General features: G+C 45.0%; 2 protein-coding genes across 2 annotated transcripts in view; both read left to right on the top strand.

Moving 5' to 3' along the window:
- Positions 1-11,712, top strand: part of SUPV3L1 (Suv3 like RNA helicase) — a 26,449-nt gene extending 14,737 nt beyond the window's left edge. The window contains exons 8-15 of the mRNA XM_045783496.2: positions 539-630; positions 2,043-2,223; positions 3,305-3,398; positions 4,994-5,213; positions 6,437-6,517; positions 6,898-7,074; positions 10,415-10,563; positions 11,225-11,712. Of these exons, the coding sequence (XP_045639452.2) occupies positions 539-630; positions 2,043-2,223; positions 3,305-3,398; positions 4,994-5,213; positions 6,437-6,517; positions 6,898-7,074; positions 10,415-10,563; positions 11,225-11,666 (1,436 nt within the window). The 3' untranslated portion in view covers positions 11,667-11,712. The remainder of the gene's footprint in view (positions 1-538; positions 631-2,042; positions 2,224-3,304; positions 3,399-4,993; positions 5,214-6,436; positions 6,518-6,897; positions 7,075-10,414; positions 10,564-11,224) is intronic.
- A 20,826-nt stretch (positions 11,713-32,538) lies between these two features.
- Positions 32,539-70,779, top strand: HKDC1 (hexokinase domain containing 1). The gene is made up of 18 exons (XM_045783596.2): positions 32,539-32,780; positions 37,506-37,668; positions 43,269-43,417; positions 43,520-43,639; positions 45,238-45,333; positions 46,408-46,507; positions 48,638-48,821; positions 51,568-51,723; positions 52,752-52,985; positions 53,730-54,034; positions 56,039-56,184; positions 56,285-56,404; positions 59,396-59,491; positions 59,668-59,767; positions 61,401-61,584; positions 63,364-63,519; positions 67,675-67,908; positions 69,841-70,779. Exons 1-18 carry the CDS (start codon positions 32,718-32,720, stop codon positions 69,986-69,988), a joined length of 2,754 nt encoding a protein of 917 aa, XP_045639552.2. The 5' UTR covers positions 32,539-32,717; the 3' UTR covers positions 69,989-70,779.
- The last annotated feature ends 255 nt before the right edge of the window (positions 70,780-71,034 follow it).

Here is a 71,034-nt window from a genome sequence, read left to right as displayed (position 1 = left end):
CTCTCGCTGGCTGTCTCTATCTCTGTCAAATAAATAAAATCTTTTAAAAAAAAAAATAAAAAATAAAAACCCATAGCTGAACTCCTTCAAACAAAGCGTATACATTAAAGTCTGTAATTTAAAATAGATGATAGTGGATCTACTCAGCAGTAAGGAGCTTGGAGTTTCATTTACCCTCCGGCCATCAGCCTCTGAGGCACCTTAGTGATTCCATGGAGCCTGAGTTGCAAAATACAAGTGTAAGATTCAGTGCTAACCATCAGAATGCCGGGTTCCAGTCCTGGCTGGTTTCACCCTCTAGTGGACTCGGAACCTTGGCCAAAGCAGTTTAAAAGCTCTGAGATTCATAAAAATAGAGATAATCTTTGCCCACCAGAAGGTTGTTATTTTGAGGTTTGCATCAAAGAGATAATATTGATGAAAACACTTGGTAAAGTTGTAAAGCAATAGGTAAGCAAACTTAAAGTATTTTTGCTATATAAGGTGTTACATACTTAATTTCATAGCTTTAAAAAACTACTGATTTTGCATTTAACAGGACTGTGTGCTGAAGAAGTCCATTTGTGTGGAGAATCTGCTGCTATTGACCTGGTTACTGAGCTTATGTACACGACCGGGGAGGAAGTGGAGGTACCAGATTCTGTGCTTTGTCTCAAGGTGGCATAGCAAACGGCCTAGGGTACCCCGCAGTGGCTTCGTAGGTCCCAGAGAGTGGCAGAATCAGAACTTAACGACAAAGAACGCTTCATTTTCTCACAGTTGACTAGATCATACATACTTGGTTGAATATCTTGATCTGAATCCTGGCAGAATTGCCATCATGCCCTAAGCCTTCCAGAAGTACTGGAGACTTTTCATCTTCTCTTGACAAAACCTTTTGGAGTTGAGCAGATCTCTTTAGAATTAAATAAATCAGGAATGTTGGAAGTTTGAAGCTTAGCAAAAGTTCATGGTTTTCAGAGCCTCAGGTGTCCAGTATTAGGACCTTTGATATGTATCTAATTGATAGAGATAGTTTGTATCCCTTTCTCATATTCATAGAATAGAAAGTAACTGGTTTAAGTAACAGGTTTACTTTTAATCCTTGGTTTGTTTTTGTTTTGTTTTGTTTTTTACTGTACTTGAATAAGATGAAGGAATTTTAAAAAATTGGTCCATTAGTTTCGTGTTCAGCTTTCAGGGAGAGGCTGGAATGTAGTAGAAGAAATTCTGAGTTCTAGGCTTTGCTGTTTTTAGCTTTTCATTCTTAGGCAAATCACAGAAGGCCAGAACTGAAAGAATTCTTATCAGACCTGATCTTTTATAGGGCTCTATTTAACTTTTTCATAAAATGGAAATAATAGTTAACAAGCATTCTAAAGTTACCAGGTTGCCATGAAAATTGAATATATATGAAAGTGCTTTGAAAATTTGTGAAATGCTGAATGGCATCTCATGGATTTAGAAATACCAATGAGAACTGATGGTAACATTTGTAATATGAAAATAAATTTTTTTTGTATTTTCCTTTGAAAAATGTTGGAACTTGTCAGTTACTTTTTTTTTTTTTTTAAAGATTTTATTTATTTATTCGACAGAGATAGAGACAGCCAGCGAGAGAGGGAACACAAGCAGGGGGAGTGGGAGAGGAAGAAGCAGGCTCATAGCGGAGGAGCCTGATGTGGGGCTCTATCCCATAACGCTGGTATCACGCCCTGAGCCGAAGGCAGATGCCCAACCGCTGTGCCACCCAGGCGCCCCTGTCAGTTACTTTTTAAAAAAGATTTTCTTTATTTATTTAGAGAGAACACAGGGAGGAGAGGCAGAGGGTGAGGGAGAAGCAGACACACCCCCCACCCCCCCCGCCCCGCTGAGCAGGGAGCCTGATGTAGAGCTTGATCCCAGGATCCTGGGATCATGACCTGAGCCAAAGGCAGACGCTTAACCAACTGAGCCACCCAGGCGCCCCAGTTTTTAGCTACTTTTCATTGCAAGTTTTTCACTTAGTTATTAGTCACAAGAAGTTAAGCGTGTTATTTTACAATATCATGTCTTTATTGCAGGTTCGAAACTATAAGAGGCTCACCCCCATTTCCGTGCTGGATCATGCATTAGAATCATTAGACAACCTTCGGCCTGGGGACTGCATTGTCTGTTTTAGCAAGAATGATATTTATTCTGTGAGTCGACAGATTGAAATTCGGGGATTGGAATCAGCTGTTATATATGGCAGTCTCCCACCTGGTAATTATTGGCTTTCATCATGACAGGGATATGAAATCTCTTTTGCCATTTATGTCGAGCTATGTATAGAGAACACAGTAAAAGATACTGAATTAAGTTGCATTATACATTAATAATTTATTATGGGTCATATAAAACAAATTTCTCTGGTTCATCTTGGTGAGGATAGAAGTTTTTATTTATTTATTTATTTATTTATTTATTTATTTATTTATTTATTTAAAAGATTTTATTTATTTATTCGACAGAGATAGAGACAGCCAGCGAGAGAGGGAACACAAGCAGGGGGAGTGGGAGAGGAAGAAGCAGGCTCACAACGGAGGAGCCTGATGTGGGGCTCGATCCCACAACGCCGGGATCACGCCCTGAGCCGAAGGCAGACGCTTAACCGCTGTGCCACCCAGGCGCCCCAGGATAGAAGTTTTTAAATTCATAGTTCTTGTTGCTATTAATGGACTGTATTTTAAATGTTGAGTTGATGATTTTTCTTACAGAAATTCATTAAAGGGGCCCCTGGGTGGCTCAGTCAGGCATCTGACAGTTGATTTTGGCTCAAGTCATGATCTCAGGGTTGTGAGATTGAGCCCCATGTTGGGCTCTGTGCAGGGCGTAGAGCCTGCTTGGGATTCTCTCTCTCCCTCTCCCTCTGCCTCTCCTGGCTCACTCTTTAAAAACAAAACAAAACAAAACAAAACAAAAACATTAAAATGTGAAATATGAGCTTGGTAATTGTGTTGAAGTTGTAGTCTGAAATCTCTCTCTCTCTTTTTTCCCCCAAGAGAGCGAGTGTGAGTGGTGTTGGGGGTGGGGGGCAGAGGGAGAGGGAGAGAGAGAATCCCAAGCAGGCTCCGTGCTCAGCGTGAAGCCCAATGCGGGCTCAGTCCCAGGACCCTGAGATCATGACCTGAGTTGAAATCAAGAGTTGGATGCTTAACTGACTGAGCCACCCTGGCACCCAGAAACAATAAGAGTTTTTATTCATAAAAATGGAGAGTAAGAGGTGAGGGGTTCCAAGATATACTTAGTGTGATGTGGTAGAAGATTGAGAACGCTGAACTAACATAAATTCTTCTTATTTTAGGGACCAAACTTGCTCAAGCAAAAAAGTTTAATGATCCTGATGATCCATGCAAAATCTTGGTTGCTACAGATGCAATTGGCATGGGACTTAATTTGTAAGTAATTTGTTTTTAATAATCATGGATATTCAATGGGTTAGATGGCAATTAAACATTTTCTAATTGGCATTAGAATGGCCATACATTTAGGTTTAGGAGAACGGGTATTATAATACAGATCTGAGATTTATCTTGTTTACATTTCTTGAGGGAATAAAAAGAAAATACCACACAGTACAAGGAGTTTTGAGTGATACTCCCTACCACTAACCTGTTACATTATTTCACTGTATTTTCAATTTCTCAGTCCGCAAGTGTGTAAGTGCCCATTATGAATGTGGGGCTAGTCATTAGCTCTTGGAGTAACAGTATTATGCCTAAGTATTCCTCTCTGGGTAATCAAGGCAATTATACCTTTATGAATTAAAGAACTATTCAAAGCTGTTAATAGCAGTCAGCTTTTGTTTTTGTTTTGTTTTTTTGTTAGAGCGTGTGAGAGGGGAGGGGTGGAGGGAGAAGGAGAGAGACTCTCAAGCAGACTCCCTGCCGAATGCAGAGCCCACCACGGGGCTTGACTCACAACCCTAAGATCATGACTGGAGCTGAAATCAAGAGTCTGATGCTTAACCCACTGAGCCACCCAGGGATAGCAGCCTACTTTTATTTATTTATTTATTTATTTATTTATTTTTAAAGATTTTATTTATTTATGTGACAGAGAGACAGTCAGTGAGAGAGGGAACACAGCAGGGGAGTGGGAGAGGAAGAAGCAGGCTCCCAGCGGAGGAGCCTGATGTGGGACTCGATGCCAGAACGCCGGGATCACGCCCTGAGCCGAAGGCAGACGCTTAACGACTGTGCTACCCAGCAGCCAACTTTTAAAAGCAGCCTGAGAACACTTCATGTGATTTACTTGTTTAAAAAAAAAAAAAAAAGTTATTTTCAGGGTGCCTGGGTGGCTCAGTCAGTTAAGTGTCTGACTCTTGATTTCAGCTCAGGTCATGATCTCGGGGTCTTGGAATCGAGCCCTGAGTCGGGCTCTGCACTCAGCGTGGAGTCTGCTTGGCCCCCTCTCTCTGCTCCTCCCCCTGCTCATGTTCTTTTTTTTTTTTTTTTTTAAAGATTTTGTTTATTTATTCGACAGGATAGAGACAGCCAGCGAGAGAGGGAACACAAGCAGGGGGAGTGGGAGAGGAAGAAGCAGGCTCATAGCAGAGGAGCCTGATGTGGGGCTCGATCCCATAACGCCGGGATCACGCCCTGAGCTGAAGGCAGACGCTTAACCGCTGTGCCACCCAGGCGCCCCCCTGCTCATGCTCTTGCTCTCTCTCACATACATACATACATACATACAATCTTAAAAAGAAAAGTTATTTTCTGTACCTTATTGAAGGATAATTTACAAACTCCACAGTTTACCCCTTGTAAATGTACAATTGAACGATTTTTTAGTAAATTTACAATTTGTTAAAAAATACTATTTAATGGGAAGAAAAAGAATGACTGACAAACCTCTTTTCCTTATTTTGTGAGCAGTGAACAATATTGTAAGCAGGCCTAAACTAGAATTGCAGTGAGCATTTCTGAATGACCCAAATGATGGAGAGTTTTTTATACAGCAGTCTGAGCGAGTACTTTTATTTCTGTTTCAGGAGCATAAGAAGAATTATTTTTTACTCCCTTATAAAACCCACTATCAATGAAAAGGGAGAGAAAGAAATAGAACCAATTACTACCTCTCAGGCCTTGCAGATTGCTGGCAGAGCTGGTAGATTCAGCTCAAAATATAAAGAAGGAGAAGTGACAACAATGAATCGAGAAGACCTCAGTTTATTAAGGGAAATTTTGAATAGGCATGTGGATCCTATAAAGGTAAGGTGCAACGTGTTAATTACTTCTCTGTGGAGGACGGCCATCCTTCCTTCACCCACCTTCCAGACTCTTGCTTCTGACACTTGGAAACAGAAATAAGCAAAAGAAAGTTTTGTGCCGTGAAAATCATGTCAAGAAAGCCCTACTTTACTGCTTTGGAGAGGCATAGGGACCCCTTCATCAGAGAATAGTGTGCAAGTGAAAGGTCCAGATTAAACAAGTTTAATGAACCTGATTTTCCTTTAGTTCTTCCTGTAGTCTAGCGATGGGTAGGGTAGGGGCATAGTTGCTTCAGGTGGGCACACAGCTATGTCAGCAGACTGAAAAACCCCAAGAAGCTTGAATGTAGAAGAAACCCTTGAGTTTGGGGCAAAACGGTACTAAGCAATACAACGTCGAGCCAGTAAGGACAAGGTTCAGTTTTGGTTAGTGCGGTTAAGGAGGCAGCAGCGTATGTATTTTAAACAAACTGTTCCAATTTAAGTTTCTTGGAAAATTCACTTATAAATTAACGTGGTTCATCTCATTTTTCAGTGGAGCTGGTAAAGGGGAATAGAAATGAGATATGATGCAGGGAAACTTTCCTGGAAGAAAGCTGTGGTTGAACTAATTTCTGTAGCTTTTGTTAAGAGTGCAGTTGATAATGACACACCCCTGCTTTTCTCCTGTGTGCCTCATTTCCTGTGCTCATACTCTTCCTCCCTCCCATGACTCATTTCTTCTTTCCTCCATTCATCCTTTGCTCTTTCTCTTTCCCATTCCCTTTCTCTCTGCGTATTCTTACCTGTAGACATTTATTAATACTGGAATATGGTTGAAGAGATCATTGGCCTCCAGTTTAGACATTCTCTCCTGTATTTATTTATGCTTGTCTCTCAGTTTCATTGCCTTGGCTAGAGCAGTTGGGTTTTCCTTGTTCATTTTTGTTCAGTGAAGATAACTGAGACTCCGGAAAGCAGTTTTGGTACTGTTATCAGATCATCATAGATTTTAGGAGTATAACTAAGGTGTATGTGAAAGATTGACTAAATCATCTCCTCAGCTTTCTTAATTGGTAATAAATGGGAAAATGATGTTGCTTTTTTCTTTTTTATTCAAATTCTTGTCATTTAACTCATTTGGCAAGAGCTTAGCCCGAATATAGGACTTTATTTTGAAATTACTGAGGAAAAGTTGCCCTTTAAAAAGAAGAAAACTTACCGTTGTTCGTTCTTTTACGAAAGGCAGCCGGTCTTCACCCAACTGCTGAGCAGATTGAGATGTTTGCCTACCATCTCCCCGATACCACACTCGCCAATCTCATTGTAAGTCAGAACTCACTTTCAAATCTCTTCTAAAATCTAAAATTTCTTTTCTAAAAATGTTGATATGTCAGACAATTACTAGTTAACCTCCTGGGCATCAGTGGATAGTCTGTTTTTGTGACATTGCTACTTGTGAAGTTTATCTTGAAAGTGAGAAAACGTTCTCTCAGAGTCTTCTGGGACTTTTATCCTGAGGGATTTTCTTGAGTATTTCCATTTGGGAAGGCTATGGGGGAGGTCTTTTAGCTTGGGAAGGCAGTGAATTAAGCAGGCCTTTCTAGAAGACTGTTACAGATTTAAAGAGGTTGTGTTTTGTAGACTTGAGTACTTTATTCATGCCCGCCTAGGCAGTCCAGTAATGTGTCTTTTCCCCCACCCAGGATATTTTTGTAGACTTTTCACAAGTAGATGGGCAGTATTTTGTCTGCAATATGGATGATTTTAAATTTTCTGCAGAGTTGATCCAACATATTCCATTAAGTCTACGAGTGAGGTATGTTTTCTGCACAGCTCCTATCAACAAGAAGCAGCCCTTTGTCTGTTCTTCATTGTTACAGGTAAGCCTTTGTCTTTATATTTTGAGTTGTTTCAAGTCCGTGCATTTCCCCAAACAATACTTCGCTATTCAAATTAAAACAATTGGAGAGTATCTTTCAATATGGGATACTATATAAGAACTTAAATACAAAGTGGCTCTGTTTTTCTTACAGGCAATTTTTTGGGGGAAAGGGGAACTATTGCTTTGTATTTGGGCTTATATGGTAGCCTTTGTGAAGAAGCTAAAACAAAAAGACTATAATTTTTTTGGGGGGGGTTCTTTGCCTAATGATACAGTTCTTTCTTTTTTTCTCTTTTTTACTTTTTTGGTGTGCTTTTTAGTATTTATTTTATTTTATTTTATTTTTTATTTTTTAAAAAAGATTTTATTTATTTATTTGACAGAGAGAGAGACAGCCAGCGAGAGAGGGAACACAAGCAGGGGGAGTGGGAGAGGAAGAAGCAGGCTCCCAGCAGAGCAGGGAGCCTGATACGGGGCTCGATCGCAGGACCCTGGGATCATGCCCTGAGCCGAAGGCAGACCCTTAACGACTGAGCCACCCAGGCGCCCCTGTTTATTTTAAGTAGGCTCCACACCCAACGTGGGATGTGAACTCACAGCCCTGAGATCAAGAGTCACATGCTCTGGGTTGCCTGGGTGGCTCATTTGGTTGGGTGTCTGCCTTTGGATTGGGTCATGGTCCTGGGATCGAGCCCCTCATTGGGCTCCTTGCTCGGTGGGGAGCCTGCTTCTCCCTCTGCCTGCTGCTCCCCCTGCTTGTCCGTGTGCTCTCTCTCACTCTCTCTTTCTGACAAATAAAATCTTCAAAAAAAAAAAAAAAAAGAATCATATGCTCTACCAGCTGAGCCAGCCAGGCAGCCTGATACACTTCTCTCTTAATGGCATTGGTTAATATTTTTTGGAAGGAGAAGGGGAGGTGGGATTAGCTGTGGCAGTAGTATTCAGTTTTCCTGATTATAAGGTTCTGAGCCAGGGATTGCTATCTTATATGAGTTTGGTGCCAAGCTTCCAGCCCCTTTTCTTTTCATTCATTTGCGGGGGTACAAACCTCTGCCTTCTGAGGAGCATAGGATGCACCCAAACGGCGGAGGGCAGGGAAGGGCAGTGAAAGCTGAACTTGCAGCCCCCTGCCATGTCCCCTCACCTCGCTGAGCCCTTGCCTCTCCCCCTATTGCCTCTGCCTGGAGTGCCATCCCACTAAACTCCCAAAGGCCTCCTCTTTGAATCCTCCTCGGACTTACAGTCTCACCGCTATCTTCTCTGTAGAACTCAGCATTCTGCATACTAGCTGTGTTCCTACCAAATCTGTTTCTAAATTTATATTCTAAATTACTTTGAAATCACATGAATAATACATAAATGCTTTCTTGCTGCACTAATTAAAACACTACAGATAGGTTAAATTGGGTTACCACCCCCAATCCCAGTCTTTGACAGAGCCACAGTTAACAGTTTGTGTCATTGCAAACCTCTTGGTTGCATGTGCCTACATATGTGTACATATAGAAATTCTAGTTTTGTTGCGTGGGTGTGTTTTCCCATAAATGTTATGATGAATTATTCTGCAACTTGCCTTTTTCTCTTCCCATTAGTATGTCTTAGAGGTATTGCATTTCCAGGTATTTACCTAGAAAATATGTTTCTTAGAGCTGACATTTATGGGAGAGTTAGTTAGCATAAGGTTGAAGTTTATGGAACAAAGTCTCAAATGCTATCAACTGACCTGGATGGAGCTTGAGTCCATGGCCCCGGCCCCATTTATACCATCCTTCAAACGCTGTTCTCAGGAAGCAGCAGCATTTTACTAAGGAGTAAGAAGTCTGGAGTGGTACAGGCCAGCAGTTGCTTATATGTTCTGTTATTAGCATGTGAAATTTAGAGATTTTTTCTTTTTTCTTGATCACCATTATTACTGAACTATAAAAGAGCTCAATCCCATTGATGGCCTCTGATGCCCCCGGGATAGTTGTTCGAATCCGGTGTTCTAGGGAGCGCCGTAGGGCTGGCTGCTGGACGGGGTATCTGATAGGCGTCTCTCCCTTCCCTTCTCTGGGCAGCTCCACACTTAGCTCTTTTACATACTGGGTTTCCATTAGTTTGTGGCCACAAATATTAAAGCCAGTGTCTTTGTAAGAGAAATTGAGTTTGGCTTGTCCTGCTTTAGCAGATTAGTATGGTCACATTTCCATCAGTCATGGGTATCCTGTTTGGCATTTATTAAGCTTAGCAGAATGCACAGCTGAATTTAATAAAATCATAACATTTTTAAAAAAAGATTTTATTTATTTATTTGACAGAGAGAGAATGAGAGCACAAGCAGGTGTAATGGCAGGGAGAGGGAGGGGGAGAAGCAGACTCCCCACTGAGCAGAGAGCCCGACATGGGGCTCAATCCCAGGACTCTGGGACCATGACCTGAGCCAAAGGCAGACACTTAATTGACTGAGACACCCAGACACACCAAATTGTAACACTATTTAACCATAGTTGTTCTAAAACTGCCTTGCCTCTCTGAAGTATCGACCTTGCTTAGGTTAAACATTTAGAGATAATTTTCCTTAATCAGGAAATGAACCATTTGAAATGAGCTTATTCTTGAAGCTAAAGATTCTAAACTCTTGCTCTAGCGGCCTTACATGGTTGTGGTCTGCAGACAGACTCTATCTGTCTCATATGGTTGTGGTCTGATGCATAATCATGCCTAACATTGGTGCGGAGTGGGAGCAGCCTGGTTTTCCAAGCACTTTCTCCCAACAGTGTCCTGTGGTTCAAGATTGCGGTGTGGTGGTCTTACGGTATTGCTGAGGAAGCTGAAGCACAGAGCGGTGACTTGGCCAAAACAGTACAGCTGAGTGAAGAGGCAGTCTTTTTACCAGTTTGATTGACTCATACCCGACCTTGTACCAAGCCACCCCAAAGAGTTTCTTTATGATAAGGGAGGACATTAACAAGATACAGCTCATATTTGTCGTTATAGGAGTATTGCACGAAGGGATAGAAATGAGAGTCTTTGATGTCTGTCCAGAACTTAGGACATTAAATGTTCATAAAAGTCAACAGACTTAGGCTCTGGAAAGTTAGTTCTTATACAACTTCTGATACACATATTACTGCCCTGGTTTTGGAAAATGAAGGAAACCGCCCCCCCCCCTTTTTTTCCTTAAAAGTATCTTTGTAAAATATTAAATGTTCTAAAAAAAATATAGAAAAGTGTAAAGAAAGATACCAGCCTGCTTATTGAAACATAACCACAGTTAATGTTTTGTTGTGTTTTCTTTTTCTAATTGCAGACTTAAGTGAATTTTGATTCTTTTACCAAACTCTCTTCTTTTCTTTCAGTTTGCCAGGCAGTATAGCAGGAATGAGCCACTGACCTTCTCATGGTTACGCCGATATATTAAATGGCCATTACTTCCACCTAAGAATATTAAAGACCTCATGGATCTAGAAGCTGTCCATGATGTCTTGGATCTTTACCTGTGGCTAAGGTATCAGATTTTTCCCTTTAGGTACTCTCATTTTTCTAAGTAATAGGGGAAATCAAAGATTTTATGAATGAATGGTCTTTTGCTCTCTCAAGTTAGACACATTTTTGCAAGGTGTTCTATGTTATGTTTATTGTCTTTTATGGCTGTTGAGCTTTGTTTGTACCCATTCCAAAAATGACTGAGGGACTTCTTATGATTCTAGTTAAGACAGGTAGGTGAGAAGGTTTACTAGATCCTTACTACACAAATGGTGGTCCCTGGACCGAAAGCTTTGGTATCACTTGGGAGCTTGTTAGAAATAGAGAGTATCAGGCCCACACCAGACTTAATCAAACTGCATTTTAACAAGATCTCCAGGTGATTCACTTGTACATTAATATTTGAAAGGTACTGTGTGAGGTCAGTGATTTTCAAAGGTGGGGCATGTCCCACCGGGGAGCATATTGGAATCACTTAAGATATGAGTGATGACCTGCCCTCATAATGACAATATTCCTCAGGTGTACTGGGGCAGAAATAAAGGTTGAGCAGAGGCATTGGATAGAGTTTGCAAAAACAGAACATTTAGGATCAATCAGTGTTAAGATGTAGTTACATCAGTGAGCTAAGTCCAATACTGTGAGAAGAGCTGTTGTTATAACGTAATATGTCTCTTTCCCAGCTACCGGTTTATAGATATGTTTCCAGATGCCAGCCTTATTCGAGACCTCCAGAAAGAACTAGATGGCGTTATCCAAGATGGGGTACACAACATCACCAAACTGATTAAAATTTCAGAGTCACATAAGCTATTGAATTTGGAGAGCTTGTCAGCGGAGAACCAGTCGCGACTGTCAGGAACTTCAAAGGGCCAAGCTAGAAGGATGCGTGGCACCAAAACGCTAGGGAGTAAAGCTGCTGAGCCACCTGGCCCCGATGCGGGAGAGAAATCCCTTGCTTCCAGATTGGTGCAGCAAGGCCTCCTCACTGCAGACATGCTGAAACAGCTAGAAAAGGAGTGGTTGACACAGCAAACAGAGCATGGCAAAGACAGAACAGAGCCTGAGACTCCCTCTCCCTCAAAAGGGACAAGAAGGAAGAAGAAGGAATCTGATTTAGATTAGTTTTATTTTATTTTTATTTTTGCAAATAAAAATATTTTAAAACCTTTTTTTTCTCATATGTATTTTCTCCCTGCTGTGGTATTGTGGCTGTCTCTTACTGTTTTTTTTTTTTTTTTCTTGACTTGGGAAAATAAGCTCTTAAAGATAACTAAACTACTATTTATTTCAACATTTAAAAATTACAGATGTATTAGAGATTCTGTTTAAAGCTTTACATAGTGGCCATGTATAGAACAGCACTAAGATAACGCACTGTCAGGAGCTGTGTATGGGCCTAAATCAGTTTGGTGAATAGTTTTGATCAGTTTCCTAACCATTGCTGAGGATGTCATGGTTGGAGTTGGTTCCCCCCCGCCTTAAGATTTATTTATTTTAGAGAGAGAGTGTGTGAGTGAGCAGGGGGAGGTGCAGAGGGAGAGAGAAAATCTCAAGCAGACTCCCGGCTGAGTGCAGAGCCCGATGGAGGGCTCGTTCTCATGACCCTGTGATCATGACCTGAGCTGAAACCAAAAATCACACTCTCAACTGACTGAGCCACCCTGGCGCCCCCTGGAGATTTTTGAACCACATTGCTGTCTGTTGTACCCATGTGCCAGAGGCTGTTCTCGGTGCTGGAATTATGCAGGAAGCAAGACAGATAATGTTTCTGCCCTCATGGAGATTATATTTTGATACGGAGTGAACAGGAGTAAGTTAAGAAATGATGTCGGCTCTGTGAGGGCAGACACTGTTGTTTGTGAGTTCACTGCTGTGCTACAGCACCTGAAATACAGTAGAGGCACAATCTTTGTGAAGTGAATGGATGTAATTTCAGAGAAATGCTAGAACGAAGTAGAATAATGAAAAGAGAGTGGCGAGGCTTTGGAGTTGGACAGATCAGGGTACAGTTTGTCTCATCACTGCTAAGCTCAGTGACCCTGCCCTCTCTGGGACTTGGTCTCTGCATGGACAACAATGCATGCCCAGTTGGAATTGTCCAGTAGGTTAGGTGTGATGAGATCCTGTTTAGCACAGGGCTTGGTATACAGGATGTGTTTTGTAAATGAACCTGAATGTTTGCGTTCATTCTGTGAATTGACCTCTTAGGTCATTTCAAGAGCTGAACTAATTTCTTGAGCAACTGCTAAATGGAGGCTGGCTTCAGACTAGGGATTAAACCTGATTTGTGTGAACATGGGTCAAGGAACAGCCAAGTTTACTAAGCTAGTCATCTCTTTCTGGCTTTTTTAGTACAGTGTTCAGATGATATTTAATTGAGATGGCACTCTTTATTCTTCTAACCTTTGGTTTCATGGAAATAAAGGCTGAACAGGTGGCACTGACTATATTTCTCCCTTGCTTGTGGGTAAACATTAGTGAAATGCCTAGAAGGCATATTTCTTTTGATTCTCTGCATTTGAGCAACTTCACCTTCTAGAATTTGCTTTCCACTGTGACTTACACCCTAGCAGACCTAGTCCATTCTTGCCCAGATGGTCTCAAGAAATACTCCTGAACTGACCTGGATAATGGATGTTATCACATTGTATTTAAGCAATAACGTATATCACTTCATGTGTCATAATTCTCCCACTTTCTCCCGGTTGGGGGCCAAGTTGGTAAGTCAGAGAAGACACTTAGGCAAGACAATTGCAAATGCAGGACATTTAAGTGTTAGCAAAGCCTCAGATGAGAGGAGAGGGGGTAAGGAGTGCTGTAAGGGAAGGAGGGCTGCTTGAACACTGAATTAAGGAGAGTTTATTTATAAACAGCGATACATCATTTACTCTCTAACCCTTCTCTTCTTTGTGGGAAAGGGAGAGCTTTTTGGCTAGGCAGAAGATAGAGAAGAAAGATGAAGTCAGGTGAAGCAAAAAAAAATTGGAGTGGCCCTGAGTAATTCTCTGCTGTGTGTTACTTGTCACCATCAAAGTAGCCTGGTCTTCCTTCCACTCAGGTCATGTTCTCAATGATTCTAAAACACAACTGTTCTGCTTTTCCTTGCAGTTCTCTAGCAGGTTTTGAAGTCTGCTTGAAAGCCCTCCTGGATTACTGTGGATTCAGCTGCGCATGAACACGAGGCTTAGATGTCCGCCTCAGCTCCAGCAGAACAGAACTAGGTAATTTAGTAAAATGTGGACAGCACATAACTGGTTAGGAATAATAACCATGGCTTGTAATGCTTTGTACGTTGGGTTCGTGGACTAGTGTAGATGTACAAAATGGAGTTGGGGCCTTTGAAAAAATGACTTAACTATGAATCACAAACATAGAAAACAATCCTAAAACACCGGGTTTCTTACAGCTTAGAACCGGGAGTCTGTCATTAAGATGCAGTCATTCTAGGTGTGTCTGACGCAGACCTGTTAGGAGACAATGAAAAGTTATGGCTTGTTAGGAGACAAGAAAATGGGTAAATGAATCAGGCTATTTCCCTCCTCTATTTCAAAGGCATATAAAATAGATAAACTTGAGCAGAGAGAGCAATGTTTATAAACAGACTTCTGAGTTATCATTGTTATCTGAAAGCCTGTCACTTAACATAGGGGGACGATTTCAGACAGATGATAAATAACAGTTATCTTTATGGGCAAAAATGCCAGAGAAAACAAAAAACTTTTGAAATAGGATTGGGCTTTAGAAGACAATTCAAGAAGCTACTTTTGGTAAATTTGGGTAGAGGAGGTGTTCTTGAACTTGGTTCTTCAAGGTCCTACACTTTTACAATCTACCCTAAAATTTGATACCATGTCCTCGCTCTCCACTTCATGCCCTTGAAAAGCCCCTGGTGCTTATAGAAGCCCGGGAAAGGCTTGTAACCTTAGTGACCGCTTTGAACTGCCAATTGACACACCTGTAATTTGCAGGGAAATTGATAACCCCTTCCGGAAAGTCTCAAGTCCTTGTAATGAGGCTGAGATATGTATGTACATGTGTGTGTGTGTGTGTACATATATATTTTTAAATTAAATTTCTAATGTTCACAAATTTCCTTGTTTTCTCTTAACAGCTACATTTTCATTTTCTTAACATGTCTATCACTTATTGTTATCCTTTTAAAACTGGTAAATAGGGGCACCTGGGTGGCTCAGTTCTTTAAGCATCTGACTCTTGATTTTTGGCTCAGGTTATGATCACAGGGTTGTGAGATCGAGCCCCGAGTGGGGCTCCACGCTCAGCACAGACTCTGCTTAAGATTCTCTCCCTCTCCCTCTGTATACACCCTTGCTCGCACTCTATTTGTCTCTGAAAACAAAAAGCAAAAGACAAACCTGATAAGTAGATGGATGTTGATCACGTTGTATCTATAAAATTCCCTTTGCATGTAAGTAATTGAAGTATAATAAATTCAAAACAAATTCATGATACAAATTCAAAACAAAGCTTACTTGGAAATAATAACTTTCCCCTAAGCCACACTTCTGTACATTAACTCATCTCTAATCTGTATACATAAGCCAAATAAGCTCAAGCTATTTAAAAGAAATTTTTTGTCAAAGGAATGTATACACAGCTTAAATACCAGAGACAAGTACTTTCGAGTCTATTATCTATTTTTCTAGTCTTTACCTTATTGATGCTACGTAATATGTATCTATTTCCTGAGTTATTTAAGACATTAGCCGCTGATTTCCTGTTACTGTCAGATGAGGATTTAGCTTTCTTAAATCTTCCTTAAATCACTTACTGTCTCCATTAACCTTATTTTTTTTAAAGATTTCATTGAGTTATTTGATAGGGCGCCTAGGTGGCTCAGTTGGGTAAGCGGCTGCCTTTGACTCAGGTCATGATCCCAGCATCCTGGGATCAAGTTCCAGGTTGGGCTCCCTGCTCAGCGGGGAGCCTGTTTCTCCCTCTCCTTCTGCCTGCTGCTCTGCCTACTTGTGCTCTCTCGCTCTCTCTGTCAAATAAATAAATTAAAATCTTAAAAAAAAAAGATTTTCTTTAGTTATTTGAGGGAAAGAGAGAGAGAGAATGCACATGAGCGGGGGGAGGGGCAGAGGGAGAGAGAGAAGCAGGCTCCCCACTGAGCAGAGAGTCCCATGTGGGGCTCAATCCCAGGACCCCGAGATCATGACCTGAGCCAAAGGCAGATGCTTAACAGACTGAGTCCCTCTGTTCCCCTTTTGGTACAGCTGTGATTCCTTTTTTTTGTTTTTTACTTTTTTCGGGTTGTTAAATCAGTATTAAAAATTATGCTCATGACTTTTGTAATACTTCATAGGTCATTTCTCTAACTTTATTTTCTAACCTATCAAAATCTTAGTTTATCAGAGTGTTTGTTTCTTAGAGCTCTTTATTATGATTCGATAGTTCCTTTTTTCCTTTTGAAAATAAAAAGTAACAATAAACAATATAATGTCTATGTCTTGAGGAGAGATTTTAGGTACACATTTGAAAAGAAAGATTTAGATACACATCTGAGTCATGGAATTCAGAAGAATAAAAGGCAGTATGGTGTTGAGGGAAAAAGAAGGTAAGGATTTGGTTGCTTCACATGAGAATGTTGGCATTCTAACAGCCGACAGTCGCCAGCTCTAGGAAAAGAGGTGCGTTCAGTGCTGATTTCCTAATGGAAACCTTTGTCCATTAGAAGAGAAGAACCTCTACCTTGAGAGATGATGGAAGGAAAACCTCCCATGACTTGGTCTTCTAAATTCTGCACAGTGATTTAATTTCATTACCACCTGGTCTGTATACTGTGACTTTACTCAGATATTTATACAAATTCATACAAATGACTTCCAGCTGAATTACCAATTCTGCCTGCTGTTAGTTTCTAGTAATCTTAGAATTCATGTATTTTCACAAATTCTTTTAACTAAATCTTGCCCTGATCTTAAAGCTTATCTTGCCTCTTCGCCTAGGCTGTTCTTCTTCCCTTACTAATGTAACACATCATATCTTGTATTGTTAGAGCAGAGTTTACAATGTATGTGTATACATTATTTCATTTATTGACAGCCTGGTATAGTATTTCTTAGAAGTGGTCATCGTAGTAGCTGAATTTAAACTGCTCAAAGCTAATTAAGAATGGTGTAAAATGTGATCAGAGAATACAAATGTTTAATACTATCAAAATAAAAAATATTGGAAAATGTGTCAGAGAGTACGCCTTTAAATTGTTCTCAGAAAGTTTTATTAGGAAATTCCTTATATATTCGTATAAGCTTTTTTTTTAATCAGTTATGACTTTTCCTAATTAGCCCAAAGTTAAATTTCTCTTTTTGAACTTAAAACTCTTGCTAAGAAAAAAGTACTGAACTTTTTTTTAAGTGTCATGTAATTCTTCCACCCCCTCCCTTCCAGTTCCATTGTTTTCAGTTATCTTATTCTTGTTTCATGGATGCAATATCTTATTTCTCTAAAGATACTTCACGTTTTTTAAAACTTCTGTTTTCTATATACATACATTTTTTTTCTTGTTTGGTTTGATTTTTCAAAAGATTTTGTTTATTTGAGAGACAGGAGGAGAGAGAGAGGGGAGGGGGAGAGAGAGAGAATCTGAAGCAGACTCCACACTGAACACAGAGCTGGACATGGGGCTCGATCCCACAACTGCAAGATCATGACCTGAGCTGAAACCAAAAGCAGACGCTTAACTGACTGAGACACCCAGGTGCCCCTGGTTTGATTTCTGCCTTTACTTTTGGTAACTTTTCTTGAGTGTCTAGTAATCTTTGGCTATGTTCATATTTAAAAGTGAGGAATTAAGCTAAGCTCTGTTGACATGGATAGGGCTTATTAACTTCAGGGTTTTGATGTAGGTTGATTGGATCATAAGCTGGTTTTTTATTAAGAAATAATTGACATATAACAACATATAAGCTGTACAAGGTGTTGGTTTGATACATTTCTATATTGCAATATGACTACAGTAGCATTAGCCCTTTATCATGTCACATATTTATTATTTCTCTTTTGTATGGAGAACAGTTAAGATTTAATCTCAGTAACTGAAATTTATAATTTAGTACTTTTGGCTATAATCACTTTGTTTTACCTTAGATCTCTAGAACTTATTTATCTACTTGTTACAAGTTTGTGCCCTCAAACAACATCTCCCCAAATTCCTTATTCCCTAGTCACTGGTAACTGCCATTCTACTCTCTGTTTTTACAAATTCAATTTCTTTTTAGATTCCACCTATAAGTGATATCATATAATATTTGTCCTTTTCTGTCTGACTTACCATATAATGCATTCAGGGTCCATCCATGTAGTCACAAATGGCAGGATTTCCTTGTTTCTCATGGCTGAATGATATTCCATCTTCTTCTCTTTGTTTTTAAGATTTATTTATTTATTTATTTTAGAGAGAGAGAGAGTGTAAGATGGAGTAGGGTCAGAGGGAGAGGGAGAGAGAGAATCTCAAGCAGACTCCATGCAGAGTGTGGAGCCCAACACAGGGCTTGATCTCAGGACCCTGAGACCATGACCTGTGCTGAAATCAAGAGTTGGATGCCCAACTGACTGAGCCACCCAGGTGCCCCAAAGTTAATTTAAAAAAAAATTTTTTTTTTTCCTTTTTTAAGTAGTCTCCATGCACAGGGTGGAGGCAATGTGAAACCCAAACTCACAACCCTGAGATCAAGACCTGATCTGAGATCAAGAGTCAGATGCTTAACCAACTGAGCCACCCAGGCACCCTGATATTCCTTCCTTATACATTCATCCATTGACAGATCATTGCCATATTTCAGCTATTTGTGAATAATGCTGAAAATACGTGTGCAGAAATCCCTTCATGATACTGATTTCAATTCCTTTGGCTATATACCCAGAAGTGGGATTCCTGCAACATGTAGTTCAGTTTTTAATTTTTTGAGGAACTGCTATACTATTTTCCATAATAACTGTACCAATTTACATCCCACCAACATTATATCAGGGTTCCCTTTTCTCCACATTCTTGCCAACATTTCCTATCTCTTGTCTTTTTTGATAAAAAGCATCCAAACAGGTGGGAGGTGATACTGTGGTTTTGATTTGCATTTCCTTGATGATTAGTGATGTTGAGCACCTTTTCATATTCTTGTAGGCCATTTGTATGTCTTCTTTGGAAAAATGTCTATTCAGATCCTTTGTTCATTTTTAAATTCGGCTGTTTTCTTTTTTGCTATTATACGAGTTCTTTATACATTTTAAATATTAGTCCCTTATCAGACATGTGGTTTGCAAATATTTTCTACTATCCTGTAGATTGTCTTCTCAGTTTATTGACTGTTTCCTTTGCTGTGCAGAAGCTCTTTAATGTAGTCCCACTGGTTTATTTTTGTTTTTGTTGCCATGTTTTCAGTGACTTATCTAGGAAGTCATTGCCTAGACTAATGTCAAGTATTGTTTTCCCTATGTTTTCTTCTAGGAGTTTCATGATTTCAGGTCTTACATTTAATCTTTGATCATTCTGAGTTACTTTTGTGAATGGTATAAGGTTAGGGGTCCAGTTTTATTCTTTTGCATGTGGACTTCCAGTTTTCCCAGCCCCATTTATTGAAGAGACCATCCTTTCCTCATTGTGTGTTCTTGGCACCCTTGTCAAGAATTAGTTGACTACATAGGTGGGGGTTTATGTGTGGGCTTTCTATTCTGTTCCACTGATCTATCGGCCTGTTTTTAATGTGCGTTATCACACTGTTTTGATTAATATACCTTTTTTAAAAAAAAGATTTAGTTTATTTGAGAGAGAGAGAGATATCATGAGCAGGGGGGAAGAAGCAAACTGCCCACCAAGCAGGGAGCCCGATGTAGGACTCAACCCAGGACCCTGGGATCATGACCTGCGCTTAACCAACTGAGCCACCCAGGTGCCTGCGTATAGCTTTGTAACATAGCTTGAAATCAGACATAATGATACCTGTTCTTTCTCAGGATTGCTTTGGCTATTGGGTTATTAGCTAGCTTTTTTTAGTGTATTCCCCAAATATCAGCATCTATAGGGTTTAAAAAAAATAAACTTAAAAAGATTTAGGGTAGTTTTAGATGTGCGGAAGGGTTGCAGAGATAGTACGGAGCTCTCATACAGCCTATACCCAGTGCCCCTTATTGTTAACATCTTACTTCAGTGTGTGACGTTTGTTACAATTACTGAACCAATACAGATACATTATTATTAACTAAAGTCCACAAATTGTTTATAGTTCTTTAGTTCTTAACCTAATGTCCTTTTTCTGTACCAAGATCCCATCCAGGATACATTGTTACGTTTAGCTATCATGTGTCCTTGGGCTGCTCTTGGCCATGACAGTTTCTCAGACTTCTCTTGTTTTTGATGACCTCAATAGCTTTGAACTTGGACTAGTCACATATTCTGTAAAATGTCACTCATTTGGGATTTGTCTGATGTTTTTCTTTTATTCTTTTTTCTTTTTCTTTTTATTTATTCTTTTAATGTTTTTAAAAATTATATTATGTTAGTCACCATAGAGTACATCCCTGGTTTCTGATGTAAATTTCAATAATTCATTAGTTGCATATAACATCCAGTGCACCATGCAATACGTGCTCTCCTTACTACCTATCACCAGCCTATCCCATTCCCTCACCCCCCTCCCCTCTGAAGCCCTCAGCTTGTTTCTCAGAGTCCATAGTCTCTCATGCTTCATTCTCCCTTCTGATTACCCCCCCTTTCTTTATTCCTTTCTTCCCCTACCGATCTTCCTAGTTCTTATGTTCCATAGATGAGAGAAATCATATGATAATTGTCTTTCTCTGCTTGACTTATTTCACTTGTGGCATTATCTCCTCCAGTGGCATCCATGTTGCAGCAAATGTTGAGAACTCGTTCTTTCTGATAGCTGAGTAATATTCCATTGTATATATGGACCACAACTTCATAATCCAGTCATCTCTTGAAGGGCATCTCGGTTCCTTCCACGATTTAGCTATTGTGGACAATGCTGCTATGAACATTGGGGCCCTTCTCTTCACTACGTCTGTATCTTTGGGGTAAACACCCAGTAGTGCAATGGCTGGGTCATAGGGTAGCTCAATTTTTAACTTTTTAAGGGACCTCCACACTGTTTTCCAGAGTGGCTGTACCAACTTGCATTCCCACCAACAATGTAGGAGGGATCCCCTTTCTCCACATCCTCTCCAGCAATTGTTGTTTCTTGCCTTGTCAATTTTTGCCATTCTAACTGGCGTAAGGTGGTATCTTAGTGTGGTTTTGATTTGAATTTCCCTGATGGCTAATGATTTTGAACCTTTTTTCGTGTGTCTGTTAGCCATTTGTATGTCATCATTGGAAAAGTGTCTGTTCATATCTTCTGCCCATTTTATGATTTGTTTATTTGTTTCTCGTGTATTGAGTTTGAGAAGTTCTTTGTAGATCTTGGATACCAGTCTTTTATCTGTAGCATCATTTGCAAATATATTCTCCCATTCCGTGGGCTGCCCCTTAGTTTTTTTGACTGTTCCCTTGACTGTGCAGAAGCTTTTTATCTTGATGAAGTCCCACAAGTTCATTTTATCTTTTGTTTCTCTTGCCTTTGGAGATGGGTCATGAAAAAGGTTGCTAGGACGATGTCATAGAGGTTGCTGTCTACATTCTCCTCTAGGATTTTGATGGATTCCTGTCTCACATCAAGGACTTTCGTCCATTTGGAGTTTATCTTTGTGTATGGTGTGAGAGAGTGGTCAAGTTTCATTCTTTTGCATGTAGCTGTCCAATTTTCCCAGCACCATTTATTGAAGAGACTGTCTTTTTTCCACCGGATGTTTTTTCCTGCTTTATCAAAGATTAGTTGCCCAAAGAGCCGAGAGTCCATTTCTGGGTTCTCTATTCTGTTCCATTGGTCTGTGTGTCTGTTTTTGTGCCAGTACCATGCTGTCTTTGTGATCACAGCTTTGTAGTACAGCTCGAAATCCGGCATTGTGATGCCCCCAGCTTTGTTTTTCCTTTTCAGCAGTTCCTTGGCGATTCGGGGCCTTTTCTGGTTCCATACAAATTTAAGGACTATTTGTTCCAGTTCCTTGAAAAATGTCATCGGTATTTTGATCGAGATAGCATTGAAAGTGTAGATTGCTCTGGGTAGCATGGACATTTTAACTATGTTAATTCTTCCGATCCATGAGCATGGAATATCTTTCCATCTTTTTGTGTCTTCTTCAATGTCTTTCAAGAGTGATTTATAGTTTCTAGAATATAGATCCTTTACGTCTCTCGTTAATTCCAAGGTAACGTATGGTTTTTGGTGCTATTGTAAATGGGATGGATTCCCTAATTTCTCTTTCTTCAGTCTCATTATTCGTGTATAGAAATGCAACTGATTTCTGAGCATTGATTTTGTATCCCGCCACATTACTGAATTGCTCTCTAACTTCTAATAGTTTGGGAGTGGCTTCTTTTGGGTTTTCCATATAGAGTATCATGTCATCTGCGAAGAGAGACATTTTGACTTCTTCTTTGCCGATTTGGATACCTTTTATCCCTTTTTGTTGTCTGATTGCTGTTGCAAGGACTTCTAGTACTATGTTGAATAATAGTGGCGAGAGTGGGCATCCTTGTCGTGTTCCTGATCTTAAGGGAAAGGCTTCCAGCTTTTCCCCATTGAGAATAATATTTGCAGTAGGCTTTTCATAGATGGCTTTTATGAGATTGAGAAATGTACCCTCTATCCCTACACTCTGAAGGGTTTTAATCAGGAAAGGATGCTGTATTTTGTCAAATGCTTTTTCTGCATCTATTGAGAGAATCATATGATTTTTGCATTTTTCCTTTTGGATAAAATCTAAGACACTGATAGATTTGTGAATGTTGAACCACCCTTGCATCCCAGGGATGAATCCCACTTGGTCATGATGGATAATCCTTTTAATGTACTGTTGGATTCTATTAGCCAGGATCTTGTCGAGGATTTTGGCGTCCATATTCATTAGGGAAATTGGTCTGTAATTCTCCTTTTTGATGGGGTCTTTGCCTGGTTTGGGGATCAAGGTAATATTGGCCTCATTGAATGAGTTTGGTAGCTTTCCTTCTGTTTCTATTTTTTGAAATCGCTGTAGGAGAATAGGTATTATTTCTTCTTTGAATGTTTGGTAGAATTCCCCAGGAAAACCGTCTGGGCCTGGAGTTTTGTTTTTTGGGAGGTTGTTTATCACTGATTCAATCTCTTCATAATTAATTGGCCTGTTTAAAAAATCAGTTTCTTCCTGTTAAAGGCCTCCATCTCTTCCAGATTGCTTAATTTATTGGCATAAAGCTGTTGATAAAAGTTTCTAATAATCCTTCCAATTTCATTGGTGTTGGTTGTGACCTCTTCTTTTTCATTCATAATTTTATTAATTTGGGTCCTTTCTCTATTCTTTTGGATAAGTCTTGCCAGTGGTCTGTCAATTTTATTAATTTTTTCAAAGAACCAGCTTCTAGTTCTGTTGATCTGCTCTACTGTACTCCTGGTTTCTAATTCATTGATTTCTGCTCTCATCTTGGCCAACTGCTTCCTCATGCGTGGATTAGGCCTGTCCCTCTCTTGCTGTTCCAGCTTCTTGAGGTGAGAATATAAAAACTGCATTTTAGATTTTTCTATTCTTTTGAGTGAGGCTTGGATGGCTATGTATTTCCCCCTTAGGACTGCCTTTGCAGTATCCCATAGGTTTTGGACTGTTGTGTTTTCATTCTCGTTGGTCTCCATAAATTGTTTAAATTGATTTTTGATTTCCTGGTTTATGGAATCATTCCTGAGCAGGATGGTTCTTAGTCTCCAAGTGTTTGAGTTTCTTCCAAATTTTTCCTTGTGGTTGAGTTCCAATTTCAAAGCGTTGTGGTCTGAGCATATGCAGGGAATAGTTTCAGTCTTTTGGTATCGGTTGAGACCTGTTTTGTGTCCCAGAACATGGTCTATTCTTGAGAATGTTCCATGGGCATTAGAATAGAATGAGTATTCTTTGGTTCTGGGGTGTAGTGTTCTATATATATCTATGAGGTCCAACTCGTCGAGTATGGCATTCAAAGCCCTTGTTTCTTTGTTGATTTTCTGCATGGGTGCTCTATTTCTGATAGTGGAGTGTTGAGGTCCCCTACTATTAACGTACTTTTATCTGTATGTCTCTTTATTCTGGTTAAGAGTTGGCTTGTGTATCTTGCTGCTCCCCTGTTGGGGGCATATATATTTATAATTGTCATATCCACTTGTTGGATACATCCTTTAAGAATAATATAGTGCCCTTCTGTGTCTCTAACGATAGTCTTTAGTTTAAAATCCAATCTGTCTGATATGAGAATTGCTACCCCAGCTTTCTTTTGAGGTCCATTGGCGTGAAAGATGGTATTCCATCCCTTGACTTTCAGTCTGAATGTATCTTTAGGTTCAAAATGAGTCTCTTGTAGACAGCAAATGGATGGGTCATGTCTTTTTATCCAATCTGCAACCCTGTGGCATTTTATGGGAGCATTTAGGCCATTTACATTGAGACTGATTATTGAGAGAGATGATTTTAATGATGCCATGTTGCCAGTAAAGTCTTTGTTTCTATAGATTGTGACTTTCTGTTCTGTATTACTCTTGGGGCCTTTTTACTTTTATAGGCCCCCCCCCTTAATATCTCCTGTAGGGCTGGTTTCGTGGTTACGAAATTGGTCAATGACTGGCGATTCTGGAAGGTCTTTATTTCTCCATCAATTCTGAGTGACAGCCTTGCTGGATAAAGGATCCTTGGCTGCATGTTTTTCTGTGAAAGAGCTTTAAAAATGCCCCCCCCCCCAACCCTTTCTCTCATTCCAGGTCTGTGTAGACAGGTCTGACGTAATTCTGATACCTTTGCCTTGGTACGTGAGAAATTTCTTTGCCGTGGCCGCTTTCAATACTGTATCCTTGGATCTAATATTTGCGAAATGCACTATGACGTGACGTGGTGTAGGTTTGTCGTGGTTGAGCTTGTTTCCCTCGCTAGATTAGGGAAGTTTTCAGCTACAATTTGTTCAAATATCTCTTCTAGACCTCTGTTTTTCTCCACCCCTTCGGAGATTCCGATGATTCTGACGTTGGAACGTTTCATTGAGTCAGTAATCTCCCATAACCTACATTCTTGAGCATGGATTTTTTTGAGTCCAGATTCTATTTTAGCTTTCTCTTCTACTAACCCATCCTCCAATTCGCTGATACATTCTTCTGCCTCATTTACCCTGGCCGTCAGAGCCTCTAGTTTTGACTGCATTTGGCTCATAGAATTTTTAATTTCTGCCAGATTCACTTTCATTTCTGCCCTTAGAGATTCTGTATTCTCATTAACATTTTCGTTAATACTTTTTTCAAGTCTACACATCATCTTGACCATTGTTACTCTGAACTCCATTTCTGATAATTTGGTTATATCCATATCCATTAGTTCTGTGGCAGAGGCCACAGACTCACTGTCTTTTCTTTGCTGGGGGGGATTTCTCCTTCTTGTCATTTTGATGAGAATAGGTTGTGGAGTTGTCCAGAGCCCAAATTATTGACCGGGACCCAGGCACTGCGCCCTTGCTTTATAGGGATCCTAGGGATGTGGGCTTCTTGATTTTTCAGCCTGCCTTCTGGGGGAGGGGCCTGCCGCGCTGATACTCAAGCAACCCTGTTTGGGTAGAGTCTCCGTGTCCCCTGCGAGGGGGGATGGGTATGGGCACCCTGTGAGCCGGTGTTTCCAGGCTTTTGTTCTCTGGTGGCTTTCCCTGGCGGTTTGCTGTGCCTCTTCTGAGAGTCAGAGCAGCAGTGGCCGAATCTCAGCCTCTGTCTCAGAACAGAGGGTTCGCGGACCGTTCTCCACTGATGTTCTGGCCACTTTAACTCTGTTTCTGTTGGTGCTGCCCAACCCTGCAGCGTCCGGGGATGTGCGCCCCACACCCGGCGTCCCAGCCCTCACTTCCAGGGCCGGCGCGTCTCTGTCCTTTGTGTTTCTAACACCGCCAGCCGCCCCCGCGCGCTCCCAGAGCTCCCGGTCTCAGTCTGGTTCCAGTGAGCACACCGGAGCTCCGGTTTTCAGTCTGGTTGCGCACGTTCCCCGGCTCACGGTCTCAGTCTGCTCTCTTGTGGGTGCCCGTCCGAGAGTCCGCCTGCTCCCCAGTGCAGGTGGCTACCGCTTCCCGGCGCCCAAACGCGGCGGCTCCCTCCCCCTTCCGTTTATCTTCCGATATCTGTGCGGGTTTCATGGCTCCCCGCTTCGTACCTCAATACTCAGCGCTGGAGATGTTCATTTGTAGAGATCCAGATGTATCTTCCTGCGTCTCAGGCTGATTCCGTGGATGTTCAGGCTGGTCTGGTACCTATCCAGCTCGACTCAGGGGACCGGCTGAAAAAGGAGTCCCCTATTCCTCTGCCACCTTAACTCCCAAAGAGGTGTCTGATGTTTTTCTTATGATTAGACTGGAGTTTTGGTGTTTGGGGGTAAAGTGGAGATAAAGTGCTATTCTGATCAAATCATATCAGAGGTACATACTATCAACATGACATCCCTGATGATGTTGACCTTGATTAGCTGAGTGGGGTAGAGTTTCAGCAGGTTTCTCTTACAAAGTTACTCCCCTCCCCCCTTCCAAATTGTATTCTTTGGGAGAAAGTCACTGCGCAGCCCACACTTCAGGAGGGGGACGTTATGCTCCACCTCCAGTAGGGGGAATTACCTACATAAATTATTTGGAATTCTTCTGCATGGGAGATTTGTCTATTCTCCCCCATTAATTTATTTATTCTATTATTTCTTTTTTATCAGTATGGATTCATGGATATTTATTTTACACTTTGGATTATAATCCAATAATACTTTTATTGCTCAAATTTTCCAAGCTTTGGTTATTTTAAGGTCTTTTAGTTGGTTCCTTATATCCCTTTGACATATCCCCCACTACTTCTTTTTTTTTTTTTTTTCCAGTATTTACTTATTTTCTGGTGCTCATTTTGTGTATACCTTGCCCAGCTCTATTATCAGGCATTTTCCCAAGGATCCCAGGTTCCTGTGTGTGTGTGTAGAATGATATTAGAAACTAAGATCTGGGTAACAGATGTGCTCGTTGCTACTGAATATCATTGCTTCTAGGGTCTTTTATCTGTCAGAGCAAGGAAAACAGATGAGTACACTAACCCAGGTACATATATTTATCTACAAATATTTGTATATCCATGTATGTATCTATCCATGTTTATCTATATTAAGGTAATCACGAGCTTATACTGACGTCTTCAACTGTACTGCAGTAACATGGATCATGGTAGCCTTCTCCCCTTGCTTGTCAGTAACCTCCCACTACAGCAGTGAGAAAACCACCTCCTGCCATCCTGCCTCCATTTAATGATCTGATTCCAGTTATCCACACGTAGTGGTTTCAGAAGAGTGCAGCCGTGCTCCTGGTGGAGACAGCTTTAGCAACCAGAGCATAGCACTCTCCTCTAGCTACTGTACCAGAGCCTGTGGGAGGTACAGAGAATGAACAAGAAACTGTTGCTAACTTGACGTTCATTCTGTCATGACTTTAACTTAGTGAAACAGCAGGAGCAGGAACACAGAGTTCTGAGTGACTCTGTTAAACTGCAGCTGGCAAACGACCCCAGCAGGGCATCTAAACCATGCCTTCTGCGGGAGGGATGGCATGGTGCAGATGCTGGACAAGTTCTCTATACCCTGGTACTGAGTGAACATGAGCAGGCTCAGGGGCAGGTCTTGGGGGGAAAAAGGAGCAAGTTTAGTTCCCAGGGGTGTAGTACATCTCACTCTTCCCAAGCCCCAGTTCCTTGGGTATAGTTCCTTTTGCCATTGATTGGTCTGGCCGATCCACTCACTTCCAAATGTACTGAGGTCAGCATCTTTTCTCCCCATTCCCTTCAGTAGGGCTGTCTCCTACATTTGTAATACAGTTAGAGTCTTTTGTCAGTCTGCATGGCACCCGTGATCTTCTAAGTATTTTCTTAAATACACATACATTAAATTCATTCTTTGTGTAATAAAGTTCTGTGGCTTTTGATAGACATACTGTGTTACGTACTTACTGTTACGGCATCACGCAGAACAGCTTCCCTGCCCTAAAAACGCCCCTGTGTGTTTCACTTATTTAATCCTCTTCTTCAAACCCCTGACAACCACTGATCTGTTGACTGTCTCTATAGTTTTGCCTCTTCCACATCTAAGGCCATATAGATTACCAGAGGAAAAACTGGATCCCCGACCCCTCCCAGTGAGGGAGAAAGGGATGTATACAGATAGATGTCTGCTGGCAGAAACTGGACAGAAAAAAACCGGTTTGGGGTCTCATTGCCCAGTTTGAGGGTTTCACTTGGTGGCCGTATTTTCAGTCTTGTGCCTCACTCCCACTGCTCATGGTGCCTGGTGGCCCCAAGCCCAGAGGCTTTGGGGTTCCATCTCTCCAGAGAATGAAAGCCTGTGCTCTCTGGTAAGGCTGTGGTTGGTGGGTCACCCGTTGCTCTTGGTGGAGGAGCACACCTGGTGTCTGCTTTTTGTATATACACTTGTGGCCAATCTCCCATTTTTGGTTCTGTGTCTTGCCTCTTGCTCTTCCGAGGAACCAGGGCCTCCAATTCCTGAGCATTTCTAAAGTTAAAAATGTCATTGCTCATTTCTCAGCAAAATCACTCTGCATCACTTGTGTTTCAGTGTTTCCTCTGCTAAGCTAGTCTCTGTCAGCTTTCTGTCTTCCAAAATTATATTAAGATCTCTTATTAATTACTGTTTCATTTCTCTTTTCCTTGCGGGTTTACTCCATGTTTAACCAAAGTCCTGTTTGCTTTTAGAAGTTTGCTATTTTGTTCAATTGAGATTATAACTACTGTGAAAAATGTTAAAAGCCACATGAATTGCATTTCCTTGTATGACTTGTTTCTCCTTGATAGTACCTTTTTTTTTTTAAGATTTTATTTATTTATTTATTTATTTGACAGAGAGAGAGAGAGAGAGACAGCCAGCGAGAGAGGGAACACAAGCAGGGGTAGTGGGAGAGGGAGAAGCAGGCTCCCAGCGGAGGAGCCTGATGTGGGGCTCGATCCCAGGACTCTGGGATCACGCCCTGAGCCGAAGGTAGAGGCTTCACAACTGAGCCACCCAGGCGCCCCTCTCCTTGCTAGTACTTTGCAAATACAGCTCTTAATGTAGTTGTGATAAAAATAATTGTGTGCAATTAATTTCTTCATGAGCATTCCCAAGCCTCTCTTGGTCAGGAATAAACCTTAAAAATGATCAGTAGCATTCTTTTGAAACTTGCTGAAGTTAACATTTCTGCTTCATTTGTGGTTGCTCCCATAGAGACACCATAGTAACCGTGACTATGGCAGGGTTTGGAAGGTTCTACATTGACTTTCTTGTATGGAAGTTTGCTCTCTTACATACTCTCTTACTCTTCTGCAGCAAGCAGAATGCCAGCAGGTTAGACTGATTGATATTTTGGACAACTTACTTTTGGATTTATTATGAAAAACAATATGGAACAGAATTCAAGATCTATTTTCTTTAGTAACAGGAATAGAATATTTATAAAATTCCCAATTGTTCTAGTAATTCCAGTAAATGGAACTGGTACCTTCTGATGGTTTACGGTTGTTTTACTGAATGTACTGAAGGGGCTGCATGCATTTTCTTATTCTAAGGGACCAAATGGGATGAGATGAAAGAGAAATTTTAAGAAGGGATCCCCCCAGGTGAAGGCTTAGATTAAAGAAATGCTTTTAATGCACCCACTGTGGGCTACATGGATTCTCTTGTGTGATCTCATTTACTTTTATTCTCAAAATGACCGCTGGGGTAGCTACGAACTCTTTACAGAGAGGAGCCTGGAGAATTTGTCTTCACTGAGGGCAGAGCCAAAGTGGGATCCCAGGGCATGTGCACTCTCTGTTGTGTGGCCTGGGGCTTTGGGCTGCTTTTCCCAGTTTAGGTCACATGTTCCCCCATACTTTCCTTCCAGGTTAGCATATAGAGCCAGTATAACACGTGGACTCTGAAGCCGTACTACCCGCATTCAGATATTTATTCCACCATGTACCAGTTGGACTGCATGCCTCAGTTTCCCCACCTGTAAATTGGAAAGAATGAAATGATAGTTGCTCTGGGAAATAATATTGGAGACACTTAGTAGACACTATATAGGTGTTTACTAAATAAGTGGGTAAATTCTATACTTCTAGTCCTCCTACCATGCTCAGTACTTAAAGCAGATATTATCTTTAGGCCTTGCCATAAGGGAGAGTTCTAGGGAAATAGAGATGTGTATTGAGGTGAGAGAGTTTCCCTTCTTACATTGAAGATTTGAGTCAGACTGGTACTGCCCTTCAACCAAAATCTCACTCAGCATTGCCAACCCTCAAATGAGTGTTCTTAAATAAAATCTAAGTGCTTATAAGACTTGCACCCAGATATCCTTGAATGGCTACATAGAAATTCAATAAGAGTGAAAGATTCCAAGGGTTGGACTGGAATAATCAGATGAGGAATGGTAAAATAAGCAAATTATTTATAAATTTGAGCTAGATGACTCCTAATGTATGTGATCCTTATAACTGTGAAGCTTCTCAGTTTTGTTGGCTCACTCGGACCTGGAACGGAGATGCTGGTGTGCTGGCATTAACAACGGAATGATGTAACAGATGGACATCCTCTGATCTCCTCCGCCTGATTAAAATCCCAGAGGCTGCCTATCTGGGGCACACAAGCAACCATGAGATTGTAGAGACCTTGGTTAGGGCTCTGGGTCTTTTTGTCCACTGGCCATTGTAGCCTCTTATCCCGAGGGTGAATAAATCAGTGACAGCTGGTGCCACACTGCACCGCAGAGGTTACTCTCTAAATGGAGGAATTAAGACAAGTCTTGTTTTTTTTTTTTTTTTAAAGATTTTATTTATTTATTTGACAGAGAGAGAGACAGCCAGCGAGAGAGGGAACACAAGCAGGGCGAGTGGGAGAGGAAGAAGCAGGCTCCCAGCAGAGGAGCCCGATGTGGGGCTTGATCCCAGGACTCTGGGATCACACCCTGAGCCGAAGGCAGATGCTTAACGACTGAGCCACCCAGGCGCCCCAATACAAGTCTTGTTATCACCTGTGGGCAGGTGTCCTGCCCCAGGATGTTATCCGCAGCCTGCACGGACTCAGAGCACGGCTGTTTCAGAATACCCACAATTCCACGTGTTTTGGGGAACTGAATAGTTTTAGCAACTGAAGGTTAACCTTTGTTTGCTCGTATGATAGACAAAGTAAAGGAGCTAAAAGAGAGTTCACAGTCTGAGGGGTAAACAGACGGGAAGGGATAGGGTTTCTCAATCTGGGAACGGTTTTCGAGCAGTCCGAGGAAAGGACCTGAGCTTACGCTCAGACATGTGGCGGACAGGGAAGGGTGCCGGCTGGAGGAGACTCAGTGGCTTCTGAAGAGGTGGCAGTTGAAGGCTCTTTGATGAGGCAAGTGCTTGGTACTCACTGGATTCACGAGACTGTGTAGCAGAAAAGCAAACGAAGCTGAGGCTGCTAAGCCGACGGGGAAAATACGTGTCTTCCCTCGTGTCGAGGGGCAGGTGTTTGAAGGAGGAGGAAGCATTGCGCTGCCCAGCAGACCGGCTCTCACGTCTGGTCAGTGGCTCATTTTGGGAAGCCATTGATTAATATTTTGGAGGTTATGGTCAGGGGTTCCTTCATTTGTTGCTTCCCCTCGCTGGGAGGACCCTGTTGAAATGATATCTGTGTATTTAGCTCTCCAAGTAATTGGAATTCTTGACAGTACCCAATAGAAAGGTGCTGCTATCAGTAATTGTCAGTTGATTATCTATTGCACAGAGGAAAAAGAGGCAGTATGTATCGGTTCAGAGCTGGGCCCTGGGGGCGCCTGGGTGGCACAGTCGTTAAGCGTCTGCCTTTGGCTCAGGGCGTGATCCCAGAGCTCTGGGATTGAGCCCCACGTCAGGCTCCTCTGCTGAGAGCCTGCTTCTTCCTTTCCCACTCCCCCTGCTTGTGTTCCCTCTCTCCCTGGCTGTCTCTATCTCTGTTGAATAAATAAATAAAATCTTGAAAAAAAAAAAAAGAGCTGGGACCTGGAATGAAACTCCTGGGTTTGATTCCTCACTGTACTATTTATAGACTTTGTGATTTTCGGTAAGTCACTTTCCCTTTTTGGGCCTCAGTTTCCCCATCTATGAAATGGGAATAGTACGTGCTCTGTCCTTGCTAGCTGCTGTTGTTAACACCGTAGTTGTTGTTATTGATTTTCTTAGCTGACCAGTGACTGTGGGAAGAGCACAAGGTCTACTGTACCCACACATCGGCCCCTTTCTGCGTCCTTCCCACATCAAGAGTGATGCGTGAGATGAGTGAGTAACCAGATATCTTCGTGGCGTGAGACATTTCCTGTCTGTGACTTCAGTCTTTCTTCCCAGCAGCAGCTTTCCGGTGAGCCCCCGTGTCTTCGGTTTATCCTCTCTAATGGATATTTTTTCCTGGGTCCCCACCTGTGCAGTCAAGGTTTTCTGGCTTATCACTTTTTATCAGTTCTTTTCCGTTACCACGGGCTGTGAGGCAAGAGATCTGCTCTGTCACAAAGGAGGAGGGACTTGCCCCAACATTCTTGACGTCTCCCTGACCAGGGCAGTGTTTAGTCTTAATTAAGACAGTTGCAGAGGGGCTGGGAGTCAGGAGTTCCATCCCCGGGTTGAGGAGAAAAGGACTCAAGAGAAAAGGCTGAGGCCAGACATTTGCAGAGCAGCTCAGCTCGTTGAAAGTTGGCTTTGTTTAACGCCCAGCTTCTCAGAAGATTTTCCTCGGCTGAGTGGGCTTGGTGGAGCCCTGGCTTGAGAGTGTTGCTTAGCAACGAGATCTTGTGGCACCCAGTTCTCAAAGAGTCAAGCAACCCATCCCCTGCCTCCCCTCCACCAAGCCTCAGCTACCACCCCAAGCCTCCTATTAGACAATCAAGTGTACGCCGGAGGGAGGGACCAGAGAGAGGGGGCGAAGTTTAATCATTGAACTCTAAGCCGCCTGGAAGTATTTAATCTGCAGCACCTAGCTCCCGGAGGCCTCCAGCCAGAACTGGGAGTAGGCAGCACTCCGGAGACACAGGAGTAAACACTGCACAGAAAGCTCTGCCCATCTCAAGAGAAACCAAACTTGGACAAAATGTTTGCGGTACACTTGATGGCATTTTACTTCAGCAAGCTGAAGGAAGATCAGATCAAGAAGGTAAGGCCTTACTCACAAAGCTGAGATACCCGATTCACTCTTCACTGACAGAACTAATTGATACTGTGCCTACGTCCAGAAGGGTTTAAGAAAGCTTATTAGAAAAGATACGGGGAGCACAGGACCAGTCAAGAGCTCAGGGGGGGTGGGGGGAGGAAGTGAATCTCCCACAGGCTGGACATTACACATTGTCCCGAGCCTTGCATTTCACTCGGCACTTCCTGGTAGATACGGGATGGGAGGGGATGAGAGTCTTCAGAAAGGTTGAGGATGATTTATAAGGGGTATTTGGGAGGAAAGGCTACAGAGGAGGGGAGAGAAAATTTTGAGAACTTTTAAAGTGATTCATATGATTCTTCATGTGCTTGAAGGAATATAAGCGTGGGAACCAAGAGGGGTGTGGGTCTTAATGTGCAATAATCGAACCAGTTATTATTGGCATGTGCTGTTTGCCAGTGGTGTGCTGTTGCTGGTGTGCATTCTTTGCTCAAGAAACCTCTGCCCAAAATATATTCCAAGGTAGGCTGCTTAACAGTTGCGAAGGCTCAGCTGGAGCCCATCGGCATTGCCTCCGGGCGGCCTGAGCCCAGCCCGCCCGCTAGCCACTCCAGCTGCCAGTCTCTCAATTTACAGATGATAGAAACCCTCTCGTCTGGCAGACTTAGCCAAGGTCACCCAAGTATTTCAAGTGCAGTGAGGATTAAGCCCAAGTCTCTGACTCCCCTAGCATTCTTTTCATTGTGCCACGATGCCTCCTGGCTTTCCGAACAGAGAGAGAGAGCATGGCCCCGTAACAGCCCTTGTGCTTGCCGGGAGAAACCTGCACGGAATTCTGTTCATTAGAGATTTGGATTAGAAGTTATAGCAAATCTCAAACTACTGTAAGTCAATATGATTTAAGCTGTCTTAATTTTCATTTACTGGTTAGATTCACAGTCCTCTACTGGCTTCTTAAGGGGGTAGAAAAGTCCTGCACAGCACTGCTGAAGGATTCACTTTCCGTTATTACCTGCTTTGCAAAAGGAAACCTGCACAATGTCTCTCCAAACCCCAAGGGGGAGTCATTGGAACCTTTACATTTGGTTCTGCAAATTAATTTCATTTCCTTGGCCCCCTTTGTGGTGGTTAACCTTTTGTCACATCCTAGACTCAGGAAGGACATGTTTGTCCGCCAGCCCAGGTGCAGGCACAGGAGGGACATTATGCAGCTTCCACTGATCGTTCCAGGTCCTCTGGGAGGAGGGTCAGCCTTTGTTAAGGCCTGAAGTGGACCCTTCCCTCACCCCTTCCCTCTCCCCTTCAAGAAAGCTGAAGAGGGAGCCGAGTCAGGATAGTCAGGAGAACCTCGTACCACTTTAAGCAACAGGTGACTGAGATAGGATGGGTGTCTGGTTTATGGGTTGCTGGATGACTCACAGGTTCTGAGAACATGGGCTTATGGACTCCTCCGTGCACTGAAAACACCCCTGGTCAAAAGGCATGGTTCTTTCTCTCTCCAGGGTCAGGTAGCCCATCCCCTCCTTAGTTCCTGTGCTTCCTGCCTCCAGAGTCGTCAAGATCCTGGGCTATAGTTGCCTGTGAGGGTTACTATTCAGACCCTGGAACAATTTTTTAAAATCTTCCCATACCAACATTAAAGCAAAGACAAAACAACATAAAACAGGAAGGGAGGGAGGGAGAAACCACTCTGGTAGCTTCTTTTCCAATTCAGTATATTGACATTATTTGACCTATTGATAACATTGGGTTGAGTCTAGTCACTGCCCTACAGATTGTTCACTCATTAGAGAAGGACTGGCTAGGTTTTCAATGTGTACTTTTTACAGTTGAGTAAGTCAGCATTACGAAAAGGGGAAATGTTACCTTTAATCCCAGCCCCCTCACAAACACTGTCAGATTTGCCCTGTGAAAGCCCTTATAGTACGTTTTTACAGTTATATCCTACCTACAATTCTGAATCTTGTGTCCCTCACTTATCGTTATATTCTAACTACTTATGTACATTTCTCCCATTTCTTCATAATTATCATTCTAAAATCTTCTAATATTCAGTCCAGTTGGATATACTGGAATTCGACCTTTTCCCTCTTTGGCTACTTCCCCCCCCCAATTTTTATTTAAATTCTGGTTAGTTAGGGGGCGCCTGGGTGGCGCAGTTGTTAAGCATCTGCCTTCGGCTCAGGGCGTGATCCCGGCGTTCTGGGATCGAGCCCCACATCAGGCTTCTCTGCTAGGAGGCTGCTTCTTCCTCTCCCACTCCCCCTGCTTGTGTTCCCTCTCTCGCTGGCTGTCTCTCTCTGTTAAATAAATAAAATCTTAAAAAAAAAAATTCTGGCTAGTGAATATACATGCAATATTGGTTTCAGGAGTAGAATTCAGGGATTCGTCACTTACATCAGCATCCAATGCTCCGCATAACTCGGCTACTTTCGAAAACATTTTTTAACAATTAAGATATTGCTTTGAAAAACATAGGAATGCGTTCAATGTTCTCCATCTTTGGGATTACTATAAGGTTAGATTCCCAGAACTGAAATCACTGGGTCAAAGAGGTGAACCTTTTTATGACTTAGTTCATATGGGACCTTTGGACTAAGCGATCTCTAAAGTCACTTCCAGCCTCCACATTCTGTCATTCAGCAGGTCTGAGCTCACAGTTTTGAATTTGTTTTTCCTATGTTAAATGTGCTGCTCGTCGGCTCTTTTGTTTAGAAGATATCCTGTGTTATGGTTTCAGAGTCTTTCCAAAAGTGTGCTTGGTTTCCTGCAACTCACACACCCTCCCTGAATGTCTGCAAAAAATGTGCCTGGCTACCCAGGCCCCAGATCACCTGTTCAGATTTAAAATATAGTTTGGTTTGGGTTTTTTTGCCCCAACATATGTGTCATTCTTCCCTTCTAGCTACTGTACCAGGCCCGGTGGGAGGTAGAGACAACAAACAAGAAACTGTTGCTAACTTGACATTCTTTCTGTCATGACTTTAACTTAGTGAAACAGCAGGAGCGGGAACCCAGAGTTCTGGATGACTCTGGTAAATTGCAGCTGGCGAAGGACCCCAGCAGGGCCTCTAAACCATGCCTTCTACGGAGGGATGACACTATGGGGATGTGTAGCACATCTTACCCTTCCCCAAGTCCTAATTACTTGGGTCACGTCCCTTCCGTCGGTTTTCTCCATGTTTGTGGCTGTGCCAACCAATTAGTCATAAACAGACTCAGGGTGAACAGGAAGCCCTTAATGAAGCATGACCTGGTTCCATCCTATCTCTTCAAAGACACTGAATGCCCAATTGTCCTTTTTTTGTTAATGGCTCCCTGATGGTTTTCTGGACTCTCTCTGGCCCCCAAATCCCTACAGCCATGGGCCATTTCACTGCCTTGGGTCTCCGAATTGGCCCCAGATTGAGCTGGGATGCCTGCCTACTGGGCCTGGCTGATGGCTAGGCACCTGTCCTATGATACAGGTTATGTGGCCTCTGCACTTCTGGTGTGATATCTCTGTTGGGCTCCCGTGTCCTGCATGGAGCTGTGAAGCAAAACCAGGCAGTGGGGCAAGGAGTATGGAGACTGCATCCTAGTCCCAGTGTACCCCTCGCCACTGCTGTGTCATGGCTCTGAGCCTTGGGGTCCTCACCTCTCAATCAGAAGCAAGAACTCTGCCCTCACCGGCTGCCTGAAAGCAATGTCAGGGAGATTAAATGAGGTGACGTATGTGAAAGCACTCTGTAGACTTCAACAGATGTTCTTAGCTTTAGAGAAAAGTGTGGGAGAGGGATTCCTCCAGGAATGTGCTGAGGTCAAGTCTCCTTGTGACCTGGATGGGTAGAGAGGTTGCTCAGTATGTGTATAAAGCAGGAGGGGCAAATACAGGGCATCTGCGCCCCTCCCTGCCCCTGCCCCCTCAGCAATCCACTCCAGTGAGCCCGGGCAATCCAGGCCGCCACTGCAGATGAGCGTTAGCATGAGGGGGAAGCTGTTCTGCCATTTCTGATACGCCGCTGCAGTCAGGTGGACTGGGCATAGCCCTAGGGATTTTTCTAACTTCCCTCCGTTAGGGCAGTGGTCTTTTGCCTCCGTTTCCTGGTTACTTGAGTGTCATTCACCCATTTCCAGCAGCAATTTGAGCTGGCTTTAAAAATTAAACTTCATCTTAATTAGAACAACCTCAGTTAAAAACAGAATGAAAATTCAAAGAACTAGAATTTACAGATTGCAGTTGGAAACTGAATTTAGCTCTGAGCTTCCTAGCAGCCCGTAAACAAAAGGAAACAAGTTTGGGTATATATCGTCATCATTGGAAAAGAGAGGTTCTGTGCTTAGGAATTTAAGGTTCAAGCTCTAGCTAGTCTCCTGCCGTGGAGAGGTAATGGGACAATGTGCAGGCCCTGAACTGGGAATTAGAAACCCTGAATCCTTTGTCACTTTTGCCCTTCTATTGTCCCATCAGAAAAATGGGGGAATCCTTTCTTCCTGAGAGCTTGCCCTTCAGAGGAATAAATTCCTACCTCCCAACTTTCCATTCCATTCTGTTCTTCCAACTCCCTACCTTGTCTCCAGCTTCGTGAGGGGTCAGGCAAGGAACCTTTGGGATTCCACACCATGAAGCTGTCCCCAGAGTCAGAAAAATAGCTTTGTGATGGGAGTGGGAATTTACGGCCTTGACTGGAGCACAAGCCCCCCCCCGCCCCCAGCAGGCATCCCTGGTCACCCTGGCGTCTGTTCCAGGTGGACAGGTTCCTGTATGACATGCGGCTCTCCGATGAGACCCTTTTGGACATCATGACTCGCTTCCAGGCTGAAATGCAGAAGGGCCTGGGGAAGGACACCAACCCCACAGCCGCCGTGAAGATGCTGCCCACCTTTGTCAGGGCCATTCCAGATGGCTCAGGTGAGTGGGGCCAGGGGCTGCCAGGACCCTGATCCCCCGCTTTCTTCTTGGCTGGTGGGCACCTGGAGTCTGCTCCTGTGCCGGGGTTATCTCACCTGCCTTCTGTGCATACTCCTCCCCAACTCTCTGTGCTTCGGCCCATTCAATACCAAACGTTCTGAACCAAAGTCCAGATGTACCCTGCTCTTCCTCTGCGCGCCTTGGCCCCACACGTTCTGTCTGCTTGCTGGAGCACCCCAACATCCTTCCCCTCGTGAACACCAGCTTAGCTTTTCGGGCTCAGGGTAGAGGTCACCGCCTCCGTGTAGGAGCCCCCCCTGCCAGCTTAGGTGCTTGTCCTGACACCCTGCCGTGCGTGAGTTTCCCTACGGGGCAGACGCTCCATGAGGACTGTGTCTTCTTCCCCTGGTGTTCTGACCACCTAGCATGGTCCCTGATGCCTACTAGGCCCTGAAATATTTGCCAAATGGAAAATAAATGGTATTTCATGCCTAAGTATCTAGATTCTAGGCCCAAGATAGGAAGTAAGGGAAGAGAACATGATGCAGTGGAAGGAAGAGTAAACGATGATTCAAGAAACCTGGGCTCTAGGCCCAGCTCTGACATTTCTCAGTGACCTCTGGCGAAATGTTTAGCTTTAGTTTCTTTATCTGTGAAATGAGAGAGTTGGCCTCTGTATTTGTTTTCTATTGTTGCTGTTATAAGTTACCACAAATTTAGCAGCTTATTTATTCTCTTAACAGCCCTGAAGGTCAGACGTTTGAAATGTCTCATGGGGCTGTAATCATGATGTTGGCAGGTTGCATTCCTTCTGGAAGCTCTAGGGTAGAATTTCTTTCCTTGCATTTTCCAGCTTCCAGAGGCCGCCTGTACTCCTTGGCTCCTGCCCCTTTTTATCTCCAAACCAGCCAGATAGCACCTTTAAATCTCCCTCTGACTCTGACCCTTCTGCTTCCCTCTTTCACATTGGGCCATTTCACTGTGGTGACTACATTAGGCGTACCCAAATAATCCAGGATAATCTCCTAACCTCAAGGTCAATTGACGAGCAATTTTAATTCCATCTGTAACCTATTTTCCCTTGCCATGTTAACTAACATACTCATGGATCTGGGGATTAGGATGTGGACATCTTTGGGGAACTATTACTTAGCTGACCACAGCCTAGAGACCTTTAGTGGGAACCCACGGGCTTCCATCCAGCTCCTCCATTCTCAGCCTCTGGGCAGAGCCAGAGATGGGACAGGAACTGGTACCCACCAGGCCCCTTCTCTGGCCAGGGGTGTTAGGAACGCACCATCTCACATAATCCCCATAAGAACCCTGAGGTGTAACTGTTATGCCCAGGTCAGATGAGAGCACGGAGGACCAATGTCAGGGTCCCAGTGCTCTGACCAAGCTCCAGTGGGGGTTTTGGGGCCCTTGAGAGGGCAGGGGCTGAAGTTTGGGGAGCTCTCAGGGACTTTGATTGGATTAGCCAGGTTCTGGGCCCCTCTGGGCCAATGACGGGGTCAAAGTAGCTTCTGCCATTCAAGAGGTCCCCGGGAAGTGTGATGGGGAAGCCTCTTCCCTCACTGGTGGGTGGGTGACAGGGTGGACTATGTCCACCCTGGAGGGACATAAGCTTTGGCTAGAGACAGTCCTGCTTTGAAATCTGCTGAGTTCCAGACACTGCTCTATGGGAGTACCGAAGGGACTGTGGTCCTTGACAGGTCATCCTGGGGCCATTCAGAGTAAGCACGAGGGTCATGGGTGTGTCGGGGGGTGGGGTGGGGGGGGCACCAGGGTGAAGTCCTCCTGGCTTCCTGTGCTTTGGCTCCTCCTGCAGAGGCGTGTCCTCAGAAGCAAGGGAAAGTGCTTTGAGGGCCTGGAGAATGCTGGGATGGATGGGTCTTCCTGGCTCTGGCTGCTTCAGGAAGGCTTGGAAGTGAAATGGACCAAGTTTTAGAAACCCCCCTCCTCAGGCCCGGAGGCACCACCTCCTTTCCTCGCTGTCTCCTCAGAGCCTCTCATCACATTATGAATCTCACCAGTGAGCCTGTTGCAGTGAGGTCTCGGGGCCCAGAGTCCCTGCGGCCGGGGGGCCTCGGTGAGTCCCAGGACCACTGCACTCCTGTCCGTATCCGAAAAAGGTCAGGGCTGTCAGGATCAGATGAAGTCATGTGGAAGGAGTGCTTTAAAATTTCCAAAATAGTGCCCCAAGTCTTCTGTAGCTGGTGGTGTAATTTCATGGTCACTAACAATAAAAGCAAACAAATAAAATGCTACTAATCCTTTGGGGCCTCCATTTTTAAAAATGTATGCAGTTTCCAGAGAAATCCTGAGTTCTCTTACTTTCTCTAGTTCCCCTCCTCTCATCCAAACCTACCTGAGAGGGGGTAACCCAGTAGAGATTTAGTTTCCTCCAGCCTTTCCGTCAGGGAGCCGCAATCGACTGAGAAGAATTAGCATTTGTGCCTTACCTGCTACCAGTCACAAGGAAAGGGGGACCGAAGGTGTCCATGACACGCTCATGAGGGGGACTGTGATTCTCTAGGCCTGACTCCAGCTGCTGCTACCGAGGGGGGCCTTGAAGGGAAGCCCAGGGAGTCCTGATGTGGTTGGCTGATGGGCCTAGGGGTCTGCCTTAGGACAGGGGTCCCCCTCTCCTCCCCTAGTATAAGATGCACTTGGAGCCATTCCTAAACCTACGGTTTCTCAGGTCTGAATCTCTAGGAATCAGCCCAGTCACTGAGCATCTCTGGGAGACGCAGCACTAGGGAATGGGAAGGAGCTGCGCATTAGCCCTGGGAATGGATGAGGGGAAGGAAACCCGGGAGCCACTGGAAGTTCACAGAAGGATTATCTACAGAGGCAGATCATTATCTTTTTATTATAAATTTTTTTATTGAGATAGAATTGCTGTAACATCATATTAGTTTCAGGTGTACAACATGATTTGATGTTTGTACGTATCACGAAGTGATCACCACAGTCACGTTCGGCAACACACATAGTTGCAAATGCCTTTTTTCTTCTGATGAGAACCTTTAAGACCTACTCTCTTAGCAATTTTCAAATATGCAAGGCCTTATTCTTAACTAGGATCACCATGTTGCGTGTTCCGTCCCCGTGACGGGAGGTCCTAGTAATCGGAATTGCTGTAGAGATCCTGACAGCCCCTCTGCCGCTGTTGCCTCTTTTTCTAGGCATGTCCTTCCTCCCTTAGGGTCCAGTGAGTCCTTTCTCTGGGGTCAAAGTCACAGAAGGGATCATGCCAAGTGGTTTCCAGGAAATTGCGTGTTGAGTCACCTGTGAAGCCAGGTGATTGCACACTGATAACGATAAGGGCGGCGGGGGCCAGAGGAAGGAAGGAATCCGTGCTATACTGCACGAGGGTTCACAGATCACCTCCAACCTGAACTGAAGCATGGGAACCTCCTCTTTTATGAAAATCCTCCAGTCTATCCTGACTGGTGCCAGAGGCATTTCCCCCAAATCTCAATCAGAGCTTGGCACTCCCTGGCTTAAAATCTTTCTCTGCCCCCCTGCCCCCACCTTCTGGAGAAAGCTCACGCTCTTTGGGGTGGGCCAGTTTTTCCAGATCCTTCCTAGTTTATCCTGAGACTACCTGCTAGCCTCCTTTCTATATGGGGCTGGCTCCGCCTCCCTCCTTCCTCAAAAGCAGACCCCACTCTCCCTATGTGAGCTCTTTGCTTGGCTCCAGTTCCTTTCCATGGGACCCCCTCTGGCTGGCCCCCTCCCTCCCTGGCGTTTTCTGCACTCAGCTCTGTCCCGCCTTCTCTGGGGTTTAGATAGCGCTCCCAGTGCTTCCCAGCACCTGACATGGTATTTGGCACAGAGTCTAGCTCAGTAAGTGTTCCCACGTGGACTATGCGATCTACCCTATTTCCTGCTCAACAAGATAACATCTGTGAAAGCATCTCTTGCTTGGTATGTGGTGAATGCTAACAAAAGTTGCCTAGTATTCGGTCTCTGGATTCCCTTCCTGAATAATAAAAGGCTCCATCAAGCTTCTTTGGGGGCAGATCTAGGGCGATAAGAATCTTGCCTTCCAGATAATCTCCAAAACAAAAGATCCAGCTGGCTGGGTCTGGAAATGACTGAGACCCCTGCTGCTCTGTGGTTCACAGACCTGCAGCAGCAGTACCTGGGAACCTGTTTAAGAAATACAAAATCTCTGGGGCGCCCTGCTAGCGTGCAACTCTTGATCTCGGGGTCACAAGTTCAAGCCCCATGTTGGGTGTAGAGATGACTTAAATAAATAAATAAACTTAAAACAACAACACCACCAACACCAGAATCTCAGACCCCACCTCCACTGAATCACCGTCTGCATGTTAAAATTCTTGGGAGAGTCATACGCACCTTCGAGTTTGCAGAGCTCTGCTCAGGAGGACCTGTCTCTAGCTCTTGCATTGCCAGGAACACAGAACCCAGTCGAGCCAGGGCAGAAAAGGAGGTCTGTTGTACAAGGACATGGAGAACAAAAAGAGGGACACACGGGGTCTCGTGGGACTCCGAGGGTGGGAGCTGTGGTCCACTCAGGTCGCAAGGAGACTGGGTGGGACTTGAGTTTTCCTCTGTGGTTTCAGTCTATATACATGGGGCCACCTTGACAACCCAGCTGACCTCTGGTGTGGGAGATGCTTCTACTTCAGTCTTGACCACGAACTAGTAACTTCTCACTGTTTTATTTCACATGTCACACAGAGTAAATCTGAATGGCCAGCTGGTCCCTTATCTCCATGCAGCTGTATCTAGGTCACATGGTACAAAACGAGGCCACCAGGGGACCAGACTTGTGGTCATGGAACTTTACTCACATGTGCTCTGGGCATATATCACGAAGCATGCCTGGTGCCACTTTTCAGGCACAGAGAATTCTCTATGAAGGCTTGTTGGTTCACAAGTGTGCACACTTGCATTCTTCTCCCGTATCTGTGGCTGATGCTGAAGACTGGCAGGTGTCCTGGCAGGAGTCCTGGCTGGATTCTGAGTTCAAGTCACCAGAGTGGGCTGCCTTGTCTTAACACATGTGTCATATTAATAGCCTTTGTCTTGCACAGGGCTGGGTCTGGCCCAAAATGTGAAGATTCTTGGCCCAGTAAGGGCCATCCTTTGTCCCTGTCTCTTTTCTCTCCCTGGGGTGTTTTCCGTCTGTCCATGAGACTGAAGCTTGTATGGGGCTGGTTTCCCTTCCCGCACGTCTCCCTGCCTTTTCCTCCCACCTTACCCGCACTTTGCCTGTGCTTGGAGTATCAGCTGCCCCGGCCTGGCTGGGGTGTGCTGACTCGGCTCCACCCTCAAGGCCCATTTCTGGTACCATCTGCCTGAAGCAGGTTTACATTTGCCTTGTCCACATTTATGCCATCCAGCATGGCCCAGGGGGCAGATTTGGGTAACGCCCCAGCTCTGCCCCCTGCTGGGAGGGCTCACTTCTAGTGTCTCAGCATGTGTGCGTAATGACACTCAGCTCGTGGGGGTGGTTGTGAGACTTAGTGACATTTATTACATATCCAACTTCTAAAGCTGAGCTTGCCATAGAACAGCCTTCAATAAATGATACCCTTTCTTCCTGTTTTTTTTTTTTTTAATAGAAAATGGGGAGTTTCTTTCTCTGGATCTTGGAGGGTCCAAATTTCGTGTCTTGAAGGTACAAGTCTCTCAAGAGGGGAAAAGAAACGTCCAGATGGAGAGTCAGTTCTACCCAACACCCAATGAAATTATCCGAGGCAATGGCTCCGAGGTACTGGGGCAGGGGCTCTGTGAAGCGGGGGGAAGGCCTTGGCATCAAGTTTGTAAGCGCCCGTGCCTTAGCCCAGTGTCCTGTGTTTTCTCTCCTCTGTAGCTGTTTGACTACGTAGCTGACTGTCTGGCAGATTTCATGAAGACGAAAGGGTTGAAGCATAAGAAATTGCCCCTTGGCCTAACCTTCTCTTTTCCGTGCAGACAGACTAAGTTGGAAGAGGTAAGGTTCGTGCCGGGGAGGCAAGAAGCTGCGGAAGATTTGGGGCTCGGGGCTGGAGATCGTGCGTGCGCTCAGGAGTCAGGCTGGGAACAGGAGAGATCAGCAGGAGTTTTCTTGTCTTGCTTTTTTCTTTTTCTTTTTCTTTTTTTTTTTTTTGCACAGTGAGGTGGAAGTGTGAGGCAGAGAACTCGTAAATGCAGCAGCCTTGACTTTGCACTTGACATGGGCACAGCACAAAGTGACAGAATGGTTGTTACCCTCCCTTTCTTAGACTTGGTTGCATGGGAATCCCCGGGGGGACTGGCTAGGCACAGATTGCTGGACCCCACCCCAGAGTTTCTTAATCAGTGGGGCCTTAGATTTGCATTTCAAACAGCTTCCTGGGTGACGGATGTGGATGCTGGTGGTCTGGGCACCACCCCTAGCACCCCCCATGAGAGCAGGAAGGCTGGGGGAGTCTCACTCTCCAGGGAGCCCTTGGGAGGAGGATGCAGGTGGGGTCATTGGAGTGACAATGTCACTGCCCCCAAGAGGTTCCACATTGTCCTAACACCCTTTTTGGGGGGACACCACCCTGCAGTCTCTTACTCCTCTATCCCATGAAGCAGGGATGTTCCAATGACCCATGAAAGCAGAAGTTAGGGAGGACGGCCACTAGGTAGCGCTGTGCTGCAGGAAAAAACCCTGGTCACCGGTCAGGAATCTGACCATTGCATTCCAGTTGGACTCTGTCCTTCACTCATTGTGAGATCTAGAGCAGTTTCCTTCCTCTGTAAATCTCACCATAAACTGAGAGGATTGGGAGGGTGTGGTCGGGGAGTCTGTGAGTTTGGGCTCCGCTATTTCTGACTGTGTGGCCTTGGGCAAATCTCTTAATCTCCAAAATTCTCTTCCAGTCTGAAACATTCTATGATTATTTGCTGTTTTACAAAACTCTTGAGGAACACCAATTTTTAAAAACATTTTTTAAAAAAAGATACTATTTGTAAGTAATCTCTACACTCAACATGGGGCTCAAACTCATGACCCTGAGATCAAGAGTCGCATGTTCTGACTGAGCCAGCCAGGTGCCCCAGGAAACACCAATTTTATGCAAATAATTGATAATGCAAATAGAGAACCATTTTTCTAAGTTGAACGTAAGTTCCCAAGGGAGTCCTGCCAGGTAATAGCAGGTGAGTTCTGTTTTGTGGACCTGGCAATCACACATTCCGTGCACATAATGTGTATCTACCACAGGCCAGGTATTTCCGTCAGAGCGTTCCTGTGACAGAGGCAGGGAAATGAGGTTTCTCCATTTCACAGATGAGCAAACTGAGGCTCAGGGAGGTTAAATGACTTGACTAATGTCTTGTGAGTCCAAGTCCTCTGCGACTGTTCTTTCTGCCACTACGTATACTGTTTCAAACTGCTCAGATGAAATAAAGATGTTTACGTGGCTAGAAAAAGCGTCTGGAAGGAATGTTGAAAGAATTGGGGGCGATTCAGCTTCACGAGGAGAAGCCTGTGGGGATGCATTTTACGCGAGAAATTTTTGCCACTCATTTTCAGAACTGAGCGCCGCCTTCATTTTAACTGGCTTTGAAATCTTCCCCCAGGGGATCCTGCTTTCATGGACCAAGAAGTTTAAGGCACGGGGAGTTCAAGACACAGATGTCGTGAGTTGTCTGACCAAAGCCATGAGAAAACACAAGGTGAGGGGTTCTCCTCAGTGCGGGAGCTCCCCCAGTCCTAGCCCCTTTCTCTCCAGGTGGGGTCTCCTACTGTGCGTGTCCTAGAAGGAGAATCAGAGAAAGAATTGATCTTGGGGCAGGTCTCACTGTGGTATAGATGTGACCAGTTGTGACCAATTTGGGTAAACCTACGGTTGAGCCTCGGCACGTGGCGCTTGTTCCAGTGGTCGCATTGAAATGTGGCCCCACACTTCCCTGGGACCTCCCCAGCTGCCACGGCCCCCTCAGAGGGTCTCAGTGAGACCCCGTGCATGCGTAATACTCTAACCACCTTTCCTCTCTGAGCTTAAAAATTCACTTTCTTTCCAGTCTGGCTGTCTCTCCTATTTTCTTCTCTATTCATGGGTTATCTCTATTCGTCAAATAAATTTTATAATAATCTAAACTGAAGAAGCAAGACATGCTCCTTGCTGAGCTGAGAAGTGCACTAATAAACCCAGCTTATTTGTTATCCTGACAGCAAGAGCAATATTTTGATGGATACACTTCTTGTCTTTTTTCTCCTTAAAGAGGCAATCATAATCTTTTATCCTGTGTTTTTCTTTTATTGTTTCATTTCACTTTAGAATGCTCCCCCAAACCTTGGGGAACCATATTGCCTTGGGGTAATAATCCAAGCTGACTCGTCAACATGGGAAACCCAGATGAGACATCCCTGGTGCTGCCCATGGAGAGCACTTGGCTGAGGCTGGTTAAGCTGTCCCCATGGGCGATGGAGGGCTTTGCTCCCAGGAGAAACATGCTTTCCTCGGGGGTCTCTCAAATAAAGGCTGGGTTCCTGGTGGTCTGTCCCTCATATTTCCATTGCACAGAGGCCTTCACCCATAAGGCAGGAGCATGGGTTCCACTCTGTAGTTCCCAACTGCCCTTTCTCTCTTCTAGACCTCTGAACTTGACAGAGGCCCCATCTCTTCCAGGCAGGATCTGGTGATTGTCTCATCACCTTCACTGCTCTTGCTTCCTCTGTGGGGAAAGACAAAGGGATGATGCCCCCTTCCCGCTCCCTGACACCCTCTGGGACTTGTGTTCCATCAGGACATAGACGTGGACATCCTGGCCTTGGTCAATGACACCGTGGGGACCCTGATGACATGCGCCTATGATGATCCCTACTGTGAAGTTGGTGTCATCATTGGTAATTCAGTTTGACTTGATTTTCCAGGTCGGGAAAAGGGGCTAGTCTGGGGCTTAGTTTTAGCAAACTGAGCACATTCTGTGGGAGGGTATTGGCACTTTCTGTTTATGAGACACAACATAGGGAAAGGGAAAATTAATGCATTCATTCGACAACTGTTTGCTGAGTGCCTCTTGGGTGCTAGGCCCTGTGCTCTACATTGGGTTTGCAGTGGAGTGAATACCTAGAGGTTCCTGTATTCATGCAGCTTTCAGGGGGGAGGTGGGTGAAAGGCCTGAAAGGTCCAGACAAGTAATATCAGGTCGTGGTTGGTGTGATGACAAGAGTGAAGCAGGCTGAGGTGACAGAGTGAGTGTGGTGGGGTGATCATGGCAGGTCTCTCTTGAGGGCGACATTTGAGCAGGGAGCTCAGGGATGAGGAGGAGGGAGCAAAGTGGAGATGGAGAGGAAGAGAGGCCCTGGCAAAGCAAAGAGGAGACCTATGACCTCTTTGGTGATTGCGTCTGGGATGCTCCAGAAACCCTAAGAAGCTGAGTGGTGGCTGAACCAAAGTGACTGGAGGTGGAGAGGAGGGGGCTCTTCAGGCCAGAGAGCATGGACAGGGCCGGGTAGTTTGCATAGGACACAGGACATCGTGACTGTAAGATCTTTGGCTTCTATCCCAAGAGGAGGCAGGCAGGAAGGCACTGGAGGACTTTGGGTGGGGAATGAATAAACGGGGTGTGCATTTTTAAGAAGCTCATTTTGGCTGCTGTGTCAGATAAAGAGAACTGGCTAGAATGGGGCAAGAATGGAAGCAAGGTGACCAGCCAAGAGGCCATTCCCCTGTGCAGATAGGACATGGTGAGGCCTAGACCAGGGATGTCGCAGCACTGAGGAGGTGTCTGGCGGATGGTCCTTAACACCTGAGCTGGGAGGGGGTCTGCCAGAGACGTCCGTGAGAAGGCAGTGTTGGGGACAATAAAGCCAAATGGATTAGATTTATTGGCTGCTCTTGAATAGATCCTATCACGTCCCCATTCCTTTACCACTACTGGGGAGAGTTTTCTGAATTGCTTTTTTGTAGTTTCCAACCCGTCTCCTCAGCTGGACTTTCCTAAAGGGCAGGATTTTACACCTGAGGGGCTTGATCTGCCTTCCCGTTTCTGGAGCCCCACAGCTCGCAATGGGATGGGCGTTTGCCAGCCACGGCTTCTAGCCACCGTCCACGGCGTCTCAGTGACTGTCTGGTAGACTGCAGATTGGCTGCCACGCCTAAATTGTGTCCACTTTTCCTCGAAAAGCCTTTTCTAGGTACTGCATTACATTCTGTTTCTCTCATTTCTTATTTCTCATGTTGGCTTTAAAATCCTCAGACCAGAGCATTAGACAGGGGAAGATACTTGAAAAAAATAATTTTTAAGCAGCTCTGAGCCATAAAAATTATCTCGTTTAATGTGTACAGTCCAGTGATTTTTGGTAAATGTAGAGTTTCCTAACCATCACCCCAATCCAGCTGTAGAACGTTTCCGTCCTCCCGGTGGGTCCCAAACAGACTGCCCCTTTGTAGCCCCTCCCCAATATTCTAGTGTTGGAGGCCTTTCCGTGGAGTGATTTTGTGTTTGAATAATGGAATGTTGCTCTCTTATGGGATAGCTAACCACTGTCAAAGATATGGATGTGGCTTCTGCGCGGAAGAGTTTGTGGCAGGCCATGAGGAAAGAATATTTTTAGTATCAAATAGAGAAGAGGCTAAGTAGCTTAGGGAAAGGATTAGAAAAATTACTGTGGGTTGGTTTTTTTTTTTTTTTTTTTTTTTAATTTACAAGGTTAGGTTAACTCCTCCTCCTCTTTGTAAATGTGCTTTGTCAGCTTTCATACATATTCATGGGGACTTCTTCACAATCGACCCCATTCATGACAGCAAACCATTAACATCTGAGAAGTGTAGACTTGACACGTCAGCTTTATTCCTCATGAACTCCCAGGCTCACCACAGCTGCTTCCCTCAGTGAGAACCGGGCCCGGGAAGTGGATCAAAAGCACTTTGTGGAGCGTTCAGAGGGCTCTCAGGCAGTTAAGAGTTCTCTGTGTCTTTGCCCAGCTGGGAGCCTTTCGGTCTTTGCGTATCCGCTCTGATCCCTCACGCAGGCACCGGCACCAACGCGTGTTACATGGAGGACATGAGCAACATTGACCTGGTGGAGGGCGATGAGGGGAGGATGTGCGTCAACACGGAGTGGGGGGCCTTCGGCGATGACGGGGCTCTGGAAGACATCCGCACCGAGTTCGACCGGGAGCTGGACCTCGGCTCTCTCAACCCCGGGAAGCAACTGTGAGTGCCCTTGTGCTGTCACCTGGGCGTTGGCATTGGTAACTACCCAGTCACTCAGGTACACCTTGAACCTGGGAGGCTTTCCAGTTGTGACCAGTTACAAGGAGTTCATGAGGCGAGGCTTGGGTTTCAGTTTCATCAGGCATCTGTGAGAGTGAAGGCAAGGACATGGAGTGATCTCCCCTGGGTCATAACCCCAGTTCTAATTCAGTCCATATTTCTGGAGCGTGCACGTGTGGGGCAGGGGAGTGCGTACATGTGTGTACAGCTGGGAACCAGGTGACTCGGGTCCTGCCCCCTCGGTGCACCCACAGAACAAAACCAGTGCGGCCCAAGGGAGCAGGACTCAGGCAAGCTCCTCGTTTGTGCTTCCAGGGCTCCCTCCCCCCCCCCCCCCTTTCTCAGAGGCCTAATCACAGCACCTGATGTGATGCCTTCCCAGCTCAGGTCTTGGGGAGTCTTTCTGGGCTCTCATCCCTTGCTCACCAGGAGAATAACTGCTGAGGGGCTGCCTCAGCTCCGCCTGCATGCTGAGCCCCCGGAGCCGCGCGTCTGGTTTTTCTTTCCTTTCTAGGCACAGTGTCTTACACGTTACTGCAGCTCATGAAGTGATTGTCGAATGAAAAGGCATTTTAAAAAATTTAAATAATTTTGGGCTTACAGAAAAGTTATAAAAATGGTACAAAATTCCCCTTCACCCAGCTTCCTTAAATACTACTGTTCTGTCTCTGTGTATATGCATATACGTACACATACACATAAAATGTCTGAATAAAATTACTTCTCTGAACCATTTGAGACTAAGTTGCGAACATAATATCCCTTCACTCCTAAATACTTCGAAGCGTATTATCTGCAAACAAGAATATTCTCTCACAGAACCGAAGTATAATTATCGAAATTAGGAAATTAACACTTAATCAGTTCTAATATTTAGATTGCAGACCTTACTCAAAATTCACTAGCTGCCCCATTAATGTCCTTTATAAAACAGGAAAAAAAGAATGGTCCTGGTCCAGGCACATTTCAGGATCACACGTAACATCTTGTGGCCTTTCTCTGTAGCCTCTTTGAGCCTGGAAACCCTCTGTAGTATCTTTGTTTTTCATGAGCTTAAAGCATACAAGCCGTTTATTTCACAGAATGTCCCTCAGTTGTCCAATGTTTCCTCATGATTAGCTTCAGGGGTGCGTTTTTGGCAGGACTTTCACAGAAGGGACGTGCGCCCCCCTCAGTGCATCGTTTCTGGAGGCCCTCGACGTTTGTTCATTACTTGTGGTGCTCCCTCAGATCACTCGGCTGAGGGGTGCGCGACGGGTTCCTCTCCCAGAAGGTTGTTACTGTTCCTTCGGTCGTGAATACGTATCTGGTGAAGAGATACTTCGAGACTGTGGAAATACCCCCTTCCCAAAACTTTCACTCTTTATTTTGAGCACCCATTGAAGAGTTTCTAAATCCACTGTGTTTATTCGTTGTGATTCTCCTGTTAACTACGGCTTTCCCCTCTCCTCCATGTCTGTTTATTCTCCTAGGAACGCGTGGATTCTTTCTCTTATTTAACGGGGTATCATTTCTTCCTATCACTATTTATTTTGATGCTCAAATATTTTCACATTTGGCCAGTGGAAACCCCTTCAAGCTGGTCCCTGTGTCCTTTTGATGTGTTCCCATCACTATTTACGTACTTCCTTATTTTCCGGCCCAGTAAGATGTTCCAGGCTCCTCGTGCATTTTGCTAGTCCCGGCCAATTTTCCAAGAAGCTCTGGCAAATATATTTAAAGTACCTCCTAGGAACCATTCAAACACTAGCACTCCAAACCCAGAAAGCAAATTTCTGCTTTGGACATACCTGCTCCCCCAGGCACACACCCATTTCACTGGGGACACAGAGCAGTCATGGCCCGGAAAGTAGGACCATTTTTTGGACTTTAACACCCTCACTCTCTGCATTTCACTTAAAATGAATTTCACTCCCCCAAACCCAACCTGGATTTCTTTTTACTGTCTTCTGTTTCTGCAATGTTCTACGACATTTTGTAATGAAATAGATTAAGTTGATTAGAAAACAGGTTGTCCTTGGTTTTGTGCCTTATGATGTTTGGAGAATAAAAATCATATTTAGTTGTTTACTAACCATTAGTAATTGCTTGTCGGATGCAGGATTCAAGAGTCAAGGTGTAGGTAGCATGGTGGGATATTTCATCCACACTATTGCAGAACCTCTCTGGGGCTGTAGAAACTCTCAAGCCCATCTCCCAGACACAGCATCTTTCTCTCTTGGCCAGAAGCACGGTGTAGGTGTTGGAAGTATCTGAAATTTGGATTTGTCATGCCATAGTTGGTGATCTTGGGATCACCTGAAGTCCCTGAGGTCCCTGAGGTCGAGATTCCTTATGCCTAATATGATAATGGTCCCCTCATGGTGAGGGGCACTTTGTGATAGATTCTTGGATTCATGAGCAGGAAGGAATCTTAAATCTCCTCTAGTGTACTTCTCTCTTTTTATAGGTGAGGGGAGTGCAGCCCAGAGGAGATAAGTGAGCTCCCAAAGGGACCCCAGGCTGGGATGGGGACTGAGGGGCCCTGTCACCCATGGAGTGGTCCTTCCATTACTCTGGTCCTGACCATGGGCCGTGGCTCGTGGGCATGGGGAAAGGGTGCTACATAACCATAACCATAACCATAACCATAACCATAACCATAACCATAACCATAGCTGCTACTGGTCTGTTCACCACATCGCAGGTTTGAGAAGATGATCAGTGGCCTGTACCTGGGTGAACTTGTCAGGATCATCTTGCTGAAGATGGCCAAGGCAGGTCTCCTGTTTGGCGGCGAGAAGTCCTCTGCTCTCCACACAAAGGGCAAGATTGAAACACGGCACGTGGCTGCCATGGAGAAGTAAGCTGCTGGCCGGGGCCCTTCACCTTGAGTCCACAGAGGGTTAGGGCAGGTAGCCAGGGCGTGATATACTCATGGTAGTGGCACAGCGGAAGGGGCCAGACCCATCCTGATCTTCCCCGGGACAGCTTCAGAACTGGGCCCGGCTTTGGGTGGGTTAGCAATGCCTACTGTGACTCCGACGTGGCTTCTTGTCGGTTTCATTGGCCAGGAAGTCTGTGGTTGGAGGTCTACTCCTTTCTTATATTTTGCTGCCTTCTTCCTCCCCAAAGTGGTGATTAAAAACTTTTCTAGGGTCCCAGATTCCTTTGAGGATCTAATTCAAGTTCTGGACCCTTTATCACAAGCATGCACATTTGTATTCCATTTTGTTTACAATATTAGGGCATCCTTAGACCATTAAAGCCCATACATGGAATCTAAGTTAAGAACCCTTGCTGTAGCAAGGGGCTTCTCTGCCTGGTACTGCTGGGGACTGGGCTTGGCTTTGGTGATTTGAGGCCTCACCTAGAGGTCCCTGAGATGGGGAGATGGCTGGCGAAGGTGGCTGGCTCCAGTCCACTCAGGGCCCTGTTCCTCAGGCTTAGAAACCCTGGCATTGCCCTGAGCTGTGTAATCAGTTTAGATTCTGCACTCAGTGGAGTGGTATCTGACTCCTAGCATCTGTTGGTGCGAGCATGGCAGGGCCTGAGTGTCTGTGGAAGACAGACCAGTACAGGGTGGTTAAAAGGGTGGGTTCTGTGATCTAACTGCCTGAGCTCAAATCCTGACCCTAGCTCTTACTAGCTATGTAACTGTGGCCAAGTAACCCTCTCTATGCCTCTCCACTCTTTAGACAAGTGCCTGGCACATAGTGAGTGCTCACTAATGGTGGCTGCTATGGTCATTGTTGATATGGTTTTCATTATTATTTCACAATGTGCCCGCTTATTTGTTTTCACAATCCTGAGAGGTGGGAAAACTGGTTCTCTGAGGGGATGTCCATGGGATGGGGAAACGTGGTCCTCTCATGCCTGTCCCCTGGCCAGGTATAAGGAAGGCCTTGCCAATACAAGAGAGATCCTGACAGATCTGGGCCTGGAGCCTTCGGAGGCCGACTGCATTGCGGTCCAGCACGTCTGCACCATCGTCTCCTTCCGTTCAGCCAACCTGTGTGCAGCGGCCCTGGCAGCCATCCTGACGCGCCTGCGGGTGAACAAGAAGCTGGCACGGCTCCGCACCACGGTGGGCATGGACGGCACAGTCTACAAGATACACCCTCAGTGAGTGCTGCCTGCAGCCACACCCCCCGCAGACGAGTCTCCCCGGAATGGGGACCCAGCATTCTCTCCCAGCTGCTGCTTCTCTGTGTGGCTGGAACCAACCATCTCCTCTTGGGGCTGAGCTCACAGGGGAAAGAGAGACCACATTCATCTAGCTGGCTGGGTTATTTTGGAGGATCATGCTTAAGGAAATAGTCTGCTAAACCCAGTTGCCTGACTAGAAGGGCATCCACCCAGGTATTTATCCATCTGTCCATCTAGCCATCCAGCTATCCGTCTATTACTATTGACTACCTGCTAAGACAAGAAAGTAAAATACATTCAGTTACAGATGGGGAAAAATCCGAAGGGCAGAGGTTGCCAAGTTCACAGGAAGGATACTGGTAGGAAAACACAGGGAAATGAGAAGTGGTGTTGGGAGTCAGGCAGAGCGGGGACAGGACCCTTCAGACGCAGATGACGCTCAGCCAATACATTATGTGTGGACATGCCCTCCTGATGGCAATATTAGTGATAAAATAACCACTTCTTTGAGCCTCCAAGCGTCCCTTCCTCTACCCTAGTTGCCCTAGTCCCGCCCCCAGTCAGCCCTCTGCCCCCCATCGTCCGGCAACTAAAGGGGGGAACCCAGCCCAGCAAGGCTCCTCAGGAGCCCCATTCCACCGCTACACCTGTGTCTGTTCCCGTTGGCCAGGCCTGGGCCTTTATGACTGTTGCATATTTTGCCATCGCCCCTGCCTTCAGATACCCCAAACGCCTGCACAAAGTGGTGAGGAGACTGGTCCCGAACTGTGACGTCCGCTTCCTCTTGTCGGAGAGTGGCAGCACCAAGGGGGCTGCCATGGTGACAGCGGTGGCCTCCCGAGTGCAGGCCCAGCGGAAGCAGATCGACAAGGTGCTGGCTCTGTTCCAGCTGACTCGAGAGCAGCTTGAGGACGTGCGGGGCAAGATGCGGGCTGAGTTCGAGTACGGGCTGAAAAAGGACACCCACCTGACAGCCACAGTCAAGATGCTGCCCACCTACGTCTGTGGGATGCCGGATGGCACAGGTGGGCTGCGCGCGGAGCTCCCACCGAAACTCCTGAAATCCAGTTAGGCTTTTAGTTTTAGCTTTTTAAAGATTTTATTTACTTCTTTGAAAGAGAGAGAGAGAGAGCATGAGCAGGGGGAGGGCGAGGGGAGAGAGGGAGAGGCAGACTTCCTGCTGAGCAGGGAGCCCAATACCGGGCTTGATCCCAGGACCCTGGCATCATGACCTGAGCTGAAGGCAGATGCTTCTCCGACTGAGCCACCCAGGCGCCCCAGGTTTTTAGTTTTAAAAACCCTGGATTCCTGTCTGTAATGGACGGAGGGGGGGTAGGGCAGAAGGTCAGTACTCCTTCCGAATCTATTTGCCTTGGTGGATCCCAGACGTTTGCCATGGAAGAATACCTAAGTGAGGTCACACGTGTGCGTCTGCGTAGTTGAGAACGAGGCATGTACCCCACGCTGCTGGCAAACAGAAGACCCAGGTGTTCTCACCCAGGGCTGCCATCTGGATACTTGGACCCGTCTGGCTTGTCTCCTGCCTCTCTTCTCCCGGGGCTTGACTCTTCCTCTCTGCTCTCATGCTTTCTGCCCCTGACTCTCCCGACCCTTGATTCTTCTCCCGGCCCTCTGTGCTCAGCCAAGAGGAGCCATTAAGCAATGGGGTCAGTTCTTTAGACAAGTGACTTCACCTCTTTGAACCTCAGGAGCCTCACCTGGAAATAACGACCTTTGTAAAATGCCTTATATCTTGTAATTTGTTTTGGAATCTTTAATTTCGTCCCATCCTCACAACCACTTTGTATGTTACATAAAGCAAAAATGATTCCCATTTTATTGCTGCCAAAACTGAGGCTCAGAGAGGTCAGAAGACATACTTAAGGTCACACAGCTGCACTTGGGGTTCTCTCAACAGCAGAGATCTTTTCCAGAGCCAATATCCTTCGAGTCTATGTGGGAAAGAAACGAAGAGCAGTGAAAGACACTGTTCAAGTGTTTATTCTTTTATCCCTTTCAACCTTCTGCCTTCGTTTTTTAATTTTAATTTTTTAAAAGATCTTATTTATTTGAGGAGGGCACGAGAGCGGGGTGAGGAGCAGAGGGAGAAACAGACTCTCCACTGAGCAGGGAGCCCGATGTTGGACTCAATCCCAGGACCCCATGATCATGACCTGAGCCAAAGGCAGATGCTTAACCGACTGAGCCACCCAGGCGCCCCTGCTTTCATTTTTCAAAGTTTCATTAAGCACCTACAATATGTCAGGCTCTGGTGCAGGCAGGGTGATAGCACAGGGAGGAAAATGGTCCCCACCCTGTGGGGCTTACATTCTGTTGGGCTGGCAGATAATAAACACAGGCCGTATGAGGCCATGTAGCAGCAGGTGCTATGAAGAAAAATAGAGCAGGAGAAGGAGTTAGAGAGCTGGCTGGGAGTGATGTCTTGGCAAATTCCAGAAAGAGCAGAATGACCGGTGTGCCCACAACAGACTGAGAGAGGCAGAGGGCAAGGTGAAAGGTCATACAGGACAGACTTTGATGCTCCGTTATGTCAGAGAAATGAGAGATACCATTGGGGTGGCCCTGGATTGTACCAGAGGGTCGGGCTCGACATGGCTTCTTATGAGTCGGGAGCAAGTGTGGGAATCCACAAATGGGAAGAGCAGAGGGCAGGAAGAATCATGTCTTCCTGTAGGCCATAGAGACATGATGGAAATATCCTCCAGAGTTTACTACGGTCAGTGTAGACTGACTTGGATTCACCTTCAGAGGCTCCTTGAGCTTAAGTATCATATGTGGTCTTTACCAGATACCAAGAAAAGCAGGCTGGCCTCAGACAGGCCCAAAGTGCCTGTCCAGTGCTGGGATGCTGTGCTGGGTGAACGCCACACTCCTCTGGCTCGGAAGCCCCAAGGGAGAAGGCTCTGAGTCCGCTCTGTGTTGGCGGCTCCTCCTTCTCTCAATGCCTCCACGTGAGCCCCTGCTCTGTGTGGGCTGGTGGAATGCAGCTCCCACTTTCTCCACCACAGAGAAAGGAAAGTTCCTTGCCCTGGATCTGGGGGGAACCAACTTCCGGGTCCTCCTGGTAAAGATCAGAAGCGGACGGAGGTCGGTGCGAATGTACAACAAGATCTTTGCCATCCCCTTGGAGATCATGCAGGGCACCGGCGAGGAGGTACAGGCCGGGGGTGGGGGTGGAGTTCTGTGCCCCGAGGTGCTGGCCTGCCGCCCCGTACCGCTGCCGGCCTGGGATGACTGCCACTCTCGCCCTGCAGCTGTTCGATCACATCGTGCAGTGCATTGCTGACTTCCTGGACTACATGGGCCTCAAGGGAGCCCAGCTGCCTTTGGGCTTCACGTTCTCATTTCCCTGCAGGCAGACGAGCATCGACAAGGTAAGACAGCCCAGCAGAACTTCCAGACGGCCCGGCGTGTTTCCCTCCTCCACCAGAGGAATCTCACAGGGTCTCAGGTTCAGGGCAGCTGGGGAAACATAATCAAGCATTTGAACCACTTAATATTTTCTATTTCTTATGTTCCATTTTCATTGTTATGAAATAGCTCATTGTATGTATACACACTATTTTTAATCACCATGTTGTAGTTAAGAGAAACAGACGTGCAGAGAGGTTAGGTCAGTTGTCCAAGTTGCCACATCTATAAACAGTGGTGGAGGGTTCCAACCCAGGACACTGGCCTGAGGGCCCAGGCTCTTGCACCTTGCCCTTGCGGAGACAAGGACCCAGAATCTGCCCTGGAACCATTTTGGCTGTAATACATAGTACACCTACATATATATAATTAAAACCCCCAAATCAAGAAATAATATTCTTATTGTATGCATTACACTCTATCTTCTATCCCATTTCATTTTGCAGTTGAGCCATGTGGGTCTCATCTGATGGGCTGGTACAAAATCAGAACTGGAACAGATCTCTTCAGGGCTCTGAGAACACCATGGAAACACACATGCCAGCAGCTCCTTTCCACCCTAATTATTCAGAGAATGGGGAGAGAAGGGTTCAAAAGTCTGAATTATCTGGTCATATGGCTAACTCTGTTAAAATTAAAAATGCCAGAATGCTAAGAGCCAGAAGATCCATTTCTCAAGACTCCGTTTCTCAAACATGTGCCGAGAAGGAGTGATCAGGGATGTTCGCTACAGCACCCCTTTTTAAAAATTAAAAAAAAATTTTTACAAAGATTTTATTTATGAGAAGGGTGGGTACGAGAGAGAGAGCACAAGCGGGGGGTGCAGGGAGAGGGAGAAGCAGGCTCCCTGCTGAGCAGGGAGCCCAATGCAGGGCTTGATCCCAGGATCCTGAGATCATGACCTGAGTCGAAGGCGGACGCTTAACCGACTGAGCCCCCCAGGCACCCCTGCAGCACCCCTTTTAATAATGAAACATGAGAAATCGCTCACATGGCAGCGGAGGATGACTAAAGAAACTCTGGCATAGCAATCATAAGGAATTAAGTACTTGACCTGCATTTACCAGGCACATGCGTAGTGCTGTTCTAAGTGCTTCACAGACATCACCCACCTGGCTGGGAGGTAGCAGAGTGAGCGCGATAGTTAAGGGCATGGGTCTGGAAGCACATTGAATCTTGGCTTCTCCACTTACTGATTATGTGACCGTGGGCAAATTATTTAACCTCCCTGGACCTTTGTTTCCTCATTTGAAAAACGGGGATAAAAGTGGTACTTATTTCATAAGTATTTTTTATTCCTATGCAATTATATTTGAGGAATATTCCGCTCAGTGAAGGCATGGGACAGATCCGTGTTAACTGACCTAGAAAGGTCTAGAAGATACATTATTAAGTGGGAAAACCAAATCACAGTAGTCCACACACAGTGTGAATTTATTTTAAAATACCAGTAAACGGCGAGAAAAAGGTCTGGAGGGAGTCCTATTAGCCTGATAGTAGAGGTTACCTCTTAGACTGGGGGGATGGGAAGTTAAAGGGGACTTCGTCCTTATCAGTAACACTTTAATTTTTTACAAGGGCGACATATTACTGTATGACGGCTGCCATTAAAAATTAATACACCATTAAGGCAGCCATATGCAGCTGTCCACAGTCCTGAATGATCAGTGAGCTCCCAGACACAGCCGCTCCTCCTGACCTAGGACACCGGGTCTCCAGGCCTCTCCCAGGAGTTCTGACAGGTTCATGGATACACAGCAAGAGAGAGGGGGAGACAAATGGACAGCTGGAGCAAAGCCACTGGTGGCTAGGGAGAAAAAGGAAAGACTTTTAAAAAATATTATTTTTGTGTAATTGCAACTAAGATGAAAGATTTTCAACTGGGGGTGAATCTCTGATGTTCTACATACGTCCACCAGGGAAGGAACAAGGGAGCGGGACTTCCCAAGGACTCTGGAGAGAAGGAGGGAGACCAGGGCGGAGGGCCCCAGGGTGAGATGACCATCTAGCCCACGGGGGTGGGGGCACTGCCCTCGGAGCTGCTAGCCCCCTCTCCTACCCCAGGAGCTCTCCTGGCCTAGATGCCCCAGCTTGACCTGCCCTCACCCCACCGCCAGTTCTAGGCTTTGGAGTCTGAGGCTAGACTAACTCCTGTCTCCAGCTGAGAGTGTCGTCTTGGGCTTTCTTTTAAAAATGAAAAATACTTTTTCTTGGTATTACAAAAATTATACATGAGAACTTTGAGAAAACTAGAAAATATGGACACACAAAAAAGGAAAGACTAAAAGGCACCCATAATCTTGCACCCAGAGAGAACCCCTGTCAACTTCCTGTTGTAGGCATTGTTGCACACCTTTTTCTAGATATGAGTGTGTGTGTGTGTGTGTGTCTGTATGGTTTTTAAAAGAATAGTATCTGTGTTTCATGTGTGTTCACTTTATAGTGCACGGTGAACATCTTTCTCTAACATTCAGTGTTCTCTGACAGCCTGATCTTTTATGACTGTTTAACATTCCCTGTATCGACGCACCAGATAATAGCTCTCTATCCTTGGAACGATAGGCTGCCTCTAGTTTTTCACTGTGGACCCATGCTTTGATGGACATGTTGTAGCTTTTATGGTCAGTCACGTCTTAATCTGTCCTTGGCTGAATTAGACATAGAACCACTAGGATCCAGGCCTTTGCTCTGGGCCGTCATGGCCGGGGAATGCGAGCGGGGCCTTGAGGAAGGTGAATTGCTGTAGTTATTCTTCAGCAACAGACCTTGTCTGGGCGGCATGCTCCATGGCGCCTCTGGGCCTGGTGCTGGGGCTGCGGAGGGGGAGCAGTCGGAAGCACGTGCGTGTGGCTAGCAGCCGACCGCAGCCCTTTGCCTCTCTTTGATGTTGAGGCTGGATAGTGGCCCCACCCAGCAAACTATTGCTCAGATGAATTTCTCCTTCTTTCTTTCAGGGAACGCTCATTGAGTGGACCAAAGGCTTCAAGGCCACGGATTGTGAAGGGGAAGACATGGTGGACATGCTCAGGGAAGCCATCAAGAGGAGAAATGTATGTTATGGTGTTGAAGCTCATGCCTGACCTTGCGCCTTCTCCGAGGCCCCTTTGCTCTGCCATCCCGTGTCCAGCCCTGTGCCTCTGGTCTCTGCCCCCCTTGGGCTGATATGCCCCTCCTGAGCCTGTTTGGCTTGCACATCCTACTTACAGGATGGCTGCTTCCTTTGCAGGAGTTCGACCTGGACATAGTTGCAGTTGTGAATGACACAGTGGGGACCATGATGACCTGCGGCCATGAAGATCCTAATTGTGAGATTGGCCTGATTGCAGGTAAGCGGTCAGGCATGTCCCATTAGCCTACTCCCATCTGATCTTTTGGTGGTTTCCTTTTCACATAGTGTGGGGCTGGCGGTGGAGGTGGGGGTGGGTGGAGCATTGTGCCATTACACAGAGGCTCCAAAGCCAGCTTGGTCCAAGGCAGAGGTGAAGTTACGATTAGGATTCCAGGTCTCCTAGTTTCTAAAACTTTACTTCATATCTTTCTCTTTAAGGGTCCTAAGCCAACGTTGTCCTTTTGTTGAGGAAGGAGAATGACATAGAAGGAGGGGCTTTCCAAATTAGGGCCTTGGGGCAGATTATCTGGGGTGGAGAGAGACCACTGTTGGCTTGGGGCTGATTTCCATGCAGCTCCGATGAACACCTCCTCTGTTACCTGGCCTTGTCTGGCTGTGGGTGCGCAGCATGGGGGAGAGTTGGCAAGAAACCTAGATGGGAAGGGAGTGGCCTGATGCATGATGTAGGCACTTAACGGGCCTTTGGGAGAATTCTGGCAGTGATTAAGGGCAAGGGGTGGATTTCAGGGGGCTCTCTGATTGGCGAGGGGATGGGTAGGATTTGAACAGGTGAAGATGGAGATGATGAGCATTCCAAGTGACAGGCACAGGTCAGTAATGACAGAATCTGGGAAAATTGTTCCAGTTGGCTGTCTGGGCTTCCCGAAGGTGGGCAGTGGGTAGAACAAGGAGATGGGGGTAGAGTGAGATGCCTCAATGCCAGCTAAGAGGTTTCATCTCACTGTGACTCTTACCCGCTTGGTGACGACGGGCAGGTTACTTACTCTGCCTGGACTTGAGTTTCCGTGTCTGCGGGAGGGGTCAGGCTAGAATTAGGAGGGCAAAGGGGTGAGACTTATTTGACTGCATGTAATAGTTGCCTGGGCTGTTGCACTGAGAATAGTCCTGAGACCAGGTCAGGGGCAAAGGAGAAAAAAGGTGGCCTACAGATGCTGATGTTTATCTCTCCAAGACTAGATAATTCCTCATGGTCCCTTCTAGCTCTGGCCACTAACTGTGACTGCTTGGGAGCCCATTTTGTGTGCCTATAGCTTAACAGTAATGATAAAGATGAGGACGTGATGCGATGATGGAGCAACGCGATGGTGGTGAGGAGGAGGGTAGGATGGTGTTCTCCCAGGTACCACTTACTGTGTGGTGGAAACATCTCATTGGTTTTTGTTTTTTGGGTTTTTTTTGAAGATTTTATTTATTTATTGGACAAAGAGAGACACAGCGAGAGAGGAAACACCAGCAGGGGGAGTGGGAGAGGGAGAAGCAGGCTTCCCGCTGAGCGGGGAGCCCGATGTGGGGCTCGATCCCAGGACCCTGGGATCATGACCTGAGCTGAAGGCAGACGCTTAACAACTGAGCCACCCAGGCGCCCCAGTCCTTGTTTTCTTTATAACAAACCTATAAGGCAGGTGAAGAAACCTTTCTACAGATGAAGAAATTGGACCTCTGAAAGATGAGATACTTGTCTGTGGTCCCCTAGTTATGAGTATAAAGCTGGAATTCACACCCAGTCATATCTGACTCCAAGCCTAAATTCCTCTCCATTGCCCTCCTCTGCGTCCTTAGGACCTGGTGATGTCTTTTGAAGACTAAAATCTCTTCATGATTCCTTTTAGGAACAGGCAGCAACATGTGCTACATGGAGGAGATGAGGAACATTGAGCTGGTGGAAGGGGACGAAGGGAAGATGTGCATTAACACAGAATGGGGAGGATTTGGAGATAATGGCTGCATAGACGACATCCGGACCCAATATGACAAGAAGGTGGATGAGGGGTCCTTGAACCCTGGCAAACAGAGGTGAGGAGGGCGGATATGTATATTTATGTAGGTTGTGCAGTGTATAAATTTATCAGATTGGGGGGGTACTATATTCATATCATAGCTGCTATAGCTTTGTATTTTTATTGGCTTCTAGTAGATATGGTTTAGAGGTCAACATCCTCAGCCTTTCAAGGGCTGGCTACCAGGTCGGTGGCCTCTGTTGTTCTGGGGGTAGGGAAGTGGCAGCAGGTGGCAGGTGGGAGTACTGGTTCTCAATCATGGTGTCATGTCCCACCACGGGTCACAGCCACTGAGAAGGTAGATCCTAATTACTAGCCATACTAAAAATACTGAAACCAATGAATGATTCTTTAAAAAAAAATCGAGTCCATTTTCACTTGTGTTCTCATCTAGCTTCTTGAGTCAAAGAGAAAGGGGTAGGCCGGGTTAGAGGTAGCATGCTAGGAATTGATAATTAACCCAGACCTATCCACGACAGCAGGTGTTGGCAAACTTTTTCTGTAAAGGCCCAGATTGTAAATGTTTTACTATCAGGCCATATGGTCTTTGTCACAATGAAACTCAGTGCCTTAGTATATAAAATAAGAAGAAAATATAGATTTATCATGATGATGATATCCCAGTGGAGAAGTTGAACAGATACGAAATGTAATGAGATATGTGGGCCATGGATGCCTTGGTAGCCATGGAACTGAGAACCCTACACAGGAAGATTCTGGGCATGGCCAGGACCAGCCTCAGTGGTCCTCGGTCTTCCTTTTGCACTCGTCTCCATAGTTGGGAGGACGATGAGTTGTGGGAAGCCCAGCTGAACCAGGGGTTGTTCCAAAAAGAAGGGGCCTTATCTCTGAATCCCAAGTTGAGGCATTCAGGCATCGTGCTCTTCTCAAGGGGCAAGTGTCTGCTGACTTAGTTTTGTGCCTGAATCCACTGGAGGCTCACATTTTTAGAGTGAGCACGGAAGGGGGAAACACATTTGAATTTGCTTCACTGTCACCATTATTTGTGTGAGTGTTGGTTCCTTAGACGGCTGAGGTCCTGAGCAGTGAAGCGAAACAGGTCCAGCACTCAAGTCTCAGGCACAGCTTGCCACTCGACCCCGCAGGCAGGGGCGGTCCAGCTCCTCATCCCTGGGAGTAACACTGTCACACGTGCCCATGCACAGTGCCTGCTCGGTGCCTGCTGGTTACAAAGTCCCTTTTCCTCTTGCTCCTTCCCTCACGGAGCTCACAGCCTGATAGAAAGGGTGGCTTCGCTCCCTTCCAGCATGTTTAAAGAACCCCTGGTACGTGCAGTTCAGGTATATTATTTCATGGAGCAGAATCCCTAATGGAACAGATTTCTTCAAATATAAAGTCAAGGGGACTCTAGTAAACCAGATTTATAATACAAAGCCAAGGAGAACTGGCTTTGGGACCTGCAAAGGGACTCGCTTTTGCTCAGTGCCTGCTGTGTACCAGATGCTGGCCTCCCAGCACTCTTGTGGGATCAGGCTTTTGCTCTCTGTTTGATAGATGATGGCTCACAGTGTTTGCTCATGCAGCCAGCATGGGGCATTGCGGGGACCTGGCTTCTTGCCGGTCAACAGGGCTCCAAAGACTGGCTGCCCCACACCGTGCAGACTTCAGCATTGCATTTCTCTGGGCCTACTGCCCACTCCGAACCACTCCAAACCCGGCAGTTGTTGGATGCCAGCGGTATACCTTCTATAGCCAGACCCGTGGTCCTTTCGTGAACCGCTCACCAGTGCTGATTTTCCTGCTTGTGCCAACCTTATCCCTATTCTCCAAACAGATATGAGAAAATGACCAGTGGGATGTACCTGGGGGAGATTGTGCGGCAGATCCTGATTGACCTGACCAAGCAGGGTCTCCTTTTCCGTGGGCAGATTTCAGAGCGTCTCCGGACCAGGGGCATCTTTGAAACCAAGTTCCTGTCCCAGATTGAAAGGTGATGTGGGATCGAGTTCACCTGCTCGATGTGAGAGGCCTGACTGGGAGGTGCTGCTCTCATGCTGGGGTCCAACAGACTTGAGATTTAAAAATAAAAATAGTAAGAGCCTGGCTGGGCAGCGGGTTTCCTCCTAGAGCTGCTCTGTCTCCCTAGCTGCCTCAGGGACCATAGCACACAGCTGAAGGGCTCGCTGCATGCCTGAGCCCTGAGCTTCCTAAACTGGTACACGGGAGTTAGCTTTGGCTAAAAAACGATCCTCTTTTCTTTCTGAAAAGATGATGTGTCCACAATATGAAAGAAAACTCTTTTAAAAACTCACCCATATGCTCATGACTAAATATAACTGTTTTGATTTTTGCATATTCCCTTTCAAGTTTTTAAATGTGTGTAAACATATTTTCATAATTGCAATCATACCACACATCATTCTATATATTATTTACTTAGTGTTTGTACATGACAATTTTCAGTTATAATTCCGGTTTCTATTTTATTATCTATTTTATTATGAAAATTTTTAACATATATAAGAGTAGAGGGAATGGTAAAATGAATCTAATGTTTGCAGTACCACCTTCAACAATGATCAACTCACGGCCGAACTCGGTCTGTTAATATACTCCTGCTTTTCCCACCCCCAAACTGGATTGGTTTGAAACAAATCTCACATTTTTATGTCAGTTTATCTATAAGTATTTTAAAATGTATTTCTAAAATATTAGTTCTTTAAAAAAACCATAACTTCCCACTCCTGAAACCAATATTATACTATATGTTAACTAACTAGAATTTAAATTAGAATTTGAAACAAAACAAAACAAAACAAAAAATCCTTAAAAACAAGTAATAAAAAAAAACATAACCATGTTACTATCATCATACCTCAAATAGCTAATGATAAACCTTAATCTCAAAATATCATGCCAGTGCTTCTATTTTCCAAATTGCCTAAAAATAAGGGTTTTTACGGTTCATTTGTTTGCATCCATATCCAAACAAGGTCCATACAGTGCAGTTGGTTGATATGTCTTTTAAAAATCTCTTTTAATGTACAGACTTCTCCTCTTGTTTCCGCTTGGGATATATTTGATGAAGAAACTGTCATTGTATCCTAGAAGTTTCCTATATTCCAGATTTTGCTGATTACAGCATTTAGCCTTTTCTTCTCCCTTGTATTTCTTGCAAACTCACAGGAAGACCCAGATGCCTGGTTAGATTCAGTATTGAATTTTGGACAAGAATATTTTATAGGTGGCATTGAATTATCTGTCTGTCTTTCATGATGTTAGCAGTCACTGATGCTCATTGCCTAGATCTGTGTTTGTAAAATGATGGCAACTTAATGCTAACACTCCTGCATTTTCTAGCTGGAATCCTTCTAGAAAGAGAAACTTCCCCATCTCAACTCTTTGGTGTAATTATCATTTAAAATGGCTGCATAATATTACGTTATATTGCTATACTGTAATTTACTAAACTTTCCCTTTAGTATAAGATGTCTATCTTGTAATTTATGGATTTCCACAATTCTGTGTAACACCATAATTATTCTTTTTGTGTTATCATTTGCATCTCACAAATTATTTCCTTAGGAGTAGAAGCATTTGGTTAAAAGAAGTATTTCTCTATGGACACACTTTTCAAAATAGAGTTCCGATTTCCACCACCACCAGTGACGTACAAACATGTCGGTTTCACTGCTTTTCCTACCAGCACTGGTTCTTACCAGAGGTTTTATCTTTGGAATTTCTGTCAGTCTGCATTCATTCAGTTCATTTTACTGGTCTTTAAGGCCAGATGTCTGCAGCCAAAAATCACTTTGGGAGAAAAGTGAAAGCAGTGTACTTACTGAGAGAAATCAGATGGACTGTTGTAGAGCAGATCTTGCCGTCTAAGGAGCCGCTGGTAGAATCAGTAGCAGCAGAAGCAATTTTGTGTTTTCGAAATGTTGATCAGCAGTACCCAGCATCCTTTTTCTGTCCGGCTTCAACCCGTTAGATTCAGAAGTGTAAGTTAAAAGTCATCATCTTTGATGACCAGAGGGATCCTCTTTTGCTGTGAGGGCAAATGGTTTCTTCCTCACATGCAAGAGATAAGCAGATGGACTATCTTTGCCCTGCCTTTTTTTTTTTTTTTTGCCTGAATACAAAGGAAGATGTTCTTGGACAAGAGTAAGTTAGCAGGACATATGTGCCTCCAGAAATACTCACTTCTGCTGCACAAAAGGTGTCTGCTTTGGATGCTTTGATTTCCTGTTTCTATGTATTTTATTTATTTTGAAACTTCATGGAATAAAAAGAAAATCATATCCAATGTCATGCCAGTTGGGAATAGTAGGTGCTATGCTGACTGTGGCCCATTTCAAAGCACATTGTCCAATGGATGCAACAGGGAATCTTGAGGGGGTGGGTGGGTACTGGGCTTACTATGGTCTCTGAGCCTGAGTTTAAGATTGCTTGTGCTGTGCGACCTGAGGCAAGTTGCTTTACCTCTCTGGATGACAATTTCTTTCCTTATAGAAGATAAATGCTCTACTGCTTAACCCCAATGATCGACCCAAGGACCGAGTAGGGGAATGTACATGAAAGAACTAGGTAAACTGTGACAGGCTAGACTGTGGAAGGAATTTCAGGTTTTATTATTTTACCTATGGAAAAAATAAATCCACTTTTTTTCATCATATACAAATATTGCTCATTCATAAGCAAAAGGAAGGGGCACCTGCCTGGCTCAGTCAGAAGAGCATGTGACTCTTTATCTCAGGGTTGTGAGTTCAAGCCCCACTTTGGGTGTAGAGATTACTTTTTTTTTTTTTAAAGGTTTTATTTATTTATTTGAGAGAGACAGAGAGAGCATGAGCAGAGACAGGGAGAAGCAGACTCCCTGCTGAGCAGGGAGCCCAATGGGGGGCTTGATCTCAGAACCCTGAGATCATCACCTGAGCCAAAGGCAGATACTTAACTGACTGAGCCAACCAGGCGCTCTGGGTTTAGAGATTACTTAAATTAAAAAGAAAAGAAATGAAAAGCAAAAGGAAGAAAGTAAGAATTACTGGTAATCCTACCAGCATCTAAATAGATTTCCTTCAGCTCTGATTTTTTTTTCTCTGCAAAGACAAATATTCAAAAACAAAAACAAACCAAGATCATATGGCACATAGTATTTTGTCATCTATTTTTTTTCACTTAATATGTCATGAACATTTGCAATAGCATCACACATTCTCATGCAAGCTCTTCGCTAGGGTCTACAAAGGGTCCTGTAATCTGACTGCACCGCCATTTAGCTGCGGAATCCACTGTAAAGCCAGACAGGTTATTTCCCAGTTTTTCTCTCTTGATTACAGTCTTCTTCCCAAAGTATTCCCTGAGACAGTCAAGGATACAATTTTACATTGTTCAGCTTGGAAGTCAGAGCTCTGAAAGTTCACCGGGAGATAATCAGGGTCTAGACTCGAGGCCAGCCTGTCCCTACAGCGGGGGCTTCTGTGCTCGTGTTTATGGTCCCCTGTACAGGTTAGTGTTCACTAAGGTGATTGTACATTGTTTATTAATTTGTTCACTTGCCCTTTGAATGTACACAGCCCTATGCTGATTATTATTGAGAATACAGTCTTACCCTCAAAGAGCATGTAGTCTAGTTGGGAAGAGAAAACAGAAAATCAGAAAAAGAAATAGAAGGAAAGTTGGCCTCCAATTGGACAGGGCCAGACTAGCAGGAGCTGGCATGCTCCGTGGGGGAGGTTAGACTTGGTGTGAGAAGGCGTGTACTTGAGCCCCTGCTCTCTACGATCTGTGGGTAAGTCTCTAGCACTCTGAACCTCAGATTCCTCTTCTGAAAATGCACACCCGATGTGTTGGTTGCTGAATCTAATAAGAGCTTCTAGTGAGATAACAGGTTTGAACATGTCTGACACCAGAGGTGCTCACACTTTATTTTTTAAAGATGGTGGGACTTCCGGGGGTGGTGGTGGTGGTCACAGGCTTCCTTGAGTCCCAGCTTCTATGGCATTCTGCTCTAACTCAGCCACTGCCGGGATCATTTTTTCCTCCCTCCTCCTACGGCATCTAGGGATGGGGGGCTGTAAGCCACGCGGAGCAGGTTCCAGGGCCCCAGGAACAGGTCCTGACGTCCTGCTCTGCTTGCCCACAGTGATCGGCTGGCCCTCCTCCAGGTCAGGAGGATCCTGCAGCAGCTCGGCCTGGACAGCACATGTGAGGACAGCATTGTGGTGAAGGAGGTGTGCGGAGCTGTGTCCCGGCGGGCGGCCCAGCTCTGCGGCGCTGGCCTGGCTGCTGTCGTGGAGAAGAGGAGGGAAGACCAGGGGCTGGAGTACCTGAAGATCACCGTGGGAGTGGATGGCACGCTGTACAAGCTGCACCCGCAGTGAGTGCCCCAGAGAGGCGGGGCGGGAGGGCACTGAGGCCCCATATGGACCCCATTGCATCTGACAGGCAACGTGTGAGCCCCCTTGGCTCGCTTTCCTAGTGGTTAGGATATGGGAATCTTCACCCTCCTCTCTGAACCCCATGCTCCTCGAGGCAGTAATAATCTCTACCTTGTAGGGCTGAGTAAGGACTGAGGTCCGGAGCTCAACAAATACAAGTGATTAGTACTAAGTACTCCCAGGGGACCTCACTTGGGGGGGGGGGAGATGAGAACTGAATATTGTGCACAGCACAGAGCATTTGCCAAGTACGAGCTGGTGATAACTTTCTTAGCTCAGAGTCAGTGGACAGAAGGATTAATGTGAGTTTGAATCCTGGCTCCACCACTTGGAAGCTGGGAGGCTTAGGGCCAGTTTCTTACCCTCTTTGAGCCTCAGTTCTTAATCTGTAAAATGATGACAAAAATCTTACCTACCTCATAGGTTAGTCGTGAGGATGAAGTTAAACAGTGTCTGTAGAGTGCATGGCACATCACAAAAAAGTCAATCATTAAAGCTGTTATTATTTTTTTGAAAGCTATTATTTTTAATATTTAACATTTTTATTTTGGTGGAGAGGAAAACTATTAACAAATTTATAAAAATTTCCGATCATATTGAAACATATACACAAACGTACTCTTAACTGTAATCCTGGATCGTTAGCTCTTTCTATGATGATGACTAATTATCCAAAATAACAGAGTGGCATCTTTGCTTGTTTTTACCCTTTGAATCACTTAATTTTTTAAATATTTGTCTCATTTGTTTTATTTAATGGAAAAATGACAAAGGAAATTAATCTTGTTTAAAAACCTGAGTTTTCTGATCTACTCTTCTGTCTACTGTGAACTGTTAACTACTTTTCTAGAATCATATGGACTTTTAAAATCTTAATTCATAACTTATTGACCAGAAAGCGTCCCACGGCCAATCTAACCACCAAAGTCAATGTGCCGAAAGGCAGGGTTTTGGACTCCTCGGGAACCAGCACTTCACACTGCTGTCCCTCTGTCCCCCATCTCTGCCCTAACGCTTGAAGGCTTATCTGTATTTTAAAATTAAAGGAAATAGAACAATCTTATCAAAAGAGAGTTGATCCTTAGTGTTGAGATTATAGGTGTAAGAGAAGTGGGATTATAGAAATAAAAATGGATGTAGAAACAGAACTTCCTCCTCTCAAATGTGCCCCCCGGATAAACATCTTTATTTAAGTTGGTCCCTGGGGCTGGGATTGTTTATGAAGTGATATAGACTATGAAATGTGGAGTTGAAGGATCTCATTCTAGCAAAATTAGCCAAAGAATATTTTCATTACTTTGGTTCCATAAGAATCACTTATTTCTTATGTGGTTCCTACAAGGCTCTCTCTTGAACTAAAACTTGACCAAGGGACAAAAACCACGTGATCATTTCTTTACTTTTTTTGGTAAAGATTTTATTTATTTAACTATTTGTTTATTTATTTATTTGAGAGAGAGAGCAGGCGGAGGAGCTGAGGGGGAGAGAGAGGGACAAGCAGACTCTGTGCTGAGCGCAGAGCCTGAGGCAGGGCTTGATCTCACGACCCTGAGACCATGACCTGAGCCGAAATCAAGAGTCAGACGCTTCACCGACTGAGCCACCCAGGCACCCCCTAATAATTGTTTTTAAACTGTTATTTATTACACTTTGTATATATATTCTGTATCTGAAACACCTAGAATAGTCTCTGGCATTAGTAATTGCTCAATAAAAGGTACAATTAAAACAGCTCTTTAGCAAGCAGTATAAGAAGCTGTTCTAGAGCCTGGAGAAGCAAGCTGGAAGGAACAAACGAGATTGGAATCATTCAGAAATATGTTGATCCTGTATGTAAGTGCTGATGATGTTTCTCTCTCTCTCTCTCCTAGCTTTTCTCGGATATTGCAGGAAACTGTGAAAGAGCTAGCTCCTCGATGTGATGTGACGCTCATGCTGTCTGAAGATGGGAGTGGAAAGGGAGCTGCTCTGATCACTGCTGTGGCCAAGAGGTTACAGCAGGCCCAGAAGGAGAACTAGGAACTCCCTCGGGCTTGGGCCCGATGTGCCTTGGATACTGACCAGCCTTTCCTCCGGCAGATGAGTTGGTCAGGGACCAACAGGCAAGCTTCTAGCTGACTTCCCATTCTGGGTGGCTGAAAGAGAACCCCGGGTTCATGGGTACTCCTAGCATTTTGTTACTCGGTGTTTTCAGGGGCATTAAATGACATTTCTGACTGGCATATTTGGGCCAAAGATGGGCCAGCTTGTAAAACCAGAGCATTTGGGCCTGAGAGATCCCCTTTTAGCAAATTTTCAGTTGAGGCCTGAGCTGTTAGTTCTCTGTGGCTTTGGGTCCTGTGGCTGTTGGACTTGGAAACATATATGCAATCTGCCCACGTGGCCTGGCTGGCCGAGCTCCCCACTGGGATGCTTCCGCTGTTGCTTGTAGTAGGTTGGGTCCTCGCTTGTGGATGCACATTTGAGAAGGGTAGGGACTTATGTAATAAACTGGAGATCTAATCTAACTTGTCCTTAACTCGTCATGGAGTGGAAAGAGAACAAAGACTTTTGTTCTTTTAAGCCCCAGGGTGAAGAAGGGTTGGTTGCCAGGCAGCCCTGCAGGAATCTTTTCGTGCTTAAAGTGAGTTATGTCAGCACCTGTAGGATTTTGTTTCTCAATATTGCATGTGTGATGGGGAGGGGTGCCATTTGGGGCACCTGTTTTCATTTTACATGTGGTGTGTGTTGCTACTGTGGATAGTTGTTTTAAGGACTGTTAGGTATATGAAATCCAGTAAACAAATAAAAATTATTTGATTTCCTAAGAATCTTTGCATGAGGTATCAGTATTTCATTTGGGAGGCTCGCTTGCTAACTTCATTCTCTGCTGGTGAACTAAGGGACACCGAAGTTGCTGCGAGCATCTCCAGCCCAAACATCTTCCCGACAGGGGGAAATAAATGGATATCTGCTCTACTACCTTTGACAGTTGATCCAAACCTCATTTGCACGAATACTTCCCATAACTGGGCATTTACCACAGCTCTTGCTTTGAACAGCTAAAGTTGACTGGAGGTCCTTTT

This window comes from Ursus americanus, chromosome 6 (assembly GCF_024610735.1).
Source record: "Ursus americanus isolate L20-20 chromosome 6, mUrsAme1.1.p, whole genome shotgun sequence".
Classification (NCBI taxonomy): domain Eukaryota; kingdom Metazoa; phylum Chordata; class Mammalia; order Carnivora; family Ursidae; genus Ursus; species Ursus americanus.
This window is presented reverse-complemented; position numbering and strand designations above follow the sequence as displayed.

Coding starts and splice junctions, on each gene's coding strand:
- HKDC1 (XM_045783596.2), top strand. CDS start 32,718: ATGTTTGCGGTACACTTGATGGCATTTTACTTCAGCAAGCTGAAGGAA. Junction 52,986..53,729: donor GTCTACAAGATACACCCTCA/GTGAGTGCTGCC, acceptor CCCTGCCTTCAG/ATACCCCAAACGCCTGCACA. Junction 63,520..67,674: donor TTCCTGTCCCAGATTGAAAG/GTGATGTGGGAT, acceptor GCTTGCCCACAG/TGATCGGCTGGCCCTCCTCC.